The sequence below is a fragment of the Scyliorhinus torazame genome, chromosome 5 (assembly GCF_047496885.1).
Source record: "Scyliorhinus torazame isolate Kashiwa2021f chromosome 5, sScyTor2.1, whole genome shotgun sequence".
NCBI lineage: Eukaryota > Metazoa > Chordata > Chondrichthyes > Carcharhiniformes > Scyliorhinidae > Scyliorhinus > Scyliorhinus torazame.
This window is the reverse complement of record NC_092711.1, coordinates 159,593,033-159,656,470: the sequence shown is the minus strand read 5'-3', so window position 1 is coordinate 159,656,470 and position 63,438 is coordinate 159,593,033. Positions and strand designations below refer to the sequence as shown.

General features: G+C 46.8%; 2 protein-coding genes and 3 long non-coding RNA genes across 14 annotated transcripts; 3 read left to right on the top strand and 2 right to left on the bottom strand.

The window, feature by feature from the left end:
• Nucleotides 1-1,926: 1,926 nt before the first annotated feature.
• Nucleotides 1,927-4,355, bottom strand: LOC140422210 (uncharacterized). Its single transcript, XR_011947312.1, has 2 exons — nt 4,235-4,355; nt 1,927-2,255 (listed from the first exon to the last, which is right to left on the bottom strand). It is a non-coding gene; the product is annotated as an uncharacterized lncRNA (long non-coding RNA).
• Nucleotides 4,356-4,602: 247 nt separating this feature from the next.
• On the top strand, nt 4,603-22,250 carry LOC140422220 (uncharacterized). The gene is made up of 2 exons (XR_011947321.1): nt 4,603-4,741; nt 21,878-22,250. It is a non-coding gene; the product is annotated as an uncharacterized lncRNA (long non-coding RNA).
• A 12,984-nt stretch (nt 22,251-35,234) lies between these two features.
• On the top strand, nt 35,235-41,683 carry LOC140422193 (uncharacterized). 5 transcript variants are annotated; one of them, XM_072507218.1, is made up of 3 exons: nt 35,241-35,365; nt 37,616-37,768; nt 40,141-41,683. In XM_072507218.1, the coding sequence occupies exon 3, from the start codon at nt 40,451-40,453 to the stop codon at nt 41,231-41,233; it is 783 nt and encodes a 260-aa protein (XP_072363319.1). In that variant the 5' UTR covers nt 35,241-35,365; nt 37,616-37,768; nt 40,141-40,450; the 3' UTR covers nt 41,234-41,683. The 5 variants fall into 5 exon arrangements, with proteins under 5 accessions (XP_072363320.1, XP_072363319.1, XP_072363318.1 ...); XM_072507217.1 differs by having other exon boundaries at nt 37,616-38,073; XM_072507215.1 differs by having other exon boundaries at nt 37,616-38,429.
• Nucleotides 41,684-50,604: 8,921 nt separating this feature from the next.
• LOC140422184 (uncharacterized) lies at nt 50,605-59,886 on the bottom strand. 4 transcript variants are annotated; one of them, XR_011947293.1, is made up of 2 exons: nt 59,800-59,886; nt 50,605-51,266 (listed from the first exon to the last, which is right to left on the bottom strand). XR_011947293.1 is itself a non-coding variant. In XM_072507199.1 (2 exons), exon 2 carries the CDS (start codon nt 56,963-56,965, stop codon nt 56,030-56,032), a length of 936 nt encoding a protein of 311 aa, XP_072363300.1. In that variant the 5' UTR covers nt 56,966-57,338; nt 59,800-59,880; the 3' UTR covers nt 55,672-56,029. The 4 variants fall into 4 exon arrangements, 1 of the variants encoding a protein (XP_072363300.1); XR_011947292.1 differs by lacking the exon at nt 59,800-59,886 and adding an exon at nt 52,633-55,679; XR_011947294.1 differs by lacking the exon at nt 59,800-59,886 and adding an exon at nt 52,936-55,679.
• A 128-nt stretch (nt 59,887-60,014) lies between these two features.
• Nucleotides 60,015-61,675, top strand: LOC140422200 (uncharacterized). 3 transcript variants are annotated; one of them, XR_011947300.1, is made up of 4 exons: nt 60,015-60,170; nt 60,770-60,860; nt 60,993-61,235; nt 61,378-61,675. It is a non-coding gene; the product is annotated as an uncharacterized lncRNA (long non-coding RNA). The 3 variants fall into 3 exon arrangements; XR_011947301.1 differs by having other exon boundaries at nt 60,034-60,860; nt 61,004-61,235; XR_011947299.1 differs by having other exon boundaries at nt 60,036-60,860.
• The last annotated feature ends 1,763 nt before the right edge of the window (nt 61,676-63,438 follow it).

The window sequence follows — 63,438 nt, the reverse complement described above, 5'->3', positions numbered from 1 at the left end:
CACGTGTGGCCTAACTAAGGTTCTGTACAGCTGCAGCATGACTTGCCAATTTTTATACTCAATGCCCCGACCAATGAAGACAAGCATGCCGCCTGCCTTCTTAGCTCCTTATCCACCTGCGTTGCCACTTTCAGTGATAGGTTTATTGTAATTTCCCAATCTACCACAGACAACTTGCCCCTCAGACCATGACAGTTTCCTTCTGTGAGAAACACCCAGATAAATTAGACAAAAGAACCCTGTAACCACCATAGCCCATCTTCATGAGAACATGGCTGCTTTAGGAACTAAATATCTTCCAACCTGCAAACACCTTTTCATTCTGTGCTCCTCGCCAAACTTGGAACCAGGTAATCGCAACTAGCCTCAAAAATGGTCAGCCCATCGGAGGCAGAGGTGTTAGACTGGCCAGTCCAGCAGAAAGAAACCCTCCAATCATCACCATTCACCAGATGTCAGAATGAACAAAATGCAGTCCTGGATGTCAGTGAGAGCAGAACCAATAACAACGGAGCCAACATCTGTAATTTGTGAACTTGTTGGAGTCACAACAGGGTGTGATGAATCACAATCCCCCCCCCTCCCCACATTGAGAGATGAATGGTCTCTCCCCAGCATTAACTTGCTAGTGTCTCCGTAGTTAGGAAGGATCATTCAATGTCTCCCCTGCTCAGAGCAGGTGAATGGCCTCTGCCAGGTGTGAAGTCGCTCGTGTTCCCGCAGGGTGTCTGGATATCTGAATCCCTTCTCTCACTAAGAGCAGGTTAACACCTTCTCCCCTGTGTGAACTCGCTGGTGTATCTGCAGGTGGGATAACTGAGCGAGTCCCTTCTCACACTGAGAGCAGGTGAACGGCCTCTCCCCAGTGTGAACTCGCTGGTGTGTCAGAAGGCTCGATGAAGTAGTGAATCCCTTCCCACACCGAGAGCAAGTGAACGGCCTCTCCCCAGTGTGAACTCGCTGGTGTGTCAGCAGGCTCGATGAAGTAGTAAATCCCTTCTCACAGTGAGAGCAGGTGAACGGCCTCTCCCCAGTGTGAACTCGCTGGTGTGTCTGCAGGCTGGATAACTGAGTGAATCCCTTCTCACACTGAGAGCAGGTGAACGGCCTCTCCCCAGTGTGAACTCGCTGGTGTATCTGCAGGTGGGATAACTGAGCGAATCCCTTCTCACATTGAGAGCAGGTGAACGGCCTCTCCCCAGTGTGAACTCGCTGGTGTGTCAGAAGGCTCGATGGAGTAGTGAATCCCTTCTCACACTGAGAGCAAGTGAACGGCCTCTCCCCAGTGTGAACTCACTGGTGTGTCAGCAGGCTCGATGAAGTAGTAAATCTCTTCTCACAGTGAGAGCAGGTGAACGGCCTTTCCCCAGTGTGAACTCGCTGGTGTGTCTGCAGGCTGGATAACTGAGTGAATCCCTTCTCACACTGAGAGCAGGTGAACGGCCTCTTCCCAGTGTGAACTCGCTGATGTATCCGCAGGCTCAATGAAGTAGTGAATCCCTTCTCACACTGAGAGCAGGTGAACGGCCTCTCCCCAGTGTGAACTCGCTGGTGTGACTGCAGGGTGGCTAATCGACTGAATCCCTTCTCACACACAGAGCAGGTGAACGGCCTCTCCCCAGTGTGACTGCGTCGATGAACTTCCAGCTTTGATGGAGCCCTGAATCCCTTTCCACAGTCCCCACATTTCCACGGTTTCTCCATGTTCTGGGTCTCCTCGTTTCTCTCCAGGTTTGACTAACAGTTGAAGCCTCGATCACACACAGAACACATGTACAGTCTCTCTCAGGGGCTGGTTTAGCTAACTGGGCTAAATCGCTGGCTTTGAAAGCAGACCAAGGCAGGCAGCAGCACGGTTTAATTCCCGTACCAGGCTCCGGAATGTGGCGACTAGGGGCTTTTCACAGTAACTTCATTGAAGCCTACTTGTGACAATAAGCGATTTTTATTTCATTTTCATTTCATTTCATTTTACCCGCTGTGAACGGTGCAATATTTTTTCAGACTGTGTAACTGGTTAAAAGCTCTTTCCACAGTCAGTGCTCTGGAACACTCTCACTCGGGTGTGTGTGTCTCGGTGCTTTTCCAGTCACACTGATGGTTAAAATCTTTTGAAGCCGACAGAACAGACAAACATTTCTCCTTCTAGATTCAAAGACCGATAATATTCAGTTCCAAGGAATTGAAAGACTCAGCCAGATCGAGACGTAAAGTTTGAGATTTCTCTCTGTAATTCCTCCTCTTCGTCTAATATCCTGTGAAAACAATTTACAAAAGACATCACTGTCAGTACAGAATAGAAATTCAGAACAGACAATTCTAGTTCCTAGAGAACATTCTTTACTCTCTCATTCCCCAAAAGCTGTAAATCTCCGTCCCACACAGTCTCCCTCCATTCTCACTCTGCTGTATCTAATATCCACCCTCCCAATTCTTCCACAACTTGAAAGATCACCAGAGGGTCCTGGAGATGGGCAAGATGAGGTGAGACCTGGCTCCCACCTCACCTTACAGTGAATTATGTTGCTTTATCCTGTGACCCTGAAAATTGTATCCGACAACTCCGTCAAGTCTTTCAATAATCCGACTACTGCCTTGGTCTTCGCTAAATCCTTGAAGGGGAAGAATTGGAGCGAAGATTTGCAGCCCAGACTAACTGAGACTCTAATCTGGACTCTTTCCCTATGATGGTGTTGTTGTCTGAATTTGTTATCTGTTATCCTGTTGAAGGGAGTTGTTATTCTGTGAGGGCCGTTTGAATGTCTTCTTCTTCTCCTCGAGTGTTCCAGGGACTTGTATTATATTATCTCAGTTATGGCAGATGGGCTATGTGCTTATATTCCATCGTCTTTCTTCTATTATCCGAGCGTCAATCATGGCAGAACCGTGTGGTGCCACTGCCAAAGGGTAGGAAGTGGTGGATGCAGGTCTTCATGGGTGGGTCTAAAATGTGGGAGGGACATTCGATCCCCATTCCCTTGTTGGCCCTTCTTTTCTTCTCCTCAGTTTGGAGAAGGTACCCTGAGGGTAACGCCAGTCTGGCCATCGGATTAATCCTCCGGGTCCTCAGTCTTATTGAGGAATGTCCCCTTGGATCTATTGTGGTGGTGATTCTTTTGTATTTTTGTTATAATGGGAGGGGTTATGTTGACTTTATCCTACTCTGGTACAGACAGGGCTTTTATCTGTGAAAGGAGCAGTTTGGGGAGACTTTGGTGCCTCTGGTGTAAAGTGAGTTGGAGGAGGGGGTAATGGCGCACGCCCGATTGTGGTGTGAAAATCTGTTCCTGTTCTCTCTGTCGCCTAACTAACGGTGGCAGTTAATCTGCAAATTTTCTCAGGTAATGTATGGGGTATCCATCACCCTATCAGAAGGAAAATATCCTCTCCTTTCTTAAGGAGAAAGTCGACATAACCTTAGTGCAGAAAACTCATCTGGATGATGAGGAACAGTTCTGGTCAGCCTATTATAGGAAGGACATTGATAAACTAGAAAGAGTGCATAAGAGATTTACAAGGATGCTGCCAGGACTTGATGGTCTATTTTAACCTGTTAACTGGTTGTTCAATTGATCTGGCATTTCATCTCGAGGCTCTGGTCCCTCAAATATCCTGTTCCAAATGAATTCTGCAACGTGTTGCTTGGATTTATGTTGGCAATATCTTTTGTTCCACTTTGTGCCCATTTCCCACCATTTTTTCTGTTACTCTGTAGCACTCATTGTTTAAAAAATGATTTTAAAAATAATAACTTATTAAAAATCTGTCCACCTCATCCGTGAATATATTCAATGACCCCCACATCCCACTGGTCCCCTGTGGAAGAGAAATCCAGAGACTAATAACCCTCTGAGGGAAGAGATGACTGGAAATATATAACATAGCTACAGCACAATATTACAAGGCTAGAAATAATAATAAATATACTTTATTACAGAACCATAAATAATATATCTAATTTGTACCACATAACACGAGACATGTCCCCGTCTGATATTCATTTACTGTCTCCTTAAACGTCAGCCATCTCCTGGGGAAACCAGCCCTTTCATTGTGAACATTGGGAAAGAGACCGTCCTTTCAGAAAGACAAATAAATGTGTCAAGCTGAGGGAGCAAAGGATGCCAATGTTTTTACGAGAGAGAGAGACCTGGGCCAAGCTTTTCAGAGTCTGCACCCTCCCTCGATTCACTTCCATTCCCTTCAGAATGAGAAAATAAAGAGTTTTACTCACAGATGTTGGAGAGAGGAGGAAGTTTTCAGTCCGTGTGAGGTCCTAGTTTTGCTCATGGTTCAGCTTCCGCATTCAGACAATGGGGGGGCTGATTGGATGGAGGAAGAGAGTCCTTCCGGTTCACCAACTCTTCCCATTGGGCAACAACTTTGCGGCGCGCGCAAAGGAATCCGTGGTGACGTCTCACGGTTCCAGTGCGCAAGCGCGGCAGCTCCGCCCGACTCATTGTTCCCCCTCCTCGGGACAAGGTTTCCAGACAACCGGCTGACAGCTCCGGCCAGAGCGAGAAGCCTCTCGGTGATTTCCCCTCCTCCCGGCCCGGGACTGCGCATGTCCAAGAGAGAGGAGAGGCTGCGCATGTGCGAGGAAAAGCTCACCCCCCTGACCTTCCTGATGAGGTGTTGACCAATGAGAAGAGTTAGGACCGGAAGGACCATCAACGCGAGCTCTGTGTGAATGGTGATTTAGCTTCACACAGACTGAAACCTCCTCCTGTCTCCGACACCTGTGAGTAAAACACTTTCTTTTCTCTCCCTTTCCATTTCTTTTCTCATTCTCACCTTCAATTGGTCACGTGCAGCAACTGAAGGGAAAGGAAGTGAATCCAGGGAGGGTGCAGACTCTGGAAGGCTTGGCCCAGGACAGGCGCAGCAGGCGGTGGATGGGGAGTGGAGCTCCCTCTGCGCTGTCTCCATCAAGCGCAGGCTCTCGGAGGGCCAGGTCGGCGTTTGCGGAATGGAGGAAGGAGGGGAGCTGGATATGTTACTGAAAGCGGCAGGTCGGATTGGGGCCAGGGTTGGAATTCTAACGGAAGGCCGCGCCCGCGCCTGCAGCCCGGGGTGGGTTGGTGGTGGGTTGCTGCTGCTCCTGGAGGCTCCGGGGGTTGGCTCCTTGGACAGTCGGGATAGACTCTGGGACTTTCCAGCCTTTTACTGACTGTTGCCTACATGTTGCTTTTCGTGAGTTTCGGCTGGAAGGTCTCGAGGGCCGGAGGTCACGACATGGAACGTGTAATTTGGTGAACTTTTTGGGGGCATTGTATTGTCAAAGTTAATATTTTCCCGCTTCTGTGATAGAAAAATTCAACACACTCGTTACGACAGAATAACAAGCTTTATTTTCGAAAACAACTGCTTGCAGTAATGGCTGAAACTTGAAGTCAGAGGGCAGTCAACAAAACTGCTCAGTCTGTCACAAGTTCTGCGCTTTTTGCGGAGAATTAGCTCAATATTTGTACATTAACTTTATCAAGATTATATGACAACAGTATGGTCAGGAGTTTGAGCGGAAATACAAACGGAAGCAAGACCAGACCATGTTTGGCCATATCACTCATACCATTATTTAGTCGCTGGAGGGAACATTGAAACGTCAGAATAGACTTGTTTTTTCCTGAATTATCTTTGTTTTAAATTCCTACGGCCCTGGGTTATGACGAGTTAGTTTTATCAGGAGTTGCTGAGGTCCGGTGTTTTGGAATGGCTTGACCTTCGCTGATCTTTTCAGACTTCAAGTTATGCAGAGTTGGTCCATGGCCATACTAGTCTGAAAATAGTTAGGGCAGAATTCTTTACCTGGGCCTGGGGAGCTGGAATGAGTAGTTTCAGTCTATCTGGTATTGTATCAAACCTTTTGACCAATCTTCCCATTGACCAGTTTTCTCATCATGCCATTACTTAATTCGTACCATATCACATTCCCTCCTTTTGTCATATCATGACAACTAGTTAAATAGGTATATCCATGACTCGTTTGAAAATGCATTTACACAAGCAACCAAGAAATCCTAACCCTAGTAGAATTAGGAGTAGTAGAATGAAGGCCTTAAAGATCCAATCAAATAATCTGTGACCCAACCATCCTTGCCAATCCGGCGGGTTATAGTCATGAAATTCACTGCCAATCTCTTGAATTTGAGCAGCCTGTCTCTTAATATGGTCGGCCAAGTTAGTGATATTTTCAGAGCCATCTGGAATATAAGTACAGCACTCCTGACCTATGATAGCGCACGTTCCTCCCTGAGAGACTAACAGATAATCCAAAGCCAGTCGATTTTGTAATGCCACGGTCCGGACAGCTACTAGCTCAGCTGAGACCTCAGCCAGTGCCTATCCAGCTTCCCTGGCTTCTGCTGCCATTACGTTCGCCAGTTGTTCCAATGCTGTGGCCATGTGGATCAGTTCGTCGGATGCCTTGCCCGTTTCGTACAAGGGAAAGGCCATCATAAAGAACTGCTCTGTTTCAGAAATAGTCCTTTTTGCTCGCGAGGGGGAGTGCTTAAGGCTGGGTAGGTGACGCATTTGAGGTATAACATATCAAAAAAGCAGGATCCTGTCCAATCAATGGGGAGCCATGGATATGCCGCATATAAAATAGGTTCCATTATAGGCCGTAAAATCATCAGCTGATGTCATCCAGGGGATTGGGGATGTCTGTCCCCATGAAATGTTAGAGGTTATGTTCCATACCTTGGACCAATCACAGTTAAACATGCCCTTGTTGGATATGCCTGGTACCGGTCCTTGCCAGTCAACTGTAAGGTTGCATCTACTTTGCCCCATTAACTTTCCTTTCCCTGATTTATTAAAACACATGGAACCTTGAACATTATACGAGTGGACAGTGAGGGAGGGTGGAGTCAAGGCATGATTATAGGTAGGTTGATACGAAGCTGAAAATTTAGTCATGTCATAGCCAGCAGATCTCCATATTTCCATATCCCCCCTATCTCCCCTGCTCCCTGTTTGATTTTGTCGTAAAATCCATTCAACCATCTCTGCGATATGAAAGGGGAGGGATTGGAGAGGTAGTCCTTCCCTCGAATGGACGGGGATGTGGGTACAAACCCAACACTTGCTTACGTTCAATTGTTCGGCATAAAGATATGACATATATAAATAGGTATTGGAAGGCAGGTCTCGTTGAGGTCGTTTTTTTTTTACTACCGAGTGGCCATTAAGGCTAAATAGTCCAGAGAGTCCAAAAATTATAATGAAGATCTTCATCCTGTGTTCTCGTCTGGGTTGGAGACTATCTTCTGGCAATCGATTAGATGTATCCAACTTGAACGTCCTTCAAGTTTGACGGAGGTTGGTGTAGTCAGCAGTATGAGGAAGGGTCTGCTCCAGCGTTGTCCTAGTTTCTTTCTGTCCCAGTTTTTCACCAACACGTGGTCTCCGGGTTTGATCACTGGATATCAAGGGACGGCTGTCCCTGCCGTTACTGGGAGATGTGCCTGTTTTACCTGTGAGTGGAGAAACTTCAGAGAAAGTGTTAATTGCTTCAAATAGTTCTGCATTTGTTCCCCCATCACATGGAGGTCTACTCCCTCTAGGGGTTTTTCATGGGCATCCCAGGGAGTCCTCATTGGCCGACCATAGACTATCTCTGCAGCTGACAGTCCGGTCCGCAAATGGGGAGTCACTCGCATGTGGAACAGTGCCAAGGGTAATACTTTTAGCCAATTTAACCCAGTTTCTTCAGTTAATTTAGATAATTTGTCTTTTAAAGTCCCGTTGGCTCTTTCCACAATTCCTGCAGCCTGCGGGTGATACGCGCAGTGCAGTTGCTGTTTAATTACGAGTGCTTCGCACAATTCAGTATTGATTCGAGCCACTAAATGTGGTCCATTGTCTGAGCTCACCATTTTGGGTGCCCCAAAACGAGGAATGACTTCCGTTAACAACAGCTTCACCACTGTATGTGCCGTACATTTAGTGGTGGGGAAGGCTTCAATCAATTTACTAAACACATCGATTATGACTAAACAATATTTATAGCACTGTGCTTTTGGCAATTCGATAAAATCAAGCTGTTATACAGGCAAAAGGGCCATCTGGCAAGGGAGTGGTTCCTGGAGGGCATTTAATGCCTTTACCCATATTATGCTTCATGCAAATAACGCATCGATCCAGCCGCATTTGTGCTGCTGTATTCAGATCTGGGTGCCACCAAGCTTTCAGGAGTAGCTGTACCATTCCCTCCTTGCCAAGATGGGTACAAGAATGCAAATAATCAATAAGTATCGGCAATAAAGAATTCGGAATACAAACTTGACCAACGGGAGAAAGCCAGAGGTCTCGTGTCAAGGAGTGTGAACACCCCATTGACTTCCATAGTGTGCACTCGGAATCAGAGGCGTCCCTCTGTAAATTTTGAACTTCAGTTATCTCTGGCATGCCCTTCGTTCCTAATGCAGGTACCTGGTTTAGAGCCTCATTAGCCCCACTGGGAACAATCACAGAGGCTGATATACCCGCAGCCTTAGCAGCCGAATCAGCACGGGCATTTTCTAATTGAACAGGAGTGTCCCCCTTTTTTCAGCACATTTAATAATTGCCAATTGATGGGGAAGCTGAATAGCATCGAGGAGATTTTTAACCCAAAGAGCATTTTGAATGGGAGCTCCCGCTGAGATGAGAAAGCCTCGCTGTTGCCAGAGACGACCAAAATCGTGGGTCACGCCAAAGGCATACCTAGAATCAGTGTAAACATTAGTACTTTTATCTGTGGCCAAAATACATGCTCGAGTAAGGGCAAATAGCTCGGCTTTTTGTGCGGAGACAGGGGTCTCGAAGGCTGCTGCTTCCTGCACGTCAGTGTCAGTTACCACGGCATATCCCGACTGTGGGATGCCAGTGAGAGAAATGGAGGAACTGCCATCAACATAAAAAATTAGATCTGGATTATCAATAGGCCGGTCCGTTAAATCTGGGCGAGGCGCGTTAAGGAAGTGATTCTGAAACAAACAGTCGTGTGGCGGGTCCGCAAGGTTATCGGGGGGATGTTCGAGGAACACAGCATGATTTAAGGTAAGAACAGTAATGAAAAGAGAGATAGGGGTTTTGCAATAGTGAAACCTCATAGCGGCTCAAGCGGGCTTGAGTCAGATGCTGGGTTTGCTGAGATGTTAGGAGAGCCACAGGTATGCACTTGTACTGGCTGGTGAAGGGTCAGATTAGAGGCTGCCTGTGCTAACAAATGGACAGCCGTAAGAATTTGGGTGCAGGGAGGTAGACCGCAAGCTACAGGATCCAATTTGGTAGAATAGTAGGCGACCGGGCGGCTCCGGTCACCGTGTTCTTGTGTTAGAACACCAGTGGCACATTCATCAAGAACATTAACGTACAACTGAAAGGGTCTGTCATACATAGGTCGTCCTAGCGCTGGGGCGGTAGCCAGGGTGCTTTTGAGTGTAACAAAAGATTACTTTGCTGAATCAGGAAGTTCACACTTAAGAGGAGCATTTTGAGAGGAGTATGGAGTTAAATCTTTAGTATGGACAGTAACATTCGGAATCCATTGTCTGCAAAAGTACACCAATCCTAAAAAGGCTCGCACCTGCTTGGGTGATGTAGGAAATGGGGTCTGCAGTATAGGAGTAATGTGTTCCTGTGTAAGGGAGCGATCAGAAGCACTTATTAGGACACCCAAAAAATTTGACCTGCCGTTGGCCTTTATGAACTTTAGTGGGCGGGATCCCATATCCCCATGAATGGAGACGGTTATGAGCAGGTAAATGGTGTCACGCTGGTTAGCGTTGAAGTCAGGGCTGGCAAGGAGTAAGTCATCAACATATTGGATGATGGTGGAGCCACCAGGAGTTGATAATGTCACTAACGGGGAGTGCAATGCTTGTGAGGAAAGGGTTGGAGAATGAATGAAGCCCTGTGGGAGCCTAGTCCAAGTGTATTGGTTGCCCTTAAATGTAAAGGCAAACAAATACTGTGATTCAGGGGCGAGGGGTATCACAAAAAAGGCATGTTGTAAATCAACAAGGGTGAAAACAGTCGCTTCCGGTGGGACATTACTAAGGATTGTCGCCGGGTTTGGGACAATAGGATGTAAGGGTTCTACTATCTGATTAATACGTCCGAGGTCTTGGACCAAACGCCATTCAGATGGTCTTCCTATCTTAGGAACTGGCCGCCCATAAATCTGCGGGTAGTTCAGAAGTCGCTGATTGGACTGAACGATGGTGGTGCAATGTGCCAATGAGGACAAATGGGCGTTGAAAATATTCTAAAGTGCCTGCGGGTAGGATTTGACTTCCATTAAAGAAAGGATCAGCTTGTCCTCGCAGTGCAGCTGCCAGAAATCCCAAGGACTTGGCACTGTAGCCTTCGTTCACAGAAAGGGTCATGTGGGGTAACACAAGTCCCGACTGACGCCAGAGGCCATGGGGTAAATTGACAAGAAAGGCAGACCCTTCTTTTCCCTTAGCGAGGCCAACAAAGGAAACGGATTGTAGAGAACCGAGGGCGTCTTGGTAAATGCTCTCCAAATCAGGCGAGCATCCTGTATGATCGTAGCAAAGAGTGACATGTGGATCGGGAATATCTAAGGGAGGTGAAAAGTGGGAGGGATCAAAATCAACCGACCACCACTGAGGAGTAGTGAAAAGGGGAAAATTTAGAAGCTGGGCCTGCGGGATAGCTGTTATAGTAATGCCGTTATCAAGGCAAACAATTTCCACCTGCAAGGGACACAGCAAGTCACGTCCGGCCAGGTTGACACCGAGGACGCGGGTAACTGTGAAAGGGATGCAACACTCCCGGCCCTCAAATTGAACAGAGAGCGGCTTCGTAAGCAGATATACAGCACCTTCCCCCATGAAACCAGCAAGTTCCACATGCTTATCAGAAAGGGGAAAGCAATGTTTCTGAATTAATGTCCAGTCTAGCGTAGAATGAGTTGCGCTGGTGTTAGTCAGGAAGGGGATAGGCACGCCCTCTATGTAAATCGTGGCGGTGGGCTCGTTAGAGTGGTCTGTTGAGAAGACCGGAAAGTTTGATCTGGCTAGTCAGTAGGGGTTAGAGGTAGTAAAGGGTGTCTGCCGACGGGGTTGAAATCTACCTTGCTGTCGGGGTGTTGGACAATCCCTAGCGTAGAGGCCGGTACGTTGACAGTTGAAGCAAGTGACATTATATTTGGCAGGAGGACGACGCGGAGGAGCGCTGTCAAAATCCTCCGTGTGTGGAGTGAAGAGGGAAGGAGCCTGTGAGCGGTAACCAAATTCAGGAGGGTCCGTGCAATCTGGGCGATAGTAACGTGAATCTGTCTGAGAGTTCTGACCTTTAGGAGCTCTTCTTTGAGAGGGAAGTTGGATGAATTCGGATTTAATTTTGGGTGAAGTGTCTTTGTAACAGGTCTCATGATTATGGCCATTGCTCCAATAATAAGACACAGCACGTTTCATTTGAGGTTTAGAATTGTCAGACCAGCCCATGTTATTAGTTTTAATCCTGGATGCTACGCGGTCAGGCAAAACCTGCATTAATAGTGCATTAAATTGGGGAGACTGTGTGCCTGCATTGAAAGCAATGTCCCTGGAGTAAAGAGTGTACACGCCACAAAAGCGGTCAACAAATTCTGGACCATCTTCCTTAGAAGTGGGGGTACATTCAAGGAGTTTGGCGATGTCAACGGGTTTACGGAGAGCCCGGTTTAGCGCAGGGAACATTAAAGTACGCTGATCGTCCTCCGTTTGGTGAGCGGCGCTGAAGGCCGTCCACGTGTCCCCATGAAGTCCTAATTCATTTCTTCATCTTTTCCCTAATTCTGGGGGAAGAGATGAATAAATCAGAGATTATTGATCACGTGCGGTAGCACCGTACATGGTCGCAGTTCTCCTCAAAAACTCAGTGAACCCCTCTGGGTCTTCTTTGCAGGAGGGACATTGGGCCATGATCACACATAGCTCATGGGGTTTAAAAGCCTGCCACAACTCAATGAATGGGTCGTCATTATCACCAGCATGGGGGTTAATAACACTCCTAATGGGATAATTTGCAGGGGGAGGTGGTGGCGGAAAAGTTTCCTCCTCCTTAGGTTGGAGTGATTAATCAAGAAAAGCCTGATTAACAGAGGTGAAGGGTTGTTCCATATTAACGGCTTGCATCTGCGACCGAGTGCGTGTTGCTATGGGGGATGCGTTAGCAGGAGTTTCATTGGCAGTGGGATCATATGGGGGAGTCTGGACTTGGGACAGTGGAATTGTAGGGTCTGTGTGTGCAGGATGAGGGTGGGGTCCAGGGGTTAAATCCTCCTCCTCTTCCGTATCGCCTGAATAGGGAAACATCGGCATGCCAGAGTAACTGGGAGGATCCTCCTTTCGTTTAATCTGCTTGGCTAGCCCTCTCTGCCAATTGGTTGGAGATTTTTTATTTTCGCCCTGTTTATGCTTTCTATCCCAAAGTTCACATTCCAATTTTAAAGTCTCCCAATTCTTTGCTTTACCATCCACACAATCATCAATCCCTTTTCTACAGGCATTATCTCTCCAACTCATTAATAGTGATTGTTCGTGGCGCTTAGTGGACTAAGATTTAAAACTTCCACTTAAAACCGGCGTTTCTCTGCCAAATGATTTTCTCAGCAGAAATGCAATTATCGTAGTTCCAAGTGCCCCCTAGTGGCCAAATATCGTTACCCAATTTATTGTTCAGCGCTGCAAAAAGTTTTCGGAAATTACGTTCGTGAGAAGGGTTTTCAGAACACATGAAAAATAGAGGGGAATTGCCCCTGGTTTTGTCTAAACTCTGTCCCATAATGTCAATAAAATGTGCCCCTGGCAATCAAAAAAAATCCCTGGTACCAAATCAAATTTCAGGGTCCCTGACCCAAATTGTATAGAGGTCCCTGACCCAAATTTAAACCTGTAAAACAAGCAAGAGGTCCCTGACCTAATTGGGGTTCCTGACCCGCAGTACTCTACTAACAATTTAATAAGTACAATTTAGATTCGAGCACCGTCACCTGTTTAGTTAGTTCCGTCAGGGATGAGGGGTCGAACCACTAATCCGAGAGAGAGAGAGAGAGACCAAGGTTAATCTTACCTTGTGCTGGCGTCTGTCTCTTTCCTCCGGGTCTGGCTCGATCACTTCTTCAGTCCCCCACGGAATTCACTCAGGATATTGGTAACTACTCGCTTGCGCCAAATTGTGAAAGTCAATATTTTCGCTTCTGTGCGAGAAAAATTCAAGACAGAATAACAAGCTTTATTTTCGAAAACAACTGCTTGCAGTAATGGCTGAAACTTGAAGTCAGAGAGAAGTAAACAAAACTGCTCAGTCTGTCACAAGTTCCGCGCTTTGCGGAGAATTAAGTTAATATTTTATACATTAACTTTATCAAGATTATGTGACAACAATATGGTCAGGAGTTTAATCGGAAATACAAACGGAAGCAAAGACCAGACCATGTTTGGTCATATCACTCATACCATTATTTTTAGTCCTCGGAGGGAACATTGAAAGGTCAGAATAGATTTGTTTCTTCCTGAACTATCTTTGTTTTAAATTCCTCCGGCACTGGGTTATGCCGAGTTAGTTTTATCAGGAGTTGCCAAGGTCCAGTGTTTTGGAATGACTCGACCTTCGCTGATCTTGTCAGACTTCAAGTTATGCAGAGTTGGCCCATGGCCATACAGCTCTGAAAATGGTTAGGGCAGCATTCTTTACCTGGGCCTGGGGAGCTGGAATGAGTAGCTTCAGTCTATCTGGTATTGTATCAAACCTTTTGACCAGTCTTCCCATTGACCAGTTTTCCCATCATGCCATTACTTAATTCGTACCATATCACAGAGAGGCCATTCAACTGTTCTGTGTGTGGGAAGGGATTCACTCAGTTATCCTACCTGAAGATACACCAGCAATTTCACACTGGGGAGAAACTTTTCCCCTGTTCCGTGTGTGGGAAGGGATTTACTCAGTAATCCCACCTGAAGATACACCAGCGGGTTCACACTGGGGAGAGACCTTTCCCTTGCTTTATGTGTGAGAAGGGATTCACTCAGTTATCCCACCTGCAGACACACCAACGTGTTCATACTGGAGAGAAACCATTCACCTGCTCACAGTGTGGGAAGGGCTTCAGTCACTCATCCAACCTGCTAAAGCACGAGCGAATTCACACAGGGGAGAGGCTGTTCACCTGTTCCAAGTGTGGGAGAGGATTCAGTCAGTCATCTAACCTGCTAAAGCATGAGAGAGTTCACACCGGGGAGAGGCCGTTCACCTGCTCTGACTGTGGGAAAGGATTCACTCAGTTATCCAACCTCCAAATACACCAGCAAGTTCACAAATGATTGGTTGATTTATGGGGTACAGGTTGTTTTTAATAAATCTCCACTCCAAATCTTGTAAATAAAGTTACAAGACTTAACCATCCAGCCAGTATGAACTGGTAAATGCAAAAGATTCATTAACTGTTAAGAGGTTGAAAAGTAACAAGTTAAAAAGATTTTTAAAATGAAAGTTTTAATTAAAAGTACATCACCACCAAGAATGGAAAGGTATATGTATCTGTGTTAACTGGTCTACTTTCGAAAGTGTTTTTTAAAATGTTTTTCAAAATGTACAGTAGCTGAGCTGATGGGATGGCTCCAACTGGTCACATTCTGGTTTCTGGTCGTTTCTGAGCAGTTTCAAAGTGAACGAAGGCTAACGGCTCAAACATCCTGGAATGTAACACACCTTGCATCACATGAACATTCCAGCCAAGCTAACACACTGTCCCAGCAGACTGGCTGTCTGCCCAGCCAGTTCCCCACAAGGGCATCTGGCTGCAAGTCCCAACCTCCAATAATGTTGCCAACGGCCTCAACAGTAACTGTTCCAACACAGAGGTTTCAACAAGGGGGCCACATTTAGTCAACCTGTAACCAGTGTCTCCAAGAACAAAAGGAACCCGGATAGCAACTGAACACCTCAAGTTTCCAGCCCTGGGAAAATACATCCTCTGTCCAACATTTCGGAGGAATGGTGGGAGCTATGTCACATGACCTTCCCCAAGTTGCTCGCACTTGTAATATTGTCCTGTGGAACTGAACTCAGGCAGTCGCTGCAGGATCTCTGAAGGAAACAGTAGCTCCAGGCAAGCTGCCTGCACTGTCCACGTCTTACCATCAAGCCTGTGGCAGCAGTAAGAACTCTGACCCTCATCAAAACTGCAAAGGGCTGAAACATTGGAACTTGTGCCTCCCAGGCTGACTCACACTCCGTGTCTTCCCCCATTGTCAAAGTCTCACTGCTGGAAAGACGGATCTTCCGCAACAGCAAACCTCCCTCTGAAGGAACATTCTATTAGACTTTGGATTCTGGACTCTGGATACATGGAAAACCATAACATGTATTTTATTGTGCCCGGAACCCTTGCCTTTTTCCTTATTCCCCGTTTGTTGTGTGAGTGTAAAAGGGGGTGGACGTTGTTAACCCCCTCTTGCCTCCATGCATGTAAAAATAAACCAACCTCTTTATTTCGCCTTACCTTGAGTTTCCCATGCAAGTTATTCACAGAGAATTGAAACACCCCAAATTTAAGGGTTGGGCAAATCCACCATTTATAAAGGGGGAAATCCACAGCAATGTGATTGACTCTCAAATGTCCTCTGAAATGGAGGGCAGTTAGGGATGGGCAATAAATGCTGGTCCGGCCAGCGACACCCACATCCTGTAAATGAATAAAAGAAAAATTAGCGAGAGTTCAAAAGAAAGTGAGTCAGAGAACATAGAAGTTACAGAGAGTTTGTCAAGATTGGATGGTATTTATTTTAATCAAGGAGTCTTAAAACGTGTGGGTATGATGTAATTGTCATGGGAGAATCCATGGAATCCCTACGGTGCAGAAGGAGGCCATTCAGCCCATCCAGTCTGCACCAGCCCTCCAACGGAGCACCCTAATTCAGCCCATTCCCCAGTCCTACCCCCGTACCCCCATCTAATCTGCACATCTTTGGACTGTGGGAGGAAACCGGAGCACCAGAGGAAACCCACACATACAGGGAGAACGTGCAAACTCCACATAGACAGCCACCCTAGACCAGAATCGAACTTTATTCCCTGGCGCTGTGAGGTAGCAATCTTATTCTGAATGAAAATGGACTATTTGCATGCCAAACCTCGTGAGCAGCAAGCAATAAGACAGAGCTAAACGATTAGATCTAAGCTGCCACTAACATTTGAGCAACACAGGTGCCAGGCAATGACCGTCACCATCATGAGAGACTCTAACCACCTCCCATGACATTCAATGGCATTACCATCGCTGAATCCCCCACTATCAACATCTTGGGGGTTACCCTTGACCAGAAACTCAACTGGACCAACCAGAGAAATACATTGGACCCCACCCACAAACATTCACTCCCTTTACCACTGTGGCACATTAGCAACAGTGTGTGTACCATCTATAAGATGCACAGCAGGAACTCACCAAGGCTCCTCAGACACACCTTCCAAACCCATGACTACTAACTTATAGAGGGGCAACAGACATGGGAACATCATCACCTGGAAGTTCCCTCCAAACCACACACCATCCTGACTTGTAAATACATCACCTCCCTTCACTGCCCCATTAGCACAGTGAATGTACCAACACTACATGGGTTGCAGCGGTTCAAGAAGGCAGCTCACCACTACCTTCTCAAAGGTAATAAATGCTGGTTCTAGCCAGCAATGCCCACATCCTGTAAATCATTTTTAATTAGAATTTGATTGGCCAATTAAGGGTTTGAGAGAAATATTACTGAGTAAGAACATTCCACTTGTTGGATGGGGTAAAGAGGGAGCTGGATAATTTTTTACATCCATGTTTGATCTGTTCCTTGAAGCATCTGTCCTAATGTACCAGGAACCGAGAACTCACGGCGCTCCTTCAGGAGAAGGAAAGATCGAGTAGATGTTACCCCAAACGGAGCCAGAACAAAATGGGAAAATAACTGAGTGAGGGGTCAGAGGGAGAGTTCTCCCCCTCAAGGTGTGGACTGTAAGATTCCTGGGGGACTCCCTACTTCGGGTTTTCTCACTAATTAGTGAACATTAAATTAAATTCTATGACTGGCTGTGGATTTATTTTGAATTTGATTCTACCATATTATGATCACTGCCTCCTAAGTGTTCCCTTACTTTAAGATCTTTAATCAAGTCTGGCTCATTACATAACACTAAGTCCAGAATGGCCTGTTCCCTCGTGGGCTCCATCACAAGCTGTTCCAAAAAGCCCTCCTGTAAACATTCAATGAATTCCCTTTCCTTGGGTCCACTGGCAGCATTATTTACCCAGTCCACCTGCATATTGAAGTCCCCCATGATCACTGTGACCTTGCCTTTCTGACATGCACTTTCTATTTTGTGGTGCATTTTGTGCCCCCGGTCCTGACCACTGTTAGGAGGCATGTACATAACTCCCATTGTGTTTTTTTTGCCTTTGTGGTTCCTCAACTCTACCCACACAGACTCCACATCATCTGACCCTATGTCGTTTCGTGCTATTGATTTAATTTCATTCCTAATTAACAAGGCAACCCCGCCCCCTCTGCCCACCTCTCTGTCTTTTCGATAGGTTGTGAATCCCTGGATGTTTAAATGCCAGACCTGAACCCCCTGCAACCACGTCTCTGTGATGCCTACCACATCATACCTGCCAGTCACAATCTGGGCCACAAGCTCATCTACCTTGTTCCGTACACTGCGTGCATTTAAATATCGCACCTTTAATTCTCTATTGACTGTCCCTTTTTGTTTTCTTAGTGTGGTGGACCTTGGTTTACTGAGCCTTTCCATACACTGTGTCATATTTTGTGGGATTGGGACTATCGTAACCTCTCCTGAGTTTTGTCTTTTCGTGCTTTTTTGTATCCCTAAGCAGCTACGCTTCCCACTGATTACTTCACCTCTTGGTTCCCTGACTTTCCCTTCCCCCCCCAATCTCTAGTTTAAAGTCCTATTGACCACCCTATTTACTCTTATTGCCAGAATACTGGTCCCAGCTCGGTTCAGGTGGAGACCATCCCAACGGTATAGGTCCCTCCTGTCCCAGAACTGATGCCAGTGTCCCATGAAAAGGAACCCCTCTTTCCCACACCACTCTTTCAGCCACGTGTTAACTTCCCTTATTCTTGCCTCCCTCTGCCAATTTGCACGTGGCTCGGGCAGTAATCCGGAGATTATGACCCTTGAGGACCTGTTTTTTTAATTTGAATCCTAGCTCTTCATAATCTCTAAACAGGTCCTCTTTTCTAGACTTGCCTATGTTGTTGGTACCAACATGGACCACAACAACTGGATCCTCCCCCTCCCTCTCCAGTATCCTTTCAAGCCGGTCAGAGATGTCCCGCACCCTAGCACCGGGCAGGCAACATACCATGCGGGACTCTTTATCCGGCTCACAAAGGATACTATCTATCCCCCTGATAATAGAATCCCCTACAACTACAACTTGCCTATTTACTCCCTCCCCTTGAAGGCCTGCTGAACCATGGTGCCTTGGTCAGCTGACTCATCCTTCCTACAGCCCTGTTCGCCATCCACACAGGGAGCAAGTGCCTCATACCTGTTGGACAGGGTCAAGGGCTGAGGCTCCTGAGTTCCTGACTGCTGGTTCCCTTTACCTGCCTGACTTGCAGTCACACCCTGCTGTCCCTGGCCACTGGCAGGATTTAAACTACTTACTCTGACAGGTGTGACTGCCTCCTGAAACACAGTGTCCAGGTAAGTCTCCCCCTCCCGGATGTGCCTCAGTGTTTGAAGCTCAGACTCCAGCTCATCAACTCTGAGCCGGAGCTCTTCGAGCAGCCAACACTTACTGCAGATGTGGTCGCTGCAGCTCGCAATGGGATCTGCCAGCTCCCACATCAAGAAGCTCAAGCACATCACCTGACCAGCCATCACTAATTAATTAATTAGTTTAATTTAAGTTTACGAGTTTAGCTGTGTTTTTAAAAAAATTTGGGGCAGATTTGCTATCAACCACTCAGATCACAGCTTCCCTCTGACGTCACTTTTGGAGAGAAAAAACTGGAAAACAGGAAGTTACCGTTAGGTTTTTATACTCACAGAGACTGCTCCTCCTCCTCCGAACTGCTCCCAAAATTAGGCCCGAAGAAAGGGAGAGAACAAAACAGTAGGGAAAAAGCACCTTTCCCACTCTTCACCGAATTACCTCACGGCACCAAATTAGCAAATTCTCACTCTGTCTGTGTCTCACTCGCTCAGGCTGTCTCCTTGACCAGCGCAATGCTTACTAAGTGCGCTTTCTGTCTGTCTTTTATACAGACTTTAGGATGACTCACACTAAAACTTCAAAGAGCAGAATACAATGTGTACCTTTGTGCCCTTTAACAGGCCTCAGGTGACTGGCAGATAACTGTCTCTCAGCAATTAGTCTGGGGGCAGCTTCAGCCAATCAGACACCAATCTACACTGCACTTTTAACTGAAAAACAAAATTAGATTAACCACTTACCTTTCCTGGTTACCTCGCTGCACCAAATTACCAAATTCTCACTCTGTCTGTGTCTCACTCACTCAGGCTGTGTCTCCTTGACCAGCACAATGCTTGTAAAGCGCAATGATGTAAAGGTGTTACAGTTAAATGAAGGTAACTACAGGGGCATGAGGGAGGAACTGACGAAAATCGACTGGGAGCAGAGCCTAGTGGGAAAGACAGTAGAACAGCAATGGCAGGAGTTTCTGGGAGTAATTGAGGACACAGTACGGAGGTTCATCCCAAAGAAAAGAAAGGTTATCAGAGGGGGGATTAGGCAGCCATGGCTGACAAAGGAAGTTAGGGAATGCATCAAAGCAAAAGAGAAAGCCTATAATGTGGCAAAGAGTAGTGGGAAGTCAGAAGATTGAGAAGGCTACAAAAACAAACAGAGGATAACAAAGAGAGAAATAAGGAAAGAGAGGATCAATTATGAAAGTAGGCTAGCCAGTAACATTAGGAATGATAGTAAAAGTTTATTTAAATACATGAAAAACAAACGGGAGGCAAAAGTAGACATTGGGCCGCTCCAAAATGATGCTGGTAATTAGTGATGGGAGAAAAGGAAATAGCTGAGGAGCTAAATAAGTACTTTGCATCAGTCTTCACAGTAGAAGACATGAGTAATATCCCAACAATTCGGGAGAGTCAGGGGGCAGAGTTGAATATGGTAGCCATCACAAAGGAGAAAGTGCTAGAGAAACTAAGAGGTCTAAAAATTGATAAATCTCTGGGCCCAGATGGGCTACATCCTAGAGTTCTAAAGGAGATAGCTGAAGAAATAGTGGAGGCATTAAGTTATGATCTTTCAGAAGTCACTGGAGTCAGGGAAAGTCCCAGAGGATTGGAAAATCGCTGTTGTAACCCCCCTGTTCAAGAAGGGAACAAGGAAAAAGATGGAAAATTATAGGCCAATTAGCCTAACCTCGGCTGTTGGCAAGATTCTAGAATCCATTGTTAAGGATGAGATTTCTAAATTCTTGGAAGTGCAGGGTCGGATTAGGACAAGTCAGCATGGATTTAGTAAGGGGAGGTCGTGCCGGACAAACCTGTTAGAGTTCTTTGAAGAGATAACAAATAGGTTAGACCAAGAAGAGCCAATGGATGTTATCTATCTTGACTTCCAAAAGGCCTTTGATAAGGTGCCTCACGGGAGACTGCTGAGTAAAATAAGGGCCCATGGTATTCGAGGCGAGGCACTAACATGGATTGACGCTTGGCTGTCAGGCAGAAGGCAGAGAGTTGGGATAAAAGGTTCTTTTTCGGAATGGCAACCGGTGACGAGTGATGTCCCGCAGGGTTCAGTGTTGGGGCCACAGCTGTTCTCTTTATATATTAACGATCTAGATGACGGGACTGGGGGCATTCTGGCTAAGTTTGCCGATTATACAAAGATAGGTGGAGGGGCAGGTAGTTTGGAGGAGGTGGGGAGGCTGCAGAAAGATTTAGACAGTTTAGGAGAGTGGTCCAAGAAATGGCTGATGAAATTCAACGTGGGCAAGTGCGAGGTCTTGCACTTTGGAAAAAAGAATAGAGGCATGGACTATTTTCTGAACGGTGACAAAATTCATAATGCTGAAGTGCAAAGGGACTTGGGAGTCCTAGTCCAGGATTCTCTGAAGGTAAACTTGCAGGTTGAGTCCGTAATTAAGAAAGCAAATGCAATGTTGTCATTCATCTCAAGAGGCTTGGAATATAAAAGCAGGGATGTACTTCTGAAGCTTTATAAAGCATTAGTTAGGCCCCATTTAGAATACTGTGAGCAATTTTGGGCCCCACGCCTCAGGAAGGACATACTGGCACTGGAGCGGGTCCAGCGGAGATTCACACGGATGATCCCAGGAATGGTAGGCCTAACATACGATGGAACGTCTGAGGATCCTGGGATTATATTCATTGGAGTTTAGGAGGGTGAGGCGAGATCTAATAGAAACTTACAAGATAATGAATGGCTTAGATAGGGTGGATGTAGGGAAGTTGTCTCCATTAGCAGGGGAGACTAGGACCCGGGGGCACAGCCTTAGAATAAAAGGGAGTCACTTTAGAACAGAGATGAGGAGAAATTTCTTCAGCCAGAGAGTGATGGGTCTGTGGAATTCATTGCCACAGAGGCCGGTGGAGGACGGGACATTGAGTGTCTTTAAGACAGAAGTTGATAAATTCTTGATTTCTCGAGGAATTAAGGGCTATGGAGAGAGAGCGGGTAAATGGAGTTGAAATCAGCCATGATTGAATGGTGGAGTGGACTCGATGGGCCGAATGGCCTTACTTCCGCTCCTATGTCTTATGGTCTTATGGGTAAGGATGGGTGACAGGTGACAGGATCGGAAATTGTGGTTTGGGTCTTCACTGACCAAATGTTTTATTGATCCGAAAGGTGTAAAAGGGACCAAACTCCAGCAGAAATCGAGCAGAGCTGAGAACAGACGACTTGCTGTGTGGGAACAGGAAGATAAACAGCTCCCAGAGGACAGAGAAAACAAGAGTGCCTGGAATCCTAGACAACACCTGGGTGTCAAGGCCACCATGTTTTCACTGCTTGGCATGGGAATGCTGACTCCCTGTACCGGGGACGGAGCGTGGGGAAGACAATTGTTTGAGAGTTTGACGTGGTTTGGGCGGGGTCAGATGGTTCAATGACAGGTTTTGTAATTGGTCCATTCAAATGTTATCTCAGCAATGATTGGGTGAAATCAGTCTCCATAGACTTTGTGATGTAATAAAGTATAAGAAGGGATTCCCCGAGCACAGAGATTTGTTGAGGTTTTACATATTCCACTGACTGGGACCATGGCATCTGGGGCAGAGCAGGGAGCATTTACCTGGAGATGGTGCTTCCACCCAGAGTGTAATGGGAATGCTGCTGCACTTTGATATTACTGCTCAGACATTAGCATGTGTCAGCTCTTATTTATACTGAATAGCATCTAACCACGGTCACCAATAAAGGTTATCACTGCGAATCATTTCAGAGTTTGGGAAAAAGGGCTAACTGACTCCCTAAAATTTAGAGTTTCCAATTAAGGAGCAATTTAGCATGGCCAATCCACCTATCCTGCACATCTTTGGGTTGTGGGGGTGAGACCCACACAGACACGGGGAGAATGTGCAAACTCCACACGGACAGTGACCTGGGGCCCGGATAGACCCCGGGTCCTCAGCACCGTAGGCAGCAGTGCTAATCACTGATCCACCGTTCTGCCACGGAACCCCATTTCTAACATCGCTGTGTCAAAAATAAATTCTCATCTCTCCCTCTGGCTCCTTTGCCAATTACCTCTGAGGGACTCACTTTCTGTTAAAGAGCCTGTCAACCCCTCTCACCCACTTTCCCTAAAGTACATCAATCTATTCATGAAAAGTCCAGAAAAATCAAATACTTTTATAACAAATGTTTATTAATCTAAGAGAAAAGGTGAGATATAGAAGGTTATTTGAGGATCAAAGCCAACCAGAGTAAAGGATGTTCACAATGTTCAGGATGCAAATTGTTTCTCTTTGGTTCCTCTGTACCCTGTTCCTGTGACTCCCTACTTTGGACACGGGCACTGAACCCTGTGGCCAGGGCACCATCAGCCCCAATAACCCCCCCCCCTCCCCCTCGTGCCCTGATTGATAGAGGCCCATTTCCCAGTCCATCCTCCAGCACCTTCCTGTCTCTCTGTTAGTGAGGTGCCCATGGCAAGTGTGATGGGAGGAGATGCATTAGGGTCACAATCAATAGGGAGTGTGCGGGGGAACAATGATTTATAGTTTGAGAGGGAAAAGTATGTTTTCTGATGACTAGAATTGTCAGTTCTGGATTTCTGCCCTTTCCTTACGGCGATGTCCTTTGTAATCTCCTTTCCCAGGCGATGAGTAAAGAGGTTTTTGCAGACAGGAAACACAAACCAAACATCCCTATTCTGAGATGTGTCCTTTTAGATTGGACTCGAGACATGGGACTTGGTTCGCAGACTATGGACTTACTCCGGTGTCTGTTTAACACTTGTTTATTAGTTCTACATCTAAACAAGTTACAGAGTAGGCATGTTACTCCTCGGTGCGATTTCAACCCTCCCTTGAGAGTCTAACACATGTTAATAAATCAGCATCCACATCATACAGTAGCATGTGCCATCTCTTAACCTGTTACACTAGATCTCTTTCCCCCCCCCCCCCCTCCCCACTCCCAAATATACTATCCAGGAGTTCTGTAGCCGTCTAAAATACATGTCAACAGTTTTGAGAATGTACACAAAGTCTGCAGTGCCACCTGCACACCTGCCTTTGAGAACGTTGCTGCAGTCGGTCCAGTAACAGACAAGAAAGGTGCTGACTTGAAGCTTTTGCTTCATTTCATGAAGACCTGATGCAGCCGGTACCAGAGAAAATGGTGTTTCCACAACCCGCACTGCTGGCCTCTCTGTGGGTGGGGCAAGGACAGGGACTGCTCAGCAGGGAGGGTCATCATTACCTCTCCCTCCAGTGAACCTCCTCCTTCAGGACAAGGACAGGGACTGCTCAGCAGGGAGGGTCATCATTACCTCTCCCTCCAGTGAACCTCCTCCTTCAGGACAAGGACAGGGACTGCTCAGCAGGGAGGGTCATCATTACCTCTCCCTCCAGTGAACCTCCTCCTTCAGGACAAGGACAGGGACTGCTCAGCAGGGAGGGTCATCATTACCTCTCCCTCCAGTGAACCTCCTCCTTCAGGACAAGGACAGGGACTGCTCAGCAGGGAGGGTCATCATTACCTCTCCCTCCAGGGAACCTCCTCCTTCAGGACAAGGACAGGGACTGCTCAGCAGGGAGGGTCATCATTACCTCTCCCTCCAGTGAACCTCCTCCTTCAGGACAAGGACAGGGACTGCTCAGCAGGGAGGGTCATCATTACCTCTCCCTCCAGTGAACCTCCTCCTTCAGGACAAGGACAGGGACTGCTCAGCAGGGAGGGTCATCATTACCTCTCCCTCCAGTGAACCTCCTCCTTCAGGACAAGGACAGGGACTGCTCAGCAGGGAGGGTCATCATTACCTCTCCCTCCAGTGAACCTCCTCCTTCAGGACAAGGACAGGGACTGCTCAGCAGGGAGGGTCATCATTACCTCTCCCTCCAGTGAACCTCCTCCTTCAGGACAAGGACAGGGACTGCTCAGCAGGGAGGGTCATCATTACCTCTCCCTCCAGTGAACCTCCTCCTTCAGGACAAGGACAGGGACTGCTCAGCAGGGAGGGTCATCATTACCTGTCTCTCCAGTGAACCTCCTCCTCCAGGACAAGAAGTCTTACAACACCAGATTAAAATCCAACAGGTTTGTTTTGAATCACTAGCTTTCGGAGCACAGCTCCTTCCTCAGGTGAGTGTCAGTGAAGGAGCTGTGCTCCAAAAGCTAATGATGTGGAACAAACCTGTCGGACTTTAACCTGCTGTTGTTAAGGCTTCTTACTGTGCCCACCCCAGTCCAACGCCGGCATCTCCACTTCAGGACAAGGACAGGGACTGCTCACCAGGTAGGGTATTTATTACCCCTCTCTCCAGTTAGTCTCCTTCTTCGATATGACCAAAATGTTTTTTACATCAACATCTTCATCACTGCCACCATGTTCTTTGATGTGTCCTTCTACATTGGACTACAGGCAAGGGCCTCGGTTCTTGCACAAACTATGGTTACATTCTGATATCTGCTTGAAAATAGTTTATTAGTCCGATATCTGAACAGGTTACAGAGCAGGCATGCTGCTCAGAGGCAGGATTCCAACCTCTGAGTCTAACACACGACAGGCTGATGCCACTGGTACATCATCATCAGTGTCAGACATTAGCGCATTCCAGCTGTTAATCCTTTATGTTTGGGGCAGAACAATGGCACAGGGATGGCACAGTGGTGCACACTCCTGTCACACAGCGCCAGGGATCCAGGCTCAATTCTGGCCTTGGGTGACTGTGTGGCGTTTGCACTTACTCCCCATATCTTCGTGGGTTTCCTCCGGCTGCTCCGGTTTCCTTCCACAAACCAAAGATGTGCAGGTTAGGTGGATTGGCCGTGCTAAATTGTCCCTAAGTGTCTAAAAGAGGTTAGGTGAGTTTATTGGGTTACAGGAATAAGGGTCGGGGCGTGGACCTCGGTGTGGTAATCTTTCCAAGGGTCAGTGCAGACTCGATGGGCCGAATGGCCTCCTGCACTGTAGAGATTCTATGTTACAATTCAATCATGGATGTGATTAACAGCAGCAATAACAACAGAATCCACCTCCTTTAATCACTTGTGAATACACTGGTGCCTCAGCAGGTTGGACACCTGAGTGAATCCCTTCCCACACTCAGAGCAGGCGAACGGCCTCTCCTCTGTGTGAACCCGCTGGTGAGTCAGCAGTTGGGAAGACTGAGCGAATCCTTTCCTACAGTCACAGCAGGTGAACGGCTTTTCCCCAGTGTGAACTCGCCGGTGCTTCTGGAGGGCGGGTGAATCAGTGAATCCCTTTCCACATTCGGAGCAGATGAATGGCCTCTCCCCGGTGTGAACTCGTTGGTGTGTCAGCAGTTGGGCTGACTGACTAAAACCCTACCCAAACTGAGAACAGGTGAATGGCCTCTCCCCAGTGTGAACCTGCTGGTGTATCAACAGGTAGAATGTATCAGTGAATCCCTTCTCACAGACCGAGCAAGTGAATGGTCTCTCCCCAGAGTGAACTCGCTGGTGTGTCTGCAGTTGGGATAACCGACTGAATCCCTTCCCACACTGAGAGCAGGTGAACATCCTCTCCCCAGTGTGAACTCGCTGGTGTGTTTGCAGGCTGGATAACTGAGTAAATCCTTTCCCACAGTGAGAACAGGTGAACAGCCTCTCCCCAGTGTGAACTTGCTGGTGTCGCAGCAGAGAGGATGAACGAGTGAATGCTTTCCCACATTCAGAGCAGTTGAATAGCCTTTCCCTAGTGTGAACTCGCTGGTGCGACAGCAGGTTGGATGAGTCACTGAATCCCTTCCAACACTCAGAACAGGTGAACGGCCTCTCCCCAGTGTGACTGCGTTGATGGGTTTCAAGAGCAGATGGGGACTGGAATCCTTTCCCATAGTCATCACACTTCCACGGTTTTTTCATGGTTCAGGTGTCCTTGTTACCATCAAAGATTGATGATGAATTGAAGGCTCATCGACACACAGAACACGTGTAGGGTCTCTCCCCGCTGTGAATGATGTGATGTTTTTTCAGGCTGTGTAACTGGTTAAAGTTCTTTCCACAGTCAGTGCTCTGGAATACTCTCACTCGGGTGTGTGTGTCTCGGTGCATTTCCAGTCACACTAATGCTAAAAATCTGTTTAAGCCGACTGAACAAACATTTCTCCTTCGAGATTCACAAGCCAATGATATTCAGGTGAATTGAGTGACTGTCAGATCTTGACGTGACATTTAATGTGAGATTTCTGTCTATAGATCTCACATTGTAATAGGTTGTAAAATGAGTTTATAAAATACATCACTGTCAGTACAGGATAGAAATTCAGAACAGACAGTTGTAGTTTCCCTGGAACATTCTTTCCTCTCTTGCTCCCAAAAAACTGTAAATTTCCATCCCACACACTCTCCCTCCATTCTCACTCTGCTGTATCTAATATTCACCCTCCCAATTCTCCTGAAGATGTTGATTCAGGCTGATTGACAGATCCATGCTGATCCCTTTCTTTCCAAACCTGAAAATCTCCTGTTAGCAGGAATGAATCTGAAAGTATCACTCTTTCGGGTCTGCCCCAAACATCAAACATTTAATGATTATGCTCGCAGGGAGTAAGCCTTCTCCACTGAACAACAGAAATCCTCAATACTTATACAGTATCAGAACAGAATCACCTGCACCTTCCCTGGATTCACTTTCTTTTCCTTCAGATGCTGCAAGTCACCAATTGAAGATCAGGTATAGGTTGAGAGTCGGTAGATTTGGACCTGAGATGAGGAGGAACTACTTCTCGCAGAGAATGGTGAATTTGTGGAACTCGCAGGCCCAAAGTGCAGTGAAAACTGAATCAATAAATGGTTTCAAGAAGCAGATAGATATATTTCTGATTTTAAAAACATGTTAAAGGGATATGGGGAACAGGTAGGGAAGTGGATTTGAGACCAGGAAGAGATCAGCCGTGATCTGATTGAATGGTGGAGCAGGCATGAAGGGCCGAATTGCTTACTCCTAATTTCTATGTTCCTAGGAACCTCCTCTGAGTTGTCTCCAATGCTACTACATCTTTATTCAAATAAGGGGACAAAAACTGCACAATACTCCAGGTGTGGTCTCACCAATGCCTTGTATAGTTGTAACAACACTTCCTTACCTTTATGCTCTGTGCCTTTAGCTGTAAATGTCAACATTCCATTGGCTTTCTATACTACCTGCTGTACCTCCATGCTAGGTTTCTGTGACTCATGCAGAGGACACCCAGATCCCTCTGCATCGGAGCACCCCGAAGTCTCTCTCCATTTAGATAATAAGTTGCGTTTCCATTTTTCTGACCAAAATGGATGACCTCACACTTATCCACATTAAACTCCATCTGCCACATTTTGACCCACTTACCTGACCTATCTATATCCATTTGAAAGGTTCTTATTTCCTCATTGCAAATTACTGTCCCACCTATTTTAGTGTCATCTGCAAATTTGGCTTCAGAACCATCTAACACTGTCTCCAAGTCGTTTATATAAATTGTAAATAGTTGGGGCCCAAGGACCAAACCCTGTGGCACTCCACTAGTTCCATCTTGCCATCCAGAAATAGATACATTCATCCCGATTTTTTGTCTTCTGTCCATGAGCCAATCTTTTAACCAAGATAATAAATTACCCCTAATCCTGTGTGACCTAACCTTGTTCATTAACCTTCTTTACGGCACCTTATCAAATGTCTTTTGGAAGTCCAAAGATACTACATCTACAGAAGTGAAATTGCTGGAAAATCTCAGCAGGTCTGGCAGCATCTGTAGGGGGAGAAAAGAGCTAACGTTTCGAGTCCGATGACTCTTTGTCAAAGCTAACAGACAGAGAAAGTGGGAAATATTTATACTGTGGAGTGAGAATGAAAGATGAGCCATAGCCACAGAAACCCAGGGAAACCGGGTGCTAATGGCCACAGAAACCAAGGGGAAAGAGTGCTAATGGCAGTCCCCGGAGAGAACAAAAGATGTGAAAGGTCAAATAGCAGGGAAACTAACGTTTCCAGTTTTCATCCAGTTCCTTACTACATCTACAGGATCTCCATTCTCCACTTGGCTTGTTACATCTTCGGAGACCTCTAGCAAATTAGTCAAACATGATTTACCCTTCATAAAACCATGGATTGTGTTTTGACTTTCCAAATGTCCTGATATTACTTCCTTAATAATGCTTGAGGATTTTCACCTAGCAACAGTGAAAAACGGCGATTTGCTTCCAAGTCAGAATGATGTGTGGCTCAGAGGGGAATTTGCAGATGATGGTGTTCCCGTGTGTCTGTAGCTCTTGTCCTTCTCTAGGTGGCAGAGGCCGTGGGTTTGGAAGTTGCTGGTGATACAGCCATGGTGAATTCCTGCAGTGAATCTTGTCGGTGGTACACACACTGCTGCCACTGTGTGATGGTGGTGGAGGGAGTGAGTGTTGAAAGTGTTAGATTCGGTCCCAATCAAGTGGTCTGCTTTGTACTGGATGGTGTCAAGCTTCCAGAATGTTGATGGAGATGCACTCATCCAGACAATGAGAATAATCCATCACACTCCTGACCTGTGCTTTGCAGATGGTGGACAGGCTTTGGGGATTGAGGAGGTGAGTTCCTCGCTGCAGGATTCGCAGCCTCTGACCTAGTCTTGTAGCCATAGTATTGATATGGATGGTTCAGTTTAGCTTCTGAGTGAATTGAATTGACTGAAGATTGCCGTCTGAGATGTTTGGGACCTCAGGAGGAGTTCGAGATGGATCATCCATTCGGCACCTCTGGCTGAAGATTGTTGCGAATGCTTCAGCCTTGTCTTTTATATTGAAGTGCCGGGCTCCCTCATCATTGAGGATGGGGGTATTTGTGCAGCCTCCTCCTCCTGTTCGTTGTTTAATTGTCCATCACCATTCCCAGTGGATGTGACAGGAGTGCAGAGCTTAGATCTGATCCCTTTGCTGTGGGATCTCTTCGCCCTTCCTATAACAGGTTGCTTTTGCTGTTTGCAGGTAAGTAGTCCTATGTTGTAGCTTCACAAGGATGATACCTCATGTTCAGGTATGGCTGGTGCTGTTCCCAGCATACCCTCCTGCACTCTTCATTGAACCGGCTGATCCCCTGGCTTGATCATAGTGGTAGAGTGGGAGGGTAGACAGTGGCGCAAGGGGTTGGCACGGTTGCCTCACGGCACCGCGGTCCCAGGTTCGATCCCAGCTCTGGGTCACTGTCCGTGTGGAGTTTGCACATTCTCCCCGTGTTTGCGTGGGTTTCGCCCCCACAACCCAAAAGATGTGCAGGGTAGGTGGATTGGCCACACTAAATTGCCCCATAATTGTAAAAAATGAATTGGATACTCTAAAAAAAAAAAAAAAAAAAATGTTTTTTAAATAATGGTAGAGTGGGGATATACCAGGCCCCGAGGTTACAAATTGTGATTTAATTCAATTCTGCTGCTGATGGTCCACAGCATCTCATGGATGCTGAGTTTTGAGTTGCATCCTGAAATGTAACAGGAATTCTGACAGTTGGGAGCTAACTAGGCAATATGTTGCGATGAGGTTTTAGAAATAGACCCTGGGTAGACGAGTTCACTGAAGCTCCACAGTGAATCTGTCCAACAGCCACAGCGACCTCTAATGTTGGAAAATGGGTGTAACCCTGTTTGGATGCTGCTGACAAAGGATGCTTGAAAGGTCGATGCAGAGCTTCTTCATAATAGTAATCTTTATTAATGTCACAAGTAGGCTCACATTAACACTGCAATGAAGTTACTGTGAAAATCCCCTAGTCGCCACACTTCAGCACCTGTTCAGGTACACTGAGGGATAATTCACCTAACAGCACGCCCTTCAGGACTTGTGGGAGGAAACCAGAGCACCCGGAGGAAACCCACGCAGACAGGGGGAGCACGTGCAGACTCCTTACAGACAGGGACCCAAGCCGGGAATCAAACCTGTGTCCCTGGCACTGTGAAGCAACAGTGCTAACCCCTCTGATACCGTGCTGCTTGTAGATGTTACACACTGCTGCCACTGTGTATCAATGGTGGAGTGGTGAATGGGGTGCTGATCAAGTGTCTGCTTTGTCCTGTATAAAACAAACTTTGAATAAGACTGATAATTAAGCATTTTAAAAAATTGATTAAAACCTATTACATTTAAATAATCCAGCCCATATGAAAATAAGATCTGCTCTTCAAAGATATATTGGTACAAATTACATGAGATCTTTGTTGTTGAATTGAATACCTTGACTCCTCACACGGACACCTGACTGACAAGAGGCACTGATTGGACAATATTTGGAAACAATGAGCTCAAATGTTTTTCTGGGAGTGAAACTGTTTCACTTTAACGCGGACTCGACTATGTGAGAGTTAAAGGCAATACCAGGCTAAATTACATTGAATATACAACATAGAAACAGCCCAACCAATCCATGCCAGTGTTTAGACTTCACTTGAGTCTCCTCTCATGCTTTCCCATCTGACTCTATCAGTGTATCCGTTTGTTCATTTCTCCCTCATGTGTTCATCCAGCTTCCCCATTAATATATCGATGTTATTCACCTCCACCAATCCCTGTGGTAGCGAGTTCCACATTCCGACCACTCTGGGGAAGAAGTTTCTCCTAAATTCCTGATTAGATTATCACATTGATAGCCTCTAGTTTTGCTCTTACCCTTGCAAGTGAAAACATTCTCCATGTGTTTCAAAATCTTTCATAATTTCAGCCCTCATTAGTCCCTCAGCCTTGTATTTCGATGAGAGCAGTGACCCGGCATATTCATCGTCTCCTGATAGGTTTAACCTCTCACAGTAAAAATCTGAAGACAAAAATGCTTTGTTCACACTTGAGCTCAGCACAGTGAGAACAGGGATGGAATTACAAGGGAGCCTGACCGGGAGTGATCAATGAGGATCAGACGGGGTTTGTGAAGGGCAGGCAGCTGAACACAAATGTGCGGAGGCTCCTGAATGTGATCATGATGCCCTCGGAAGGAGGGGATGCAGAAGTGGTGGCGGCAATGGACGCGGAGAAAGCTTTCGATCGGGTGGAGTGGGAGTACCTGTGGGAAGTGTTAGGCAGATTTGGATTTGGCAAGGAATTCATAGGGTGGTTAAATTGCTGTATCAGACCCCTGTAGCGAGTGTGTCAATGAACCGGCTGTGGCCGGAGTACTTTAGGCTACATCGAGGAACAAGGCAGGGGTGCCCCCTGTCCCCCCAGCTGTTTGCCCTGGCAATCGAGCCATGGCGTTGAGGGAGTCTAGAAACTGGAGGGGGCTGGTTCGGGGTGGGGGGGGGGGGGGGCGTGGAGGAGCATTGGGTTTCACTGTATGCGGATGACCTGCTCCTGTACATTTCGGATCCGGTGGAGGGGATGGGGGAGGTCATGCAGATCCTTAAAGACTTCGGGAACTTTTTGGGGTATAAATTGAATGTCGGGTAAAGCGAGCTTTTTGTGATCCATGCGAGGCGCCAGGAAAAGAGACTGGGAGAGCTACCGCTTAAGATGGTGGAGAGGAGCTTTCGTTATTTGGGAATACAGGTGGCTAAGAGTTGGGATGCCCTGCACAAGCTCAATCTGGCACAGCTGGTGGATCAGATGGAGGAGGACTTTAAGAGGTGGGACATGCTGCCGCTCTCCCTGGCGGGCAGGGTGCAGTCCGTGAAGATGACGGTCCTCCCCAGGTTCTTGTTCGTCTTCCAGTGCCTTCCCAACCTCATCCCCAAGTCCTTCTTCAAGCGGGTGAACAGGATTATCACGGGATTTGTGTGGGCAAACAAGACCCTGCGTGTCAAGAGACTTCTTATAGTGCAGTCGGGGTGGGGTGGGCTGGCGCTGCCGAATTTCTGCAGCTATTATTGGGCAGCGAATATATCCATGATTCGAAATGGGTAGTAGAGGGAGGGGGGGGGGGGCGGCGTGGAAATGGTTGGAGGCGGTGTCTTGCAGGGATACTAGCCTGGGGGCATTGATAATGGCACCGCTGCCACTCACGCCAACACGGTACACCGGTGGTGATGGCAACATTGAGGATCTGGTGTCAGTGGAGAAGGCACAGGGGGAGGTAGGGGCCTCAGTCTGGACCCCGATACAAAACAATCACAGGTTCATTCCAGGTAGAATAGACGGTGGGTTCCTAAGCTGGCACAGAGCGGGTATTAAAAGGATGGGGGACTTGTTTATTGACGGGACCTTTGCTAGCCTGAGGGCGCTGGAAGAGAAATTTGGGTTGCCCCAGGGAATACCTTTAGGTCTGGGCTTTCATGAGGAAGCAGGTGGGGGAATTTCTGCTGCTACCGGTCCGGAGGATACAGGACAGGGTGGTCTCAGGCGTGTGGGTAGGGGACGGCAAGGTATCGGTCATATACCAGGAGCTGCAGGAGGCGGAGGAGGCCACGGTGGAAGAGCTGAAGGCCAAGTGGGAGGAGGAGCTGCGTGAGGAGCTGGATGAGGGCCTGTGGGCAGACACCCTGGGCAGGGTCAATTACTCCTCATCTTGCGCCAGGCTTAGCCTGATCCAGTTTAAGGTGGTGCACTGGGCACATATGACAGCGGCAATAATGAGTAAATACTTTGGGGTGGAGGATAGGTCTGTGTGGTGTTCAGGGAGCCCAGCAAACCATGTCCATATGTTTTGGGCATGCTCGGCACTTACAGGATTTTGAAGAGGCTTTGCAAAGGTTATGTCAAGGTCTTGGACACTCGGGAAAAGCCGAGCTGGGGGATAGCGATATTTGTCAGAAGATCTGGGAGTGCAGGAGTTGAAAGAGGCCGGAGTCTTGGCCTTTGCATCCTTGGTAGCCCGGAGACAGCTCTTGTTAATGTGGAGGGATGCAAAACCCCCAAGTGTGGAGGCTTGAGTCAGTGACATGGCTGGGTTTCTCAGGTTGGAGAGGATAAAGTTTACCTTGCGAGGGTCCTTGCAGGGGTTCTCCAGGCGGTGGCAACCGTTCCTTGACTTTCTCGCAGAATGTTAAGTGAAGGTCAGCAGCAGCAAACCAGAGGGGAGGGGGGGCGGTATGGGTGGTGGATGGATTTCACTTGTAAAGTGTAGATACCCCACCTTGTTTTGTTAAGTTGTTAATTCGCTTTTCTTTATTATTATGTTTTTGTTGCTTTGTTCGTTTGTAAAATTTTGTAAACATTTTGAATAAAAACAAATTTAAATAAAAAACCAAAAAAACAAGGGAGCCTGAGAAACGCAGATTCACTGAGAATGGTGGGCTGGTCTGATCATAGAATTTACAGTGCAGAAGGAATGCATTTGGCCCATCGAGTCTGTACCAGCTCTTGGAAAGAGCACCCTACCCAAGCCCTCACCTCCACCCTATCCCCATAACCCAGTTACCTCACCCACACTAAGTGCAATTTTGGACACTAAGGATAATTTAGCACGGCCAATCCACCTAACCTGCACATCTTTGGCCTGTGGGAGGGAACCGGAGCATCCGGAGGAAACCCACACACACACGGGGAGAATGTGCAGACTCCGCACTGACAGTGACCCAAGCCGGGTATCGAACCTGGGACTCTGGAGCTGTGAAGCAATTTTGCTAACCACTATGCTTCCGTGCTGGCCCTGATCTGTGTGAATAAGCTGGTTAATCATACTGTTCATGATCGGGGTCTTGGTGTTCAGGGTACTGGAGGAACTCAAGTGACAGCCTTCAATAATACATTAATCTGCATTTATACAGCACATTTAATGTAATTAAATATCCCAAGGTGTTTTCACGGTCATTGTAAATCCAGGTTTGACAGATGATTTGGCAACATTGTCCAAGCTTACGATCATGTGACAGAAAATACTGCTTCTCTCTGACTCTGCCTCATGCCTCCACACACTCCCTCCCTGTTGATTGTAACACGAATTCATCCCACTATCCTCCTCCTGCTTTCCCCCCAATTCTCCTCCCCTGACGATGCTGACTCTCGGACGTCACAATCAAACCCAGTGACGTGTCCTTTGTATCCGGAATGGGGTCACTGCCCTCCACTCCCACTTTCATCCCAGTCCCAGGGGTTTGGAGACTGGGCTCCGGATGGGTACTGGCGACTGAGTCTCCCATACACCCCCGCGCCGGGGAAACTGCTCTATCCACCGGGAGGGGGGCAGGGACTGCGCATGTCCAAAGGAGAGGCGAAGAAGCGCGTGCGCAGTGACGGTTATTCCCGCTGAGGTCAAATGCGCATCCATGACCACATGACATCCGTTGCCCAATATGTCACCCAGATATCTGAAGTTAACAAACTGTTTTCTAAGGGGGACGTCACAATCAAACCCAGTGACATGTACTTTGTGTCCTGAATGGGGTCACTGCCCTCCACTCCCACGTTCATCCCAGTCCCAGGGGTTTGGAGATTGGGCTCCGGATGGGTACTGGCAGCTGAATCTCCCATAGTCCACAGCGCCAGGGAAACCGCTCTCTCCGCCATGGGGGGGGGAGGAAAGACAGGGGCTGCCCATGTCCAAAGGAGAGGAGATCCTGCGCATGCGTAGTGACGCTTATTCCAATTGAGGTCAAAAGGGCATCAATGATCACGTGACATCCGTTGATTATGTTTTCAGTTGGCCAGAATCCAATGGGAGAGTTGGAGGACCGGAAGGACTCTGGTCCTCCAACCAATCAGAGTGCGGGCGTTGTGTTAATGATGTTCCAGCTTCATGCAGACTGAAACGTCCTGCTGTGCGCAACATCTGTGAGTAACTCTTTTATTGTCGTCACAATTATTACAGAAACCAATTTACAAGGCTCCAGGCCTCATTACACTTCAAATTGACGATTAAACACACTTCAAATTGACGATTAAACAGTCACTGAACACGAAACAGCTGCAAGGCACAGGCCCGAAATACGTTTCCAAATACCAATTAACCAGTCACTTATCACAACCAGCCGCAAGGCACAGGCCCTACGCATAGTTCAAGTAACAATCGGACAGTCACATAACACGAACAGTCGTGAGGCACAAGGCCACGAAACCAAACGACCGTTCCAAAAGCAAGAAGGAACAGAGAACCACAATACACAAGTACATCGAGGCAACGACCTCTAAACATATAAACAAGCAGTCGCGAGGCACAAGGCCTCGAAACCATACGACCACTCCAAAAGAAACAGAGAAGAAAAGAAAAGAAACAAAACCCAAAAGTACAACACAAGACACAGGCACATTTCAAGGTGACGACTCGAAACACATAAGACAAGCAGTCGCGAGGCACAAGGCCCCGATACAATACGGCCGCTTCGGAAACAAATATGACCCACAGGGCCTCGATACATTTTAACAGTGTCATATCAAACCCAATCACCAGGCACCAGGCCTCAATTCACCCCAGAAAAGATTTAACAGGATAGAATCAATCACCGAACACTAATCCCCGCTCACCCACCCCTGTTCACCCCGCCCTGCAGCCGACACCCCGGGGGAAAGGCTCCTCCTCGCTAAGAGCACAGACCACCGGAGAGCCAGACCCGGGCGCGGCGGAGGAGAGAGGGTTCCCCCCTCCTGGACCCCGCCCAAAGGCACGGGACCATTCGGAGGGAGAGCAGTTTCACACCAACTAGCGTTCCACCACAATTACTAATTACCATTTCAGGGAAACCCGAAATGAGTTGAATGTCATAGGCTGCTAAAGAAAACGAAAGCAAAGAAAACATGAAAACAAAATCCCTTAGTACTCATAGAAAAGTCCATAAAAAAGAGTCCATTAATTTTGCACGTTCCACATCATGACCCCGGCGCTCCAGCCGAAATTTCACAAGGAACAACATGTCCTCAAAGTCCTCCAATGGCAGCGGCCAGAGTCGCTCCAATGTTGGCAACAGTCGACAACGGGGAAGAAAGTCCCAGAGTCAGTCCCAACCGCCCACAGGGCGTCCAGGGGGGCCGAACCCCCGGAGACCCCAGGAACGGCAGCAACCCACCCCGGGCTGCAGGCCGTGGGCCGCCCATCGGGTATCCACTCCCGGTTCCGACCCGCCGCTTCCAGCAGCCGATCCAGCTGCCATCCTTCCTCCATTCCTTCGTCCTCCATTGGGCGAACTCAAAACCGCCGACAGCAAACCTCGCAGTCCGAAGCAGCGTCTCCGCAGCTCAACCGCTGACTTGAAACACGACTGGTCGCAGTACTCCGAAACCGGTCTTCTCCCCTTCCCTCGGGGACCAGGAGCAATGGGCGCCGAGTTGCTGTTTCACCCCATCCAGGAAGCTCCCAGAGGCGGCCTGCCTTTCGAATCGGCCCGGGGGCGGACACCAAGCTCGCACACAACCGCCCAAGCTCCTCCACTTTTCACCCCAGGAGTTTGGACAGTGTCGGCCGTAGCTCCCACAATCCCCCGCGCTGGGGAACCCGCTCTATCCGCCGCACGGGCGGGTGATCAGGTACTGCGCATGTGTGGAGGAAAGCCCAGCCCCTGACCTTCCTGTGAGGTGTTGGCTAATGGATAGAGTTAGGACCGGAAGGACGCTGGTCCTCCAATCAGCACGGGCTTTATGTGAAAGGAGATTGGGCTTCACACAGACTGAAACGTCCTCCTGTCTCCAACATCTGTGAGTAAAACAGTTTCTTTTTTCCCCCTTTCCAGTTATTTTCTCATTCTCACCTTCAATTGGTCACTTGCAGCAACTGAAGGGAAAGGAAGTGAATCCAGGGAGGGTGCCGACTCTGCAAAGCTTGGCCCAGGTCTCTCTCTCTCTCTCTCAAAGACATTGACATCCTTTGCTCCCTCAGCTCGACACATTTATTTGTCTGGCTAAAAGGATTCAGAGACTTTACAGTGCAGAAGGAGGCCAATTGTCCCATTGAGTCTGCACCGGCCCTTGGAAAGACCATCCCACTTAAGCCCACCCCATCCCCAAAACCCAGTAACCTCACCTAAACGTTTTGCACACTAAGGGCAATTTATCCTGGCCAATCCACCTAACTTGCACATCTTTGCACTGTAGGAGGAAACCGGAACACCCGGAGGAAACCCACGCAGACACGGGGAGAACGTGCTGACTCCGTACAGACAGTGAACCAAGCCGGGAATCGAACCTGGGACTCTGGAGCTGTGAAGCAACTGGCCTAACCACTGTGCTACCTTGCTGCCCCTGATGGTCTCTTTCCTAGTGTTCACAATTAGTGGTCTGGTTTCCCCAGGAGATGGCTGACATTTAAGGGGACAGTAAATTAATGTAGGATTGAAATATGTGTAGTGTTGTTATATCATACAGATTAGATATATTATTGGTTCTGTAATAAAGCACATTTATTATTATTTCCAGTTGTGTAATATAGTACTGTAGAGCTACATTATATATTTCCAGAAGAGAAAATGCTGGAAAATCTCAGCCTGTCTGGCAGCATCTGTAAGGAGAGAAAATAGCTCATGTTTTCGAGTCCAGATGACCCTCTGTCAAAGGTAAAAAGGATAGAAGGTGGGAGATATTTATACTGTAGGGCAAGGGAAAGAAAGGTGAGTCAGAACCACAGAAACAAAGGAAATAGAGTGCTAAAGGGCAGCACAGTGGTTAGCACTGTGGTTTCACAGCGCCAGGGTCCCATGTTCAATTCCCGGCTTGGGTCACTGTGCGGAGTTTGCCCGTTCTCCCCGTGTCTGTGTGGGGTTTCTCCGGGTGCTCCGGTTTCTTCCCAAAAGTCCCGAAAGATGTGCTATTAGATAATTTGGACATTCTGAATTCTCCCTTTGTGTACCCGAAAACTTGCTGGAATGTGGCAACGAGGGGCTTTTCACAGTAACTTAATTGCAGTGTTAATGTAATTATACTTAATAAAATAAAGATTATAATGGCAGTCCCCAGAGAGAATAAAAGGTGTGAAAGACCAAACAGCAGAGAAACTAAAATCAGAGGGTAAGCTGTGACAGATGTAGATGTGGGGGTAAAGGGGCATTGTTGGGAGAGAGACAAAATGAGAAAAAGGGGGGGAAGGGGGAAGCAAAGGGAACAAAAGGTAAAGAAAGGGGGGGATAAGATAGGGGGAAAGAGTGAGGGGCAAATATATATATGAAGAAAGTCAAGAAAGGAATAAAAGGTAATAGACAGTGAAAATGAAATGGAAAGAAAACAAAGGGGTTGAGGTGGGGTAGAGCTCATCATCTGAAGTTGTTGAATTTGATGTTGAGATCGGAAGGCTGTAGCGTGCCTAACCGGAAGATGATATGCTGTTCCTCCAGTTTGCGTTGAGCGTCACTGGAACATTGCAACAAGCAAAGGGCAGGCATGGGAGCAGGGTCTTGTGTTAAAATGGCAAGCAGGGACAGCACGGTGGCACAGTGGTTAATCACTGCTGCCTCACGACGCTGAGGTCCCAGGTTCGATCCCGGCTCTGGGTCACTGTCCACGTGGAGTATGCACATTTTCCCCGTGTCTGCTTGGGGTTTGCCCCACAACCCAAAGATCTGCAGTGTAGGAGGATTGGCATGGTAAAATTGTCCCTTAATTGGAAAAAATGAATTGGGTACTCCAAATTTATATATATATATAAATAAATAAAATGGCAAGCAACGGGAAGGTCAGGGTCCTGAATGTGCACAGACCTAAGGTGCTCAGCAAAGCGACCACTATTATCTAGAAGGACAAGAGCAGCAGATATCTGGGAACCCCACCACCTGGAGGTTCCCCTCCAAGTCACTCACCAGACCGACTTGGGAATATATCGCCGTTCCTTCACTGTCGCTGGGGCAACATCCTGGAACTTCCTCCCTAACAGCACAGTGGGTGTGCAAGGAGGCAACTCACCACCACTTTCTGAAGGGCATCTAGGGATGGGCAACAAATACTGGCCTAACCAGCGACGCCCAAATCCCGTAAATTCGTTTATTTTTTTAAAAAATTCAGAGTACCAAGTTCTTTTTTTCCCAAATAAGTGTCAATTTAGCCTGGCCAATTCATCGACCCTGCACATCGTTTTACATTGTGGGGGTGAGACCCATGTAGACACGGGGAGAATGTGCAGACTCCACACGGACAGTGACACGGGGCCGGGATCTTCAATGAATTTAAAGACAATGTAGTGAAGCTTTGGAATTCTCTACCCCAGAGGACTGTGGAGCCTCAGTTGAGAAGTATTTTCAAGACAGAGATTGATAGGTTTCTTGCTATTGAAGATATTGAGGGATATGGGGGATAGTGTGGGAAAATGGTGCTGAGCTAGATCAGCCAATGATCTCATTGAATGATTGAGCAGGCTCGATGGGCTGAATGGCCGACTGCAGCTCCTATTTGTTATGATCTCTGTGTCCAGGACGGGAAGCAGTGAGCATGGATCTGTCAATCATCCTGAATCAGCACCTTCAGGAGAATTGGGAGGGTGAATATTAGTGAGAATGGAGGGAGAGTGTGTGGGATGGAGATTTACAGCTTTTGGGGAACGAGAGAGGAAAGAATGTTCCTGAGAAATTAAAATAATCTCTTCTGAATTTCTATACTGTACTGACTGTGATCTCTTTTCCAAACTCCTTTTACAGGATGTTAAAAGGATCTGATTTACAGACCAAAATCTCAAACATCACGGCTAATTCTGACAGTCACTCGATTCATCGGCCATTATCTAGGAGTAATGTTTACTCAACCTGTAGGCTTCAAAAGATTTTAAACATCATTGCGACTGGAAAAGCACCGAGACACACGCACTGACTGTGGAAAGAGCTTTAACCAGTTACACAGCCTGAAAAACATCACACCATTCACAGCGGGGAGAGACTGTACACGTGTCCTGTGTGTGGTCAAAGCTTCAACTGATAGTCCAACCTGGAGAGACTCGAGGAAACCCAAAATATGGAGAAACCATGGAAATGTGGGGACTGTGGGAAGGGATACAGAGCCCCATCAGAGCTGGAGATTCATCGACGCAGTCACACTGGGGAGAGACCATTCACCTGCTCTCAGTGTGAGAAGGGATTCACTCAGTTATCTAGCTTAAATTTACATCTGCAAATTCACACTGGGGAGAGGCCGTTCATCTGCTCTCAGTGTGGGAAGGGATTCATTCAATTATCTCGCCTGAATTTACATCAGCGAATTCACACTGGGGAGAGGCCGTTCACCTGCTCTCAGTGTGAGAAGGGATTCACTCAGTTGTCCAGCCTGAAGATACACCAGCGTGTTCATGCTAGGGAGAGGCCATTCACCTGCTCTCAGTGTGGGAAGGGATTCAGTCAGTTAATCAACCTACAGGCACACCAGCGAGTTCACACAGGGGAGAGGCCATTCACCTGCTCTCAATGTGGGAAGGGATTCACTTACTTGTCCAACCTGCGGAGACACAAGTTTGTTCATGCTGGGGAGAAGCCGTACAACTGCTCTCAGTGTGAGAAGGGATACAGTGACTTACCCAACCTGCGAAGACACCAACTTGTTCACAATCAGGAGAAGCCGTTCACCTGCTCTGTGTGTGAGAAGGAATTCACTCAGTTATCCAGCCTGCAGACACACCAGCTTGCTCACACTGGGGAGAAGCCGTTCACCTGCTCTCAGTGTGAGAAGGGATTCACTTACTTATCCAACCTGCGGAGACACCAGCGAGTTCACACTGGGGAGAGGCCGTTCACCTGCTCTTAGTGTGGGAAGGGATTCTGTGTTTCCTCGTCCCTGCTGAGACACCAACAAGTTCACAATTGATTACAGTGATGGATTCTGCCGTTATTGTTTCTGCTTCGATTACATCCAGGACTGCATTTAGTTCTCTCTTCTCTTTCTCTCTCCGGGATTCTGAGACAGGAAAAGTTTCTATAGGAATGTGAAAAGATTAGCAAAGACCAATGTGTGTCCATTCCAGGCAGAGACAGGAGAGTTTATAATGGGGAATAAGGAAATGACAGAGAAACTAAACAATGTGTGTCTGTCTTCACGGAGGAAGATACAGAAATTGTCCTAAAAACACGAGAAAACCAAGGGACTCGTGAGCAGGAGGAACTGAAAGAGATTAGTATTAGTGAAAAAGTAGTATTGGAGAAATTAATGTGGTTGAAAGTTGATGAATCCCCAAAAGCTGCTGCTCGACATCCCAGAGTGTTGAAAGAGGCGGCTGTAGAGATAGTGGATACATTGGTGATCATCTTTCAAAATTATACAGATTCTGGAATGGTTCCTGCAGATTGGAAGGTGGTAAATGTAACCCCAATATTTAAGGAGGGAGAGAGAAAACGGGGAACTGCAGACCCATTAGCCTGACATCAGTAGGAGGGAAAATGCTACAACCTATTATAAAGGATGTGATAACATACAAATTAGGAGCAGGAGTAGGCCACTCGGCCCCTCGAGCCTGCTCCACCATTCAATAAGTTAACAGCTGATCTGATTATAACCTCAAAACCAGATTCCCGCCGACCCCCCCCCCCCCCCCCCCCCCCCCCACCCCCAAATAACCTTTCACCTTCTTACTTGGCAAGAATCTATCCAGCTCTGCCTTAAAAATATTCAAAGACTCTGCTTCCACTGCCCTTTGAGGAAGAGAGTTCCAAAGACTCACAACCCTCGGAGAAAATAAGTTCTCCTCTGCCTCAAATGGGCAAGTTATTACTTTTAAAGTGACTCCAAATTCTAGATTCTCCCACAAGAGGAAACATCCTTTCCACATCCACCTGTCAAGGCCCCTCAGGATCCTGTACGCTTCAATCAAGTCACCTAAACTCCATCGGACACAAGCCCAGCCTGTCCAATCATTCCTCATAAGACCAGCCTCCAATTCCAGGTATGAGTCCAGTAAACCTTCTCTGAATTGCTTCCAACACATTTACATCATTCCTTCAATGAGAGCAATACTGTACACAGTGCTCCAGATGTGGTCTCACCAATGTCCTGAATAACTGAAGCATAACCTCCCTACTTTTGTTTTCAATTCCTCTCACAATAAACAATAACATTCTATTAGCTTTCCTAATTACTTGCTGTACCTGTATACTCGCCTTTTGTGATTCATGCTCTTGGACACCCAGATCCCTCCGAATCTCAGAGCTCTGCAATCTCTCACCATTTAGATAAGAAACTTTTTTAATTACTTTTGCCAAAATGGATAATGTCACAATTTCCCACATAATACTCGTTTGGGCAGATCTTTTCCCACTCACGTAACCTTTCTATATCCCTTTGTAACCTCCTTATGTCCTCTTCACAATTTACTTTCCTACCTATCTTTGTATCATTGGAACATAGGAGCAGGAGTTGGTCATTCAGCCCCTCGAGCCTGCTCCACCATTCAATATGATCATGGCTGATCATCCACTTCAATGCCTTTTCCCCCCGCACTATCCCCATATCCCTTTGTGTTATTGGTATTTAGAAATCTGTCAGTCTCTGCTTTAAACACACTCAATTACTGAGCTTCCACAGCCCTCTGGGGTAGAGAATTCCAAAGATTCACAACCCTCTTGAGTAAAGAAATGTCTCCTCCGAGACCGATCCTAAGTGATTTTCCCCTTATTTTGAAACTGTGTCCCCTGGTTCCAGACTCCCCAACCAGGGGAAACATCTCACCTGCACCCACCCTGTCTATTCCATTCAATATCTCAGAAGTTTTGGTGAGATCACCTCTCATTCTTCAAAACACGAGTGAAGACAGGCCCAGTTTCCCCAATCTCTATTCATAGGACAGTCCTGCCATCCCGTGTGGTCTCTGGTTCCCTGTTTTCTCTCTACCTCCTTAAATAGCGGGCTTAGATTTACCACCTTGCAATCTATAGAATATTGAAAGATGATCACCAATGTATCCACTATCTCTCCAGCCACCTCTTTCAACACTCTGGGATGGAGAGCGTCAGCTTTTGGAGATTTCTGATTTATTTTTTTATTGCCACGTGTACCGAGGTACAGTGAAAAGTATTGTCCTACGTACAGTCCAGACAGATCATTCCATACATAGAAAAAATACCATTTATTAACTTTCAACCACATTATTTTCTCCAGTACTAGTTTTTCACGATTACTAATCTCTTTCAGTTCCTCAATCTCACTAGTCCCTTGGTGTTCTCATGTTTGGGGGAAATTTCTGTATCTTCCTCTGTGAAGACAGACACACAGTTTAGTTTCTCTGTCACTTCCCCATTATAAACTCTCCTGCCTTTGCCTGGAATGGACCCACATTGGTCTTTGCTAATCTTTTCCTTTTCACATTCCTATCGGAGCTTTTCCTGTTGGTTTTTATGTTTCTCACCTGTTGGCTCTCATGTTCTATTTTCTCTTTCTTTATCAGTCTCTTGGTTTGGTTTTCAGCAAAGGAGAACCAAGTTCCCAATCCTCGGGCTTGCTACTATTTGGGCCACTTTATGAACCTCTTCCTTTGATCTAATGCAATCTTTAACTTTGCTTGTCAGCCACGGTTGCAAAACTTCTGTTGGATTTTTGTTTATTAAGGGAGTCTATATTTTATGTAAATATGTAACAATTCCTCAAATACTTGTGATTGCCTGTGTATCGTCATAGCTTTTATTGTAATTTCCCAATCTAGCACAGACAACTGTGAATACAGGCCCAGTTTCCCCAATGTCTCTTCCCAGGACAGTCCTCGGTGGTAAAATGTGCAGTGGCCTGTATTTTAGGCTCGATAAAATCAGACACTTTAAATTAAAAATTGGACATTTTAAATCAAGCCACAGCCAGCTCCAGCAACCAGCCTGAATACACTGAACTCCGACAAGCTGCCAGCACATGTCTGGAGCTGCTCTGCTCCATCAATCACCAATCAAGAGATAATTGGCTCTATTCATCTATTGATTGTTTTGAATAGACAAAGTTACATAACAAACAACGCACCAGGAAATGGACTCCTGTGGACAGATTCCAGTGTCCTGCTGAGTGGCCATTGGTAACTCCATTGGGTGGTACCACTCCCACCCTGTGACCTCATCGGCTTGGTCAGAGAACATTCTGGAAGGACCTAGAAAGGGTATAACGATCGAACCCTCGGACCGCCCAGCAGTGAAGACTCCACGCAGAGGTAATCGAGACGACTGACCAGAGACGGAAAGAAGCAGCAGCGAGACCCATCTTCTCGGAAGAAGACCCCGAGGAGATTGAGATACAGAATCAAACCCGCAGCTCGAATGAGTCCATCGGCTCGGGTACTAATCAGAATCTTGGGACTGTAATTAGTGGGATAATTTAAGGGTAACTGTTTTACTGCTTGTGGAATAAAGTTGTGTGATTTATACACTCCGTTGTCCTTTGTTTATCTGGTCAATAAAGATACCTGGGTAAAACATTTGATTAGTAAACTGGTTGAAGTGTCTGTGGTTTTATAGAAACAACACCTCCCATCCCCGGAACAAGTCTGGTGAACCTTCCTTACTCCCTCTGTGGCAACATTATCTTTCCTGAGGCAAGGGGAGTAAAACTGCACACAGTACTCCAGCTGTGGTCTAACCAAGGTTCTACACTATTGAAGCAAGTCTTCACTCCTCCTTTACTGAAATCTGCTTGTGATAAAGGCCAACATCCCATTCGCCTTCCTAATAACTTGCTGCGCCTGTATGTTAGCCTTCAGTGACTTATTGATGAGGACACCCAGGTCCCTTTGTACATCTACACTTTCTAATCTCCGACCATTTCAGAAATACTCTGCTCATCGGTTCCTCCTACCAAAGTGATAATCTTACATTTTTCCACATTATATTCCATCTGCCATGTCCTTGCCCACTCACTAAGTCTGTCCAATTCCTCCTGTAGCCATTTTACATCTTCCTCACAACACACATCACACATTCCCACCCAGCTTTGTGTCATCAGTGAACTTGGAAATATTCCATTTGGTCCCCACATCCAAATCATTGTATAAACCATGAACAGCTGGGGCCCAAGTACTGATCTTTGCAGTAACCCACTCGTCCCAACTGCTAAGGTGAGAATGACCCATTTATTCCTCCTCTCTGTTTTCTGCCTGTTAGCCAATCCTCAATCCATGCCAGTATATTACCTCCTATCCCATGTGTTTTCATTTTGCTGAGTAACCTCCTGTCGGGTGTTTATCATAAACCTTCTGAAAATCCAAGTGTGCCACATCCACGGACTCTTTATCAATTCTGGTAATAACATCCTCAAAAACTCCAAAGGTTTCGTCAGACATGATTTCCTATTCCGAAATCCATGTTAGAAGTCTTACAACACCAGGTTAAAGTCCAACAGGTTTGTTTTGAATCACTAGCTTTCGGAGCGCTGCTCCTTCCTCAGGTGAGGAAGAAGCTCCTTCACCTGAGCAAGGAGCAGCGCTCCGAAAGCTATTGATTCGAAACAAACCTGTTGGACTTTAACCTGGTGTTGTAAGACTTCTGACTGTGCCCACCCCAGTTCAACGCCGGCATCTCCATATCATAAATCCATGTTAATTATTATCCAGGTGTCCATTTACACATCCTGTATAATAGATTCTAGCATTTTCCCAATACTGATGTCAGGCTAACAGGTCTGTAGTTCACCGTTTTCTCTCTCCCTCCCTTCCTGAACAGTGGGGTGACATTTCCTATCTTTTAATCTGCAGGAACCATTCCAGAATCTATAGAATTATGGAAGATGATCACCAATGTATCTGTGATCTCTATAGCAAGCTCTTTCAACTGGGATGTAGAATATCAGGTCTCAAGAACTCATCAATATTCAATCCCATTAATTTCTCCAATGCAGCATAAGACCATAAGACATAGGAGCGGAAGTAAGGCCATTCGGCCCATCGAGTCCACTCCACCATTCAATCATGGCTGATTTCAACTCCATTTACCCGCTCTCTCTCCATAGTCCTTAATTCCTCGAGAAATCAAGAATTTATAAACTTCTGTCTTAAAGACACTCAACTTCCTGGCCTCCACCGCCCTCTGTGGCAATGAATTTCACAGACCCACCACTCTCTGGCTGAAGAAATTTCTCCTCATCTCTGTTCTAAAGTGACTCCCTTTTATTCTAAGGCTGTGCCCCCGGGTCCTAGTCTCCCCTGCTAATGGAGACAACTTCCCTATGTCCACCCTATCTAAGCCATTCATTATCTTGTAAGTTTCTATTAGATCTCCCCTCAACCTCCTAAACTCCAATGAATATAATCCCAGGATCCTCAGACATTCATCGTATGTTAGGCCTACCATTCCTGGGATCATCCGTGTGAATCTCCGCTGGACCCGCTCCAGTGCCAGTATGTCCTTCCTGAGCTGTGGGGCCCAAAATTGCTCACAGTATTCTAAATGGGGCCTAACTAATGCTTTATAAAGCTTCAGAAGTACATCCCTGCTTTTATATTCCAAGCCTCTTGAGATGAATGACAACATTGCATTTGCTTTCTTAATTACGGACTCAACCTGCAAGTTTACCTTCAGAGAATCCTGGACTAGGACTCCCAAGTCCCTTTGCACTTCAGCATTATGAATTTTGTCACCGTTTAGAAAATAGTCCATGCCTCTATTCTTTTTTCCAAAGTGAAAGACCTCGCACTTGCCCATGTTGAATTTCATCAGCCATTTCTTGGACCACTCTCCTAAACTGTCTAAATCTTTCTGCAGCCTCCCCACCTCCTCCATACTACCTGCCCCTCCACCTATCTTTTGTATCATCGGCCAACATAGCCAGAATGCCCTCAGTCCCGTCATCTAGATCGTTAATATATAAAGAGAACAGCTGTGGCCCCAACACTGAACCCTGTGGGACACCACTCGTCACCGGTTGCCATTCCAAAAAAGAACCTTTTATCCCAACTCTCTGCCTTCTGCCTGACAGCCAATCGTCAATCCATGTTAGTACCTTGCCTTGAATACCATGGGCCCTTATTTTACTCAGCAGTCTCCCGTGAGGCACCTTATCAAAGGCCTTTTGAAAGTCAAGATAGATAACATCCATTGGCTCTCCTTGGTCTAACCTATTTGTTATCTCTTCAAAGAACTCTAACAGGTTTGTCAGGCACGACCTCCCCTTACTAAATCCATGCTGACTTGTCCTAATCCGACCCTGCACTTCCAAGAATTTAGAAATCTCATCCTTAACAATGGATTCTAGAATCTTGCCAACAACCGAGGTTAGGCTAATTGGCCAATAATTTTCCATCTTTTTCCTTGTTCCCTTCTTGAACAGGGGGGTTACAACAGCGATTTTCCAATCCTCTGGGACTTTCCCTGACTCCAGTGACTTTTGAAAGATCATAACTAATGCCTCCACTATTTCTTCAGCTATCTCCTTTAGAACTCTAGGATGTAGCCCATCTGGTCCCGGAGATTTATCAATTTTTAGACCTCTTAGTTTTCTAGCACTTTCTCCTTTGTGATGGCTACCATATTCAACTCTGCCCCTGACTCTCCGGAATTGTTGGGATATTACTCATGTCTTCTACTGTGAAGACTGACGCAAAGTACTTATTTAGTTCCTCAGCTAATTCTTTGTCTCCCATCGCTAGATTACCAGCGTCATTTTGGAGCGGTCCAATGACTACTTTTGCCTCCCGTTTGTTTTTAATGTATTTAAAGAAACTTTTACTATCATTCCTAATGTTACTGGCTAGCCTACCTTCATAATTGATCCTCTCTTTCCTTATTTCTCTCTTTGTTATCCTCTGTTTGTTTTTGTAGCCTTCCCAATCTTCTGACTTCCCACTACTATGATGAAACATTCTATGATCTACTCTTTGCCACATTATAGGCTTTCTCTTTTGCTTTGATGCATTCCCCAACTTCCTTTGTCAGCCATGGCTGCCTAATCCCCCCTCTGATAACCTTTCTTTTCTTTGGGATGAACCTCTGTACTGTGTCCTCAATTACTCCCAGAAACTCCTGCCATTGCTGTTCTACTGTCTTTCCCACTAGGCTCTGCTCCCAGTCGATTTTCGTCAGTTCCTCCCTCATGCCCCTGTAGTTACCTTTATTTAACTGTAACACCTTTACATCTGATTCTACCTTCTTTCTTTCAAATTGGAGATTGAATTCTACCATATTATGATCACTGCCTCCTAAGTGTTCCCTTACTTTAAGATCTTTAATCAAGTCTGGCTCATTACATAACACTAAGTCCAGAATGGCCTGTTCCCTCGTGGGCTCCATCACAAGCTGTTCCAAAAAGCCCTCCTGTAAACATTCAATGAATTCCCTTTCCTTGAGTCCACTGGCAGCATTATTTACCCAGTCCACCTGCATATTGAAGTCCCCCATGATCACTGTGACCTTGCCTTTCTGACATTAACTTTCTATTTTGTGGTGCATTTTGTGCCCCCGGTCCTGACCACTGTTAGGAGGCCTGTACATAACTCCCATTATGTTTTTTTTGCCTTTGTGGTTCCTCAACTCTACCCACACAGACTCCACATCATCCGACCCCATGTCGTTTAGTGCTATTGATTCAATTTCATTCCGAATTAACAAGGCAACCCCGCCCCCTCTGTCTTTTCGATAGGTTGTGAATCCCTGGATGTTTAAATGCCAGTCATGAACCCCCTGCAACCATGTCTCTGTGATGCCTACCACATCATACCTGCCAGTCACAATCTGGGCCACAAGTTCATCTACCTTGTTCCGTACACTGTGCGCATTTAAATATAGCACCTTTAATTCTCTATTGACCGTCCCTTTTTGTTTTCTTAGTGTGGTGGACCTTGGTTTACTGAGCCTTTCCATACACTGTCATATTTTGTGGGATGGGGACTATCGTAACCTCTCCTGAGTTTTGTCTTTTCGTGCTTTTTTGTATTCCTAAGCAGCTACGCTTCCCACTGATTACTTCACCTCTTGGTTCCCTGACTTTCCCTTCCCCCCCCCCCCCCACCTCTTAGTAATCCTTTATTCCTCATTCCCCCTAGTTCCTTGGATCTCTAACTTTGGGAAATTTATTTAGCTAAATTCTCCACTCCTGAGACTAAATGTTGATGCCGGGGCAGGATTCGCGAGTTCTACGATTGCAAAACTGATGCCGCACCTGGTCCGATTCAACGACTGTTGAGGGGCCAGGATCAGCACCACATGGGACTCAATCCATTCCAATGAGAAACGGTGCCGGATTTGCTGGATTAACGATTGACACTCGGGAGGCTGACAAGCTGCATAAACACACTTCACTCCACATACACACCATCCTAGCCAACAAGATGGCAGTGAGGAGAGTGGCACCCCGCTTTATGGACACCGAGCTTCTGACGTTTCTGAAGGGTTCCACCAATCACAATGAAGAATGGGATAAATCTCGGAATTTTAGAAGAGCTGATTGACTTCTAGTCAAGTCCATCAAAATGACACCACGGGACCCTACCACACAGCACAGAGGGGAATCCCTTTGGTCAGTTCAACTGACAGCTTGCAGCCGGGGGGGGGGGGGGGGGGGGGGGGGTTCCAAAGTCTGTAGTTCAAACCCAGAATCTGCAATGGTGCAGCAGCGAGCAAGACGGTAATAAAAAGGGAGACATGGATCAGACAAGGATTTTAAAAAGAATCCTTACACATGGACTAATTACAAAGCCTGTCATTGAACCATCTGTACCCGCCCAAGCCACGTCAAACTCTCAAACAATTGTCTTCCCCACGCTCCGTCCCCGGTACAGGGAGTCAGCATTCCCATGCCAAGCAGTGAAAACATGGTGGCCTTGACACCCAGATGTTGTCCAGGATTCCAGGCACTCTTGTTTTCTCTGTCCTCTGGGAGCTGTTTATCTCCCTGTTCCCACACAGCAAGTCGTCTGTTCTCAGCTCTGCTCGATTTCTGCTGGAGTTTGGTCCCTTTTACACCTTTCAGATCAATAAAACATTTGGTCAGTGAAGACCCAAACCACAATTTCCCATCCTGTCACCTGTCAACCATCCTTACCCAGAGCGTAATCACAACAGGAATAAAAACAGGAGAAATGGAACAATCAAATTCAAAATAAATCCACAGCCAGTCATACAATTTAATTTAATGTTCACTAATTAGCAATAAAACCTGAAGTAGGGGGTCCTCCAGGAATCTTACAGTGCACACCTAGAGGGTGTGTTGGTGGGGGTGGGGGGGGGGGGGGGGTGGTGAAAGAGTCTTTCTGACCCCTCACTCAATGTCACTTCATTATTTTCCATTTCTGTTCTGGCTCCGCCTGGGGTAACATCTACTCCATCTTCTCTTCTCCTGAATTAGCGCCGTGAGTTCTCAGTTACATTGGGACAGATGGTTCAAGGAACAAATCAAACATGGATGTGAAAGATTCTCCAGCTCTCTCTTTGTGGACAGTTCTTACTCAGTATTATTTCTCCCAAACCCTTCATTGTCCCATTATCGCTTTAATTTCACTCATACTTTGACCATGTCCAGTGTGTTTAATTCTATCCTGATTGTTTTAAAGTCAGTTTCTCTCTGGAGTGTGTCAATGTCTTGATGATGTCACAATGGTGTCTCAATCCCCTGGCCACATTAACCATTTCATCTCCTGCTGTGTCTCCAGTTGCTGTGTGTGTTTGGGACCCGGTCTTCAGTCCATTTCACCATGAATTTAGGCTTGTTATTTTTCACATGTAACAAATCACAACTGCACACCCACACCGGTATCCCAAAATCATGTCACATATACTTAACTCTCAGATGCGCTGATGAAAAGATCAATGTGAGTGTCTGTCTGTCTTATCTCCCCTGTTATGGTGCTGATATTTCATGTCGTGGCCGGGCTTTCAAATGTGGATTTCTTTAAAACAAAGTTCATGGGTCAGGATGTAAATATTTCCAGGAGAAAGTGATCAACTTATTCATCCCATCTACACATTCCAGACTTTCAGTAGAACGTAGCAGGATATCAGATTGATATATTCTATTCAACCACACCCAAGGTAAAGTATTCCAATCATTTATTGTCCAGGACAATATTCCCAGTATCTTTCAAACAGAAATTAAACATTCCCATCTGATCCCAGGTATTAACATATTCTGTTTGTTTGTTCATGTCAGGCTGGGATTGTTCACCTTGGAGCAAAGGAGGTCGAGGGGAGATTTGATAGAGGTGGTCAAGATTATGACAGGTTTAGGTAAGATGGATAAAGAAAAGCTGATGGGACAAGGATGAAGGGGACACAGATTTCAGGTTTTGGGTAAGAGATGTGGGGGGGGGGGGGGCAGTGGGGGATGTGAGGGAGAATATTTTGATGCAGCAAATGGTAATGATCTGGAACTCGCTGCCTGTGAGGGGGTGGAAATGAAGAAATGGAGGATTTCAAATAAAAATTGGATTGACATTTAAGGGAACTAAATTGCAGAGCTACAGGGATAGAACAGGGCAGTGGGACTGACTGGTTTGCTCCAGAGCCAACAGGGAATCGATGGGCTGTATGGCCACATTCTGTGCCCTCATGGCTCTAATCGAACAATTTCAGCTGCTCCAGTCTCTCTAACTAACTGAAGTCCCTCATCCCTGGTCCATTCTCATAAATCTCCTCTGCATCCTCTCTGAGAATGTCACATCTTTCCTGAGGTGTGGAGCCCATATATAGGATTCCATTCTGGAGGAATAGAATTGAAAAGCAGGGAGGTTATGCCAACTTTTTTAGAACCAGGGTTAGACTACACTGGGAGCACTGTCAACATTTGTGATCTCCATTTAGAAAAAGGAAATCGAGGCAGCGGAGAAGGTGCAACAAAGATTCACAACAATAATACCAGAACTGAGAGTATTTCACCCTCAGGAAAGGCTGGGGCTGCTTTTCTCCAGAAAAGAGAAGACTGAAGGGTGACCTGATGGAAGTCTTTAAGATGATGAAGGGGTTCAATAATCCAATAGGGATTTGACGAGAAACCTCTTTACCCAGCGAGTGGTGAGAATGTGGAACTCACTACCACAGCAAGTGGTTGAAGTGAACAGCATGAATACATTGAAGGGGAAGCTAGACACATACATGAGGGAGAAAGGAATAGAAGGAGATGCTGATGGGGGGAGATGAAGAGGGCTGGGTGGAAGCTCATGTGGAGCATCTACTGACAGAGCCCAATTGAGCCGACTGGCCTGGCCCTGTGCTGTAGACTCAATGGAACAGAAACAAATGTATTTATTTTAGATCTACCTGTAGTGGGGGGAAAACACTATTTACTATCCAGGATAAAATAAATGTCCTTCATCAGTTTCTGTGGATCATTTCAGTGGAAATGTGCACTCCCCGGATCAAAGACCATCAGCCCACTGGGAGCAAAGTTGTGAGACCGGCCAGTCCAGCAGAAAGATACCCTCCGACCCTCCCACTTCACCAAGTGTCAGAATGAACAAGGTTTGATTTAGATTTGTCACGTGCACCGAGGTACAGTGAAAAGTATTGTTCTGCGTACAGTCCAGACAGATCATTCTAGACTTGAAAAAACAAAGGACATACGGAGGTTTTGGAGAATGGGCAGGACAGTGGAGTTGAGGCCAGGATCAGCCATAATCACATTGAGGGTGTTAGGATCGGGAGGCTAAATTGCCCACTCCCGCTCCTGTGTCATGTGTTCCAGGGAGGAGATGATCTGGCTCATTTTGCAATCCAGCAACATTGTAGGTAGCAGATGAGGAACATATCAGTCATGATAGAATGGCAGAGCAAACTTGATGGGCCGAATGGCCTAATTCTGCTCCTATATCTTATGAACTTCTGAAATACACAATATAAATACATAGACATCGGGTGAAGCATACGGAGTGTAGTGCTACTCAGCATAGAAGATGTGTGGAGAGATCAGTTCAGTCCATAAGAGGGTCATTCAGGAGTCTGGTAACAGCGGGGAAGAAGCTGTTTTTGAATATGTTCGTTCGTGTTCTCAGACTTTTGTATCACCTGCCTGATGGAAGAGAAAATAACCTGGGTGGGAGAGGTCTTTGATTACGCTGCCTGCTTTCCCAAGGCAGTGGGAGTTGTAGACAGAGTCAATGGATGGGAGGCGGGTTTGTGTGATGGACTGGGCTGTGTTCTCTGTAGTTTCTTACGGTCTTGGGCCGAGCAGTTGCCATACCAGGCTGTGCTGCAGCCAGATAGGATGCTTTCTCTGGTGTATCTGTAATAAAAGGTAAGATTCAATGTGGACATGCTGAATTTCCTTAGTTTCCTGAGGAAGTATAGGCGCCGTTGTACTTTCTTGGTCGTAGTGTTGATGTTGGTGGACCAGGACAGATTGTTGGTGATGTGCACACCTCGGAATTTGAAGCTGTCAACCAGCTCCACCTCAGCACCATTGATGCAGACAGGGGTGTGTACAATATTTTGCTTCCTGAAGTAAATGACCAGCTCCTTAGTTTTGCTGACATTGAGGGAGAGGTTGTTGTCATTACACCATGCCACTAGGTTCTCTATCTCCCTCCTGTACGCTGACCCATTGTTGTTTGAGATCCGACCCACTACGGTCGTGTCATCAGCAAACTCATAGATGGAGCGGGAGCCAAAATTTGCCACAGTCGTGCGTGTACAGGGAGTATAGGAGCTAAGTACGCAACCTTGTGGGGCCCTGGTATTGAGGACTATCGTGGAGTTGTTGTTGTTTATCCTTACTGATTGTGGTCTATGGGTCAGGAAGTTGAGGATCCAGTTGCAGAGGGAGGAGCCAAGTCCTAGGTTTTGGAGTTTTGATGTGAGCTTGGCTGGGATTATGGTGTTGAAGGCACAGCTGTAGTTAATGAATAGGAGTCTGACGTAGGAGTCCTTGTTGTTGAAATGCTGCAGGGATGAGTGTAGGGCCAGGGAGAAGGCGTCTGCTGTGGACCGTTGAGGCGGTATGCAAATTACAGTGGATCAAGGCACTCTGGGAGTCTGGAGTTGGATGTGAGTCATGGCTAACCTCTCGAAGCACACCATAATGATCGGTGTCAAGGCCACCGGATGGTAGTCATTGAGGCACATTGCCTGGTTCTCCTTTGGCATCGGTATGATGGTGGTCTTCTTGACGCAGGTGGGAACCTCGGAATCTAGTGGGGAGAGATTGAAGATGTCCGCGAACACACCTGCCAGAGGGTCAGCGCAGGATCTGGGTGCGCGATCTGGGATCCCGTCAGGACCCATCGCTTTCCGAGGGTTCACTTTCAAGAAGGCCAATCTGACTTCAGAGGCTGTGATGGTGGGCATGGGTGTCCAAGGCTGCTGGGGCAGTTGACAACCGTTTGTTGGTTTCCTGCTCGAAACGAGCATCAAATACATTGAGTTTGTTGGGAAGGGGTGTGCTGTTGCTGAAGATTCTACTCGACTTTACTTTGTAGCCCATTATGTTTAGCTGGGCTGTTTAGCACTGGGCTAAATCGCTGGCTTTGAAAGCAGACCAAGGCAGGCCAGCAGCATGGTTCAATTCCTGTACCAGCCTCCCCGAACAGGCGCCGGAATGTGGCGACTAGGGGCTTTTCACAGTAACTTCATTGAAGCCGACTTGTGACAATAAGCAATTTTCATTTTCATTTCATGTTGTTTAAACCTTACCACAACCTACAAGAGTCCCTGTTGTTAGTCTGCGACTCTAGCTTAGTCTGGTATTGTCACTTGGAGTCCCTGATGGCTTTGCGGAGGTCACATATAGATTTGAATAGGTCAGGGTTGCCTGCCTTGTACACCTTCAGTCGGGAGTGAATCTCCCAATTAAACCATGGATTCTGGTTGGGTAACGTACAGACTACCTTCTTTTGCACACAATCTTCTACACTAACTGATGAAGTCTGTGACGGTGCTGGCATACTCGTCTAGGTTGGCTGCTGAGTTCTTGAATATGGACCAGTCCACTGACTCCAAGCAGTCGCGTAGGAGCTCTTCTGTTGCCTCAGACCAGCATTTGCACAACCTTCTCAACTGGATTCTCCGCTTAAGTTTCTGCTTGTATGCTGGGAGAAGGAGCACCATCGTGTGGTCCGATTTTCCGAAGTGCGGTCAGGGGATGGATCATCAGGCGCCCTTGATGTTTCTGTGGCAATGGTCAAGGATGTTGGGACAAGAGATGAGTTGGTGGAATTTTGGCAGTACACTCGAGGTTGGCCTGGTTGAAGTCTCCGGCCACGATGAACAAGGCCTCCGGGTATTCTGCTTCATTGTTATTTATAGCGCTTACAATTCATCAAGCGGCGTCTTCACTTCCGCCTGGGGTGGGATGTAGACCACCGAGATGATGGCAGAAGTGAACTCCGTGGAAGGTAGTATGGACGGCACTTCACAGTCGGGTATTCCAGGTCCGGGGAGCAGTAGTTCGCCAGGGTCGCCACATCCGAGCACCAGGAGTTGACGAGGAGACAAACCCCTCCACCCACTCCAGGTTCAGTCCTGGATGTGATGAACAGCAGGAATAACAGCAGAATCCAACCCGTCATCACTTGTGAACCCTTTGGTGTCACAGCATGTTGGATGACTGAGTGAATCCCTCCCCACAGTGAGAGGTGAATGGCTTCTTTCCAGTGTGAACTCGCTGGTGTGTCAACAGGGCAGATGAATCACGGAATCTCCTCCCACAATCAGAGCAGGTGAATCAACTCTCCCCAGTGTGGACTCGCTGGTGTCTCCGCAATGTGGATGATGTTCGAAACGTCTTTGTGCAGTGAAAGCAGCTGAACCGTCTCTCCTCAGAATGAATGCACTGGTGGGACATCAGTAACTGTGAGCTTTTGAAACTCATCGTGCAGTCAGAGCATTTAAAGGGCCTGCTCTTGGTGTGAGTGACATTGTGGCTACGCAAGCCGGATAATTGAGTGAATCCCTTATCACACACAGAGCAGATGAATGGTCTCTCCCCGGTGTGAAGTCGCTGGTGTGTCTGCAGGTTGGATAACTGAGTGAATCCCTTATCACACACAGAGCAGATGAATGGCCTCTCCCCGGTGTGAGCGCTCTGGTGTCTCTTCAGGTGGGATAACCGAGTGAATGCCTTATCACACACAGTGCAGGTGAATGGCCTCTCCCCGGTGTGAACCCGTTGGTGGTTCTCCAGATGGGACAGCTGAGTGAATCCCTTCCCACACACAGTGCAGGTGAATGGCCTCTCCCCGGTGTGAACTCGCTGGTGGTTCTCCAGATAGGATAACTGAGTGAATCCCTTCCCACACACAGTGCTGATGAATGGCCCCTCCCTGGTGTGAAGTCTCTGGTGGCTCTGCAGGTTGCATAACCGAGTGAATCCCTTATCACACACAGTGCAGGTGAATGGCCTCTCCCCAGTGTGAACTCGTTCGTGTCTCCGCAGGTTGCCAATGTCAGTGAATCCCTTTTCACACTGAGAGCAGGTGAAAGGTCTCTCTCCAGTGTGACTGCGTTGATGCCTTGCCAGCTCGTGTGCGGCTCTGAATCCCTTCCCACACACAGAGCTGGTGAACGGCCTCTCTCCAGTGTGACTGCGTTGATGCCATTCCAGCCCAGAGGGGCCTTTGAATCCCTTCTCACAGTCCTCACATTTCCATGGTTTCTCCATGGTCTGGGTGATCTTGCGTCTCACCACGTTGGACGATCAGTTGAAGCCTCGTCCACACAGAACACCTATACAGTCTCTCCCTGCTGTGAATGGTGTAGTATTTTTTCAGGATGTATCACTGGTTAAAGCTCTTTCCACAGTCAGTGCTCTGTAACATTCTCACACGGGTGTGTGTGTGTGTGTGTGTGTCGCAGTGTTTTTCCAGACACACCGATGTTTAAAATCTCTTGAAGCAGACAGAATAGACAAACATTTCTCCTTCTAAATTCAAAGGTCGATGATATTCGGTTCCCAAGAATTGAGTGACTCAGTCAGTTCCTGACGTGATATTTAGTTTGAGATATCGGCCTCAAACTCCTCTCGTTTTAACTTCCTGCAAAAAGATTTTTCAAAAATTATCACTGTCAGTACAGGATAGAAATTCAGAACAGACAATTCTAGTTTCTATCGAACATTCTTTCCTCTCTCACTTTCCCTGAAATGCTCTAAATCTCCGTCCCACACACACTCCCTCCATTCTCACTCTGCTGTATCTAATATTCACCCTCCCAACTCTCCTGAAGGTGCTGATTCAGGCTGATTGACAGACCCATGCTCACTGCTTCCTGTCCTGGACACAGAGGCTGCCAGGCAGATATATGTCTATGTTACTGGACGAAAAATGTGTGTAATATACGGACTGGATTCACTTCCTTTCCCTCCCAATTCTCATCAAGGTGCTGATCAACAAATCTAAACTCATTACAACCTGTATAAAAGTAGAGAATCTCCATCTAAGTATATTTACTGATTAGATGGGATGATCCTGAGGAAGAATTTTATTTAGTCACGGAGTGGTCATGAGCAGGAACCCACTGCCAACAAGGGTTGTGGAAGTCGAGATGATCAATAATTCAAAATAAAAAATGAAGAAAATAAACTTTCAGGGGAACAGGGATATCGAGGGGGAATGGGACTGACTGGATTGCTGTACAGAGAGTCAGCATTGAGTTGAGTTCCCAAATGGATTCTGTCAGTGCTGCAATGACTGTATGACTGGAAATATATAATGTAGATACAGTACTATTTACAAAACTAGAAATAATAATACATGTATTTTATGACACAACCATCAATAATATATATAATACATACCATATAACACTAGATATATCTCTATCCGATATAACATTTTTTAAAATTCATTTACGGGGTGTGGACATCGATGATCAGGCCAGCATTTATTGCCCATCCCTAGTTGCCCTTCAGAGGTGAGGTGAGAGTGACTGCCCTTGGCATCAAGGCAGCATTTGATCGAGTCATACCTGGCCTTCTTGAACCGCTGTAGTCCTTGAGTTGTAGGTACATCCCCTGTGCTGTCAGGGAAGGAGTTCCAGGATGTCGCCCCAGCAACAATGAAGGAAGGGCGATATATTTCAAAGTCCGTCTGGTGAGTGAACCTCCAGGTCGTGGGGTTCCCAGGTATCTGTTGCTCCTGTCCTTCTAGATAGTAGTGGTTGTGGGTTTGGAAGGTGCTGTCTGAGGAACCTTGGTGAGTTACTGCAGTGCACATTATAGATGGTATACACGGCTGCCACAGTTTGCCAGTGGTGAATATTTGTGGAATGGGGAGCAGTCAAGCAGGCTGCTTTGTTCTGGATGGTGTAGAGCAGCATCTTGAGTGTTGTTGGAGCTGCACTCAACCAGGCAAGTGGTGATTATTCTATTACACACCTGACTTGTACCTTGTATATGGTGGACAGGCTTTGGGGGTCAGGAGGTGCGTTACTCACTGTAGTCTTTGACCTGCCCTGGTGGCCACCGTATTAATATGACTGGTCCAGTTCAGTTTCTGATCAATGGTAACCCTCAGGATCTTGGTTGTGGGGATTCAGCGATGGGAATGCTGCTGAATGTCAAGGGGCGGTGGTTAGATTCTCCTTTGTAGGAGATAGTCACTGCCTGGTACTTGTGTAGCACAAATGTAACTTGCCACTTATCAGCCCACATCTGGATACTGTCCCGGTCTTGCTGCATTTGGAATGGACTGCTTCATTATCTGCGTTGTCGCGAATGATGCTGAACATTGTGCAGTCATTGGCAAACATCCCCACTTCTCACCTTATGATGGAAGGGAGGTCATTGATGAAGCAGCTAAAGATGGTTGGGTCTGGGAATGTGCCCTGAGGAACTCCTGGAACTGAGATGATTGACCTCCAACCATCACAACCATCTTCCTTTGTGCCAGGTATGACTCCAACCCATTGACTCCAGTTTAGCTAGGGCTACTTGATGTCATACTCGATCAAATGCTGCCTTGATGCCAAGGGCAGTCACTCTCACCTCACCTCTGGCATTCAGCTCTTTTGTCCATGTTTGAAAGCTGTAATGAGGTCAGGAGCTGAGTGACCCTGGCGGAACCCAAACTGAGCGTCTGCGAACAGGTTATTGCTCAGTAAAGTGCTATTTGATTGCACTGTTGATGACTCCTTCCGTCAGTTTGCTGATGATGTAAATAAACTGACAGGGAAGGAATTGGCTGGGTTGAATTATGTCCTGTTTACTGTCCGCTTAAATGTCAGCCATCTCCTGGGGAAAGCAGCCCTTTAATTGAGAACATTAGGAAAGAGACGATCCTTTTAGCCAGACAAATAAATGTGTCAAGCTGAGGGAGCAAAGGATGTCAATGCCTTTAAGAGATTAGAGAGAGAGAGAGAGACCTGGGCCAAGCTTTGCAGAGTCTGCACCCTCCCTGGATTCACTTCCTTTCTCTACAGTTATTTGCAAGTCACCAATTGAAGGTCAGAATGAGAAAAGAAATGGCAAAAGGGGAGAAAAGAAAGTGTTTTACTCACAGATGTTGGAGACAGGAGTCTGTGTGCAGCTCAAGCTCATTCAGGGTTGGGGGAACAACAGCTTTGCTCGGCAGAAACCTCCATGTCCAGCTTCCGCATTGAGACAATGGGGGAGCTGTGATTGGCGGAGAGGCAGGGTCCTTCCGGTCCTCCAATCTTCCTATTGGACACAACTCAGCAGTGTCACCGGAGGTGAGCTCCCTCTGCACATGCGCACAGTCCCTTCTCCCTGAGGCATGCGCAGTCCCGGGTTGGGGAGAGAGGGAATTATCGATAGCCGGAACTGCCAGCCGGTTGCCTGGAAAACTTGTCTCGAGGATGCGGAGGAGAGAGGGGAAAAGTGCACTCAAATGCAGTGACGTCTCCGCGGAGTGGGTTTATTCCTATTGGCTGATCTAGAGGACGAGCATCTTTGTGATGTCACAATGTGGAGGGTGGACAATGCGTTTTAGACTAAAACTTCCTCCTCTGGGCAACATCTGGGAACAAATCAATGTCTCCCCCTTTCATTAGTTCATAAGATATAGGAGCAGAATTAGGCCATTTGGCCCATCGAGTTTGCTCTGCCATTTGATCATCGCTGATCTCATCCTGGCCTTAACTCCACCGTCCTGAGAGTTCTCCATAACCCTTCAACCAATTAAAAATCTGTCTAACTCCTCCCTAAATTTACTCACTGTCCCAGCTCCACCACGCGCTGGGGTAGTGAATTCCACAGCCCTTGGGAGAAGCAGTTTCTCCTCAACTCTGTTTTGAATTTGCTATCTCTTATCCGAAGACTATTACCTCTCGTTCTCGAATGCCCCACAAGAGGCAGCAGCCGCTCCAAGTCTACTTTATCTTTCCATTTATTTTCTCATTCTGAGGGGACATTGGTGACTTGCAGCAACTGAAGAGAAAGGAAGTGAATCCCGTCTGTATGTTGCACACATTTTGAGATCAGTAATATAGACATATTTCTGTCTTGCAGCCTGCATGGAGAATTTCAGGCCTCTGTCCAGGGTGGAAAGCAGTGAGAATGGATCTGCCAGTCAGACTGAATCAGCACCTTTAGAGAATTGGTAGGGTGAATATTACATACAGCAGAGTGAGAATGGAGAGAGAGTGTGTTGGATGGCGATTTACAGCTTTTGAGAAATGAGAGAGGAATGAATATTTCATAGGCACTAAAATTGTCTGTTCTTAATTTCCAGTTGTTTTACAGGATATTAGATGATGATTTACTGAAAAACAGACTTCAGAATTTGGAAGAGTCACTTGGTTATGGGCAGCATGATGGCACGGTGGTTAGCACTGTTGCTTCCCAGCTCCAGGGTGCCAGGTTCGATTCCCGGCTTGGGTCACAGTGCGAAGTCTGCACGTTCTCCTCGTGTCTGCGTGGGTTCCCTCCGGGTGCTCCGATTTCCTCCCACAAGTCCCGAAAGGTGTGCTGTTAGGTAATTTGGACATTCTGAATTCTCCCTCAGTGTACCCGAACAGGTGCCAGAATGTGGCGACTCGGGCTTTTCACGGCAATGTCATTGCTGTGTTAATGTAAGCCTACTTATGACAATAAAGATTATTATTATTATTTATCAGGACCTGAATATCATCAGGAGCACCATCACTGCAAAATACACTTCTGGAGTTAAGGATTGCCTGTCAGGCAAAGGAATAGAATGGAAGTAAACACAGGAACAAAGAATCACATTGGACTAGTTCCAGGAGAATTGAGTGACAACTTCAATGATGTAACCATGGAGTGTGATTTTTGATTGTGTTAAAAGTAAAAGGGCAATGTTCTATTGAGAGTTTAAGGGATACGTTCCTTATAAAAATAGTGTTAAGGCATTGTTGTTTCTAGTTTGTATGTTGCAGTAAAATTCATAAACTTGAAGTTTTTGTCTTATGATTCTTTAGTTTGTTCACTGGGTTTAGAATTTATCTTTTGAAGTTACTGATCTTTTCAGAAATCTTACACAGTTGGTCTTGAGTCGCAAGTTTCAACTTCCCATTTAAGCCTCAGGCAACTTGCTGTCTCTCTGTTGTTCATGACAATGACAGCCCAGTAACAGAGCTGAGGGCTGGAGATGCTGTGACCCCTTGTCGGAGTGGAATCAGTAGAAAGAAGAACCATAGTTTCTGGTTGAGCTTTGTGTTAGCTGTCCAACCATGATGATGTGCCTTTCACCACTGAATGGCCTCTCCCCAGTGTGAACTCGCTGGTGTTTCTGCAGGTCAGATAATTGAGTGAATCCTTTGCCACACTGGGAGCAGGCGAATGGCCTTTTCCCAGTGTGACTGCGTTGATGAATTTCCAGCACTGACGGTGCTGTGAATCTCTTCCCACAGTCCTTACATTTCCACGGTTTCTCCATGTTTTGGGTCTCCTCGTGTCTGTCCAGTTCGGACAATCAGTTGAGGCTTTGTCCACACACAGAACAAGTGTATGGTCTCTTCCCACTGTGAATAGTACAATGGTTTTTCACACTGTGTAACTGATTAAAGCTCTTTCCACAGTCAGTGCTCTGGAACATTCTCACTTGGGTGTGTGTGACTTGGTGTTTTTCCAGTCACACTGATCTTTAAAATCTTTTGAAGTTGACAGATGAGGCAAACATTTCTCCTTCTAGATTCGAAGGCCAATGATATTCAGGTCCCAAGGAATTGAGTGACTGTCAGATCCAGAGAACATATATTAGATTTCTGTCTGTAATTCCTCCTCTTTGAATCTCCTGTTAAAACAATTTATAAAATACATCACTGTCAGTACAGGATAGAAATTCAGAACAGACAATTCTAGTTTCTCTGGAACATTCTTTCCTCTTGCATTCCGCAACATCTGTAAATCTCCATCCCTCACACTCTCCCTCCATTCTCACTTTGCTGTATCTAATATTGACCCTCCCAATTCTCCTGAAGGTGCTGATTCAGGCTGATTGACAGATCCCTGCTCACTGCATCCTGTCCTGGACACAGAGACCATAACAAATCGGATCTCCATTCGGCCCATCAAACCTGCTCAACCATCCAAAGGGAACATTGGCCTATCTACCTCAGCATAATTTTCCCACACTATCCCCCATATCCCTCGATATCTTCACTCCCTTGAAATGTTATCAATCTCTGATTTGAAAATACTTGATGACTGAGGATCCACAGTCCTCTGGGGGGGAGAATTCCAAATGCTGACAGGGGGAGTGAGGGGAAGATATGTTTGGTGGTGGAGTCATGCTGGAGTTGGCAGAACTGGCGGAGGATGATTTCTTCAATGCAGAGACTGGCGGGGTGAAAAATGAGGACAGTGGGGATTCTATCCTGGTTCTGGGAGAGAGGAGCGAGGGGGAGGGCAGAGGTGTGGGAGATGGGTCGGACACGGTTGACAGCCCCGGCGACCACAGTGGGTGGGAAGCTACGGTTAAGGAAGAATGAAGACATGTCAGCAGCACCGTTTTGGAAAGTGACATAATCGGAACAGATGCGACGGAGGCGAAGGAACTGAGAGAATGGGATGGAGTCCTTACAGAATGTGGGGTGTGAAGAACTGTAGTCGACGTAGCTGTGGGAGTCGGTAGGTTTGTAATGGATATTAGTGGACAGTCTATCTCAGAAATTGAAATAGAAAGAATCATAGAATTTACAGTGCAGAAGGAGGCGATT

Coding starts and splice junctions, on each gene's coding strand:
- LOC140422193 (XM_072507219.1), top strand. CDS start 40,451: ATGGAGAAACCATGGAAATGTGGGGACTGTGGGAAGGGATACAGAGCC.
- LOC140422184 (XM_072507199.1), bottom strand. CDS start 56,965: ATGGAGAAACCATGGAAATGTGAGGACTGTGAGAAGGGATTCAAAGGC.